Raw genomic sequence first — 72,089 nt, 5'->3', positions numbered from 1 at the left:
ACCAACGTCGCTTTAATCAAAACAGTTAGAAGGTCATATCAAAAACGAAGTTAAAAAACTTAGAAAGCAGAACAAATCCGAAAAAGGTGTGCTAAATAACAAGTTTTAATAACGTTATTGGTCTATAAGTATCTAAACAAAGTGGATGTTTTTGTTTAATGAATTAGAAAGATAACTATTAATTTTTGAGAAGTAGTAAATTCCCCTTTTTAATGAAGAATTAAATGTGGATACAATTAATTCCCTTAATTCTTCTCAAAAAGTTCTAAAACATCTACGCATAACCCATCATTTCCAGGTGCTTTGTTCAATTTCATCTTAAATAATGCATCTGTACACTCTTCAATAGTTAACCTACCCTCAATTATATCACTCTCTTGTGTCGTTAATTTATGATCAATATTTGTATCATTAATATAATCGTTAATAAATTTTATATCTGGATTTGTACGTTTATAAATACCTTTATAGAATTCTTTTTCTATTTCTAAAATTTTGGATGGCTCAGTTTGTATCACCATCTTATTTATCCCTCTGAGCAGTTATAGTTTTTCTTGTTTGTTTGGCTTTTCCAAACCCCAAAAAGAATTTTGTATTTTTTTCTTTTTCTTCTACCCATTAAATCCTCGACCTTATTTGAGCTCCTTTTGTTTTATGACATATATTGTTTTTTTTTTTTTTTAATTTACTTTCATTATTAATTAATTTTTCTCTAAAAATGTTTTATTACCTCATTTTTACAATGTCGGTTAATATATCCATTTGATTTTTTAGTCGTATTTTCCAATACATGTATGTCACTTATGTTTCTTTTACAGTATGTAATCGTGTGTTTTCGAACCTCAATTTTCAATAAGTCTCATTGATGTCCAATATTCTTGGTAAGTTTTGTTTTATTTTTTATTTTTTTTTAATTAGACAATTTATTATGTTTTTATATTCAATATTATCCAAAATACTGTTATTAATTTTAAAATGTCCTTTCCCTTTTGATTGTGATCTCCCTTTTAACTTTAATGAGATAGCTTGGTAATCTGTGTGAGATATAAATGCAGGTCTTATACTTGCTGAGCAGATATGTGATCTTATTTCTTGGAATATAAGAAAGAAATCTATTCGAGAGGCTTAATGCATACTATTGTTTCGTCTCCATTTAAATTGTGTATTGCTACTATGTGTCTCTCTCCAAATGTTGATTAACTTTTGTGTTTTTATAAAATTTTCTAAACTGTTAACTGGTTTTTTGTGTTTATTTTTTATTTGTGCTGTATTTCATTTTGTCAATGTTTGATAGAGTATCATTCATATCTCCACCATTTATGGCCATCCCTAAACTATTTTTCAGTACCATACCTTTTACTTTTTTTAAAAATACATTTCTATTTTTTGGTAAATTTGGTGCATACATATTTACAAAAGTATATATATATATATATATTATATCTTCGATTTTTATGTTAAACAAAACTATCATCCCCTCTTCATCCTGAAATTTATCAATAAATGCATACTCTTTTTGCTCATTAAATAAATTGACAACCCTCTTGATTACAAATTACCATAACTGTAATTTATATCACCTCTGAATTCTTTGTTCAACTCTTTCTCTAAATTAACAGTGAAATGGCTTTCTTGTATAAATGAAATATTACAATGTTTATGCCTCATCCACATATGAAGCCTTTGATTTTTATCTTTTGACCATAGGGCCTGACAATTCAATTAACAGATATGTATAGTTTCACTCGTTATTTGTCATAAGTGTCATAATTAAAATACAATGCTTTCTGGAACGCCTTAGCTGCCTTAGGATAACGATAATCATATCATCAAGGGTTGATGTAACATGAAGCAAATTTTCTATACTATTACTACATTTGACTATACTACTCTGTCAATTTGCTATATCACTAAGATAAATGTATATCCTATGAAGACGTTTTGATATGGAGTTACCTTTTCATACTATTCTGTCATTTTACTTTGTCATGAAGATATTCTTTTATACTATGAAAACATCTTGATATAACATTGAGATACCTTTTCATACTGATTTGTTATTTTACTACTTTGGACGTGGACAGGTACTTTTAGATCCCCACAACAACAAAACACTAAGCACAGAACTGGGAGTACTTGCAGTTCCTGATAGCTAGTTCAAAGCCAATAACAATAAATAGAAAAAAAAAGCATGTATCTACGACTAAAATATCAATCAGTACACATCCAACATCCAATAGATTAAGTGTAACGACGTCATTAACAGTCAGAGAAAAACATGACCTTGTGCAGTGCCAAACTAAAGGTATCGACAGATTGTAGTACCGTGAAAGTACATATGTGTAATATTTAGTATGGTTTTTATTTACTGATAACAAAATCAATATTTTTACCAATAAAACCAATATTCAAAGATTTAATTACAGTGTTGAATAGATGTGGGGTATATGCAATTGAAACAACAACCCAACTACAAACATACCCAAGGGGTAAATACCAACATTTATTTTTTCAACAATAAATAGGAGTCTAAGAGACAAACGGATGGACACAGACTGGAAAACCTAATGCTCCCTGCTATCAAAGGCCAGGCATATCTATACCAATGAATAAAAAGAGTAAAAACATGCAGTTATTCATAAGATACATTTTTTTTGTCTATCTTCAATTACTAAATTCGTTAGAGAAGTTGTTTGATCTTGTGTCATATCTTTTTAGCGAACTTAGATGCAGAGACCCATTCATGAAGTATATAATAGTATATATGAATTTGATTTTTGCAATGTTCTCAAGAGCTATAACTCTAGACCTTTAGATTACATTACACTACTATTGCTTGCTTATTCCATCATTAACAGCATGAGAAGAGAGGAGATTCAGCACTATGAATGATGTTTGCAATTTGCAGTGGACATGACTATACAAATCAAATTTGGATGCATTGGTGAAATTCATATAGAGATAGTTATTTCATTGAACAAGAAAAAACAGTTAATATTTTCAAAGGTGCAAAACAAAGAAGAAATGAACTGTAAAATGAATAAAACTGTGTTGAATTTACAATTTGTTCAATAAATGACAATTTTAAGGTGTACATGTCTGTCTGGCATTATCATATGTCCTTGACCTCATTTTCATGGTTTAAAGGTCAATATTAAGTTTCAAAAGTTAGATCCTCTCCTAAGATACTATAAACAATAGGTCTATATTTAGTTGATGGAATGATTATTAGGTGTGAGGATAGTTGATCACACCACAAAATCGTATTTGTAAATGGAAAAAAAAAACCCGTGATTTACATAACATAATGTGTATAGACAGTATTACATGTACTTCAATAATCATAGAACATATTATAATTGTACAAAAGTTATCAGACACCAGAACCACACATGCACTCCTAAACATCAATCTCATTCGGAAGATTACATGCTTACTCTCAAATCAACATTCAGAACTAAACATTTGAATGAACGTTAGTTTCATTAAATACAGCCATTCCTACGTCGGTAACCACATTACATAGTACTGATCTCGCTCTAATTGCAACTAAAGCGCATGAAATATGTAGTCACCTGTAAAAATCATAATATAACTCACCTAAATGGTTCAATGTATCCTTTTTATATTTTCCCTGAACTTTTTTACTAGACAAAGTATTAGTTTAAAGGAAGTGGCTTTTTTGCCGGCGCCGCCAAAATTATGCTAGTTTTGCAAACTCTCGGTAAGCGGTAGCCAGCATTAGACTGATTTTAGAAGTACTTTCAACTTAATGTTTTGATAAGATTTCATTGCCACAAATGGATGCTCAATAGTTTTTATTTTTATTCCTTTTTACAAATTCTTTGTTTCACTTTGACTCATAAATAATTTTAAACGATTAAATGTTTCTCAAATATTGTGAAACTTATCTTATTCAACTATATGTCGAATAACAATTTGATTCTTTTATGTTGACAATAGATATAAGAAGATGTGGTATGAGTGCTAATGAGACAACTCTCCATCCAAGTCAACATTTATAAAAGTAAACCATTATAGGTCACAGTACGGTCTTCAACACGGAGCCTTGGCTCACACCGAACAGTAATGCACATTTTCGTAGTATTTTTTCAAAACTAAATATTAAAATTCACTCTTTAAAAAGAACCGGCAAACATGATAACAAATTCACAATATTGCCGGCCCAGGCAAAATAGCAATTGCTATCGAAATATGCTATTTAGCTTGTTTTGATTAAGATATTTTACTCAAAGACGACAAAATAGCTTATTTTCTATTTTGCCAGCACCGGCAAAATAGCCACTGCCTAGTTTTAAAAACTCAAACATTTGACAAAATGCTCATTCTCAGTTGTCCATTGTGGACAATTTCATTTAGCGATTTAGCTATATTCAATTAAATGTATCCGACTTTTGCATGTTTCTATCAATTACGTTTTTAAAGGACAAATACTTTTATTATTTTATGATTCGTGTTCTCTTTCAAGGGACATTAGCTACAAGATATAGAAAAAAAAATGATTGTGTTTTGTTCAATCGTTAATGAAAGTGAAATAGTGAAATAATAATTCGCTTTGAGCAGTCAGTTTTGGTCAGTTTTGTTAAAATAGGCAAAGAAATATCGCTTATGGTTTATTCACTTGCAAGTTAATATTTTGACCTCATTTAATTCGTATTCATTTGAACTTCAATTAAGCCCCTTAGCTAGAGATGGGTTACGCATGAACGTCACGTGTTCAGCTATTCTTAAACAGGTAAAAACGAATATTAACATATTGATTTAACCTATAATATGAAATCAAACAGAACTTGAAAAATCCAATTGCATGAGTTAACTATCTTTTTATATCTATGTTTATGTTAATATCGGGTTATATGACCGTCGGCAATCGTCGGAAGGTCACCTTGGTGATTAAATAGATGGCGTCTAGAAAAAAATACACACGAAATGCAGGTACATACTATCGAGTCTATATATGCATCATAAATTGTTTATTTTATACTTTGTTTTCAATTTGGATATACATTTTAGTATGTTATAAGTCGAATATGAGAATTTGAGTCAAATCGGTTAACACGAATTAAACAGCTTTTGCCCCTTTAAGTTTTAAACAGAAATTCTTGTTTAAGTTTTTAACAATTGTCAATTTATTCTTAATTAATCTAAATCTTATAATCATAACTAGTCTTGCTCGCGGTTAACGTGTTCCGGTATTCCACATACAACGATCATTCTTATCTCAAAACAGAGTGTACTTTGTTATTATTTGTTTATTATTTGGCCAAATTAAACAGAATCGTGCATCAATCCGTACATGTATGAAAATAAGAAGATGTGATATCATTGCAAAGAAGACAACTTTCAACCAGATACCGAATGACGTGCATGGATTCATTTTAAAACTAAAAGAAATCAAGTAATATTATTTTATTTATATGGTGTTGATTGTGACGATATAAGTGTATGTAAGCTGCGTCCATTCAAGTAAATAATTATCTAAAAAAGAAATGTAAACAATTTATCATGGATATGTTATATTAACCTGTAAAAATGTTTTAAGAGTTTTCAAAAAGCTTGCTTTGTTGCAAAACAGTACGATAAAAACAAATAGGTTTCAAAAAGATGAGTAAGAAGAATACTGAGATAAACGTCAATGTGACAGTAACTTAACAATGATAAAATTAAAATTCTATTCTTCAACTACACTCTGCTCACTGTCACTTTCGTCTATGGCATGTGGGATAAATGCTGTATCTTCAAGAGAAGCTCCTCAATTCTTGAATCCATGTGTGAAGTCCAGATTATGTCTTGTATACCCTATATACCAGAGTATAGAGGCAATTTGCGCAGATGAACATGTTCTCGTCTGGAATATGCATCTAACTTGCCGCTGGACATTTTCAGTTTAAACAGTCATCCATCATCATGAGACAAACAACCCATAAGGTAAAATGGGTGTGCTTTTTTTTTATATTCAATATTCTTTTTTTCCCACAAAACTTAAAATCTTTTATCATTTATTTAATTATGTTTTAAGTCAAAGTCATTATTATACTGAAACTTTAGAGGAGACCTGATTGATAGTTGTTTAACAAACGTCCAGTGGCAAATACTTCATGCATATTTATGACGGAGAGCAATTTAGAGAATGTATTTCTAACAGACAACAAAGGTAGGGGGAAGGGGGGGATTAAATCATAAGACCAATTAATAAAATAACACCATGAATATATAGAGGCGGAAAAAAGAAAAAAATAGCATAACAAAATATTAAAGCAGGTTACTACAAATTGAACACAAACCTCGGGCCACCACAAAAACGAAATAACAAACAGAAATATATAGATAATCCAAAGATATCTTATAGATATTATATTCATAGTAAACAGCTATTTTTGTTGGTCGCTTGTAGCATAGTCTCACCCAAATTTAAAAGATTTAATATCAGATATTTATTTAAAATTATACAAGCTATATTATTGTGTCGGATAGTTTTGTTTCATTTTTATTTCAGTTTTCATTGCAAACAAATATTTATTGTGGTTGAATGTCACGGACAGTATAGTTGAATTTACACTTGTATGCAAATAAGTCCGCCCTCTCATGGCGTCATAATTTTTATCTTTATTTTAAAAAAAATATTGAAAAGCTTATTTAACTGTGCAATATGATATCAAAATTATCATGTGGTTTCTTCTTATGTCCTACGATTTCCAATGTATGTTATTGTTCATATTTCTGTAATTTATTTACACCATCCGAAGTGATTATTTAAAATGTTAACTTAGGAAATGCGGACGTGAAAGAAAGCACTTCATCAAAGCGTCAATATGAGATTACAGTCCACAGAGGTTCCATTTCGACGATTTCGTCTTTATAAAACAAAATACGTGTATATAAATAGAAATGTGTATTAAATTTTAATGTTGACACTCAAATGATCTGCTGGATGTAGAATTTTACGTGAAAATGAACTTTAAAATAATTTGGAAAATCACAATTTTTATTTCCACCAATTTGTTTTGTTTTCTTATAAAAAAAAAACAGTTATGAGGACGTATCTGTGTTCAAAAACCTCGACAGGACGGCGTTTGACGAAGCTTAGCTCAAAACAAAGACTTTTTAATCCATTTTCTTTTTTTTTTTTTGGTTGTTATAAATAATAAGAAAATAATCAATTGTAGAATGTATTTCTATTTATAGCAATTGTACAAATTCTTGGTACAATTATTTCGTCACATAAAATATCGTACCTCGGAAATGGCGGCGTTGAATCAGGATTTGTTTGTTAGCAAAAGTTGAATTTTCAATGTGGCCATAGGCCTCCATCACGCTAAATATTGTTGCAAACTGCGTCAAAGTGTCAAACAATCAAAATGAGAGCAAAATTACTTTCGTCGAGGCCTGTGGCCAATGCGAAATTTAACCAGGAAGTGTGAAATTCTTTAAGAATTTTGACATTTTGAGCATTCCGGTTTGATTCTGGGTAATACGTCACATTAATGACGTCACAAAAATATTATTTTATACTATAATAACAAAGAACGATATGCGCAGATATGTTTTAGCTATAAATGATCCAACTTATTTCTCCTTTATTTTTTTTCATAAAAAACTAATAAAAAGAACATTGAAGTACAGCTTATGAAATTTTTTTGAAAGAATCTTTGTTCAAGGGAGAGGATATGAATATGGACAAACATTTTCAAATATTATGTGATTAATTAACAAATACAAGCGGTGAGAGGGGTACATTGGGTTTTAAAAAAAGCCAAGTATTCTTGAATGATCTCCTATGTATGCATCTATTAATTATAGACTATAAGCGTTACGATTTAACCACTTATATCTTTGCATCCATGTTTAAGGATGATATTTTTAATTATAATGAAATGAATAGCTTGGTCGCTACTCGTATTCAACAGTATATCACCACGACTTCACTGTTTGTACATCTGTTAAAGTACTTAAAGAATGGTATGTTATTGGTAGTTTCATAGGATGTAAGACAAGTAAAAGTCATAGATCATCATTTTCGTGGAATGAAAAAGGAGCTATGATTGTACGTTTTTGAAACCTCACCCAGGACAAATTCTGAAATATTATATTATTATGCATTCCATTTCTGTTGGTGGATGTGCACATCCACAATATTTAACCACAGTTAATTTGTTTCCGACTAACAGACAATTTAAGACACTGTTATGATAAACCAATAGAAGTGTGGTCATCAGATTCATATGTACGAGGATGGACCTGTAATGTTTATTTCTATCCTGAGTATCAAGTGTAGATTTGTACATACGAAAATAAAGTTAGACGCAAAAATGTTATTGAGGTTTCTCCAAGGGAACGTTTATTTGAAAGATTTCTGTTTTCATGAAATGGTAATGACTATTTAAATCTAGTATATTTTCTTCAACATGATGAGAATCTAGGGTCAATTTTGTACATACCCCTGTTGCAATAGCAATAGCATATATATATGCTGTACATTATTATTTTAGAGGTGGCGTGAATCAGATGTGGATACTAAAAAATTCCAAAGATCTTTTAGAGTACATACAATCTAAGACTCTCTCATCTTGCAATAGTATTAAAACATTTGACTTTTCTACACTTTACACAAGTATTCCCCATTCCAAACTAAAAGACAAATTGAAAGAGTTGGTATTACTTTGTTTCATTAAAAATAATGGCGAACGTAGATACAAGTATCTTGTCTTGGGGAGGGATAAATCTTACTTTGTAAAGAATCACTCTGATTCAAACAAAAAATTCTCTGAAACTGACATTATCAAGATGCTTGATTTCTTGATTGACAACATATTTGTTAAGTTTGGAGGACGTGTTTTTCAACAGACTGTCGGAATTCCAATGGGAACCAATTGTGCCCCTCTTCTTGCCGACTTTTTTCTTTATTATTATGAGGCTGACTTCATACAGGAACTTCTTAGGAAGAAAGATAAGAAGTAAACAATATCCTTTAACTCTACGTTCCGCTATATAGATGATGTTCTCTCACTAAATAATACAAAATTTGGTGACTATGTGAACGAATCTATCCCATCGAACTAGAGATAAAGGATACTACAGATACAGTTAAGTCTGCCTCATATCTTGACTTACATCTAGAAATTGACAATGAGGGTCGGTTGAAAACAAAACTTTACGACAAAAGAGATGATTTCAGCTTCCCAATTGTGAACTTTCCATTCCTATGTAGCAACATTCCAGCAGCGCCTGCATACGGAGTATATATCTCCCAATTGATACGATATTCCCGGGCTTATGTTTCCTATCATGATTTCCTTGATAGAGGATTGCTGCTCACAAGGAAGCTATTAAACCAATAGTTCCAAATGGTGAAGTTGAAGTCATCCCTTCGTAAATTTTACGGACGCCATCACGAGTTGGTTGACCGTTATGGAATAACCGTTTCACAGATGATGTCGGATATGTTCCTTATGTCGTAACTACAATACCCTCCCTTTTCACGAATGTGACTTACCGAATTAGACTATTTACCGGATTTGTAATAACATAAGCAACACGACGGGTGCCACATGTGGAGCAGGATCTGTTTACCCTTCCGGAACACCTGAGATCACCCCAAGTTTTTGGTGGGGTTCGAGTTGCTATGTCTTTGGTTTTCTATGTTGTGTCATCTGTACTATTATTTGTCTGTTTGTCTTTTTGTTTTTGGCCATGGCGTTGTCAGTTTGTTTTTTCGATCTATGAATTTGACTGTCCCTCTGGTATCTTTCGTCCCTCTTTTGTAATATTTTAATTATGAATGTAATTGATATGTGTTCCGTGTTATTACTTTTGAAGATCTAGATAGTAAATTTGAATTTTTCAGTACTTCACATACAATTAATGTATGAAAGTTATACATTTTAAAATACACATTGATCAAATTTCAATTATAGGTAGAGAAAATGAATAATGAAAATTCAAATGTATAAATTTTTCTCACAAAAACTGTTTTACATAGAATCTCTAATATCGAATGTTTTGTTGTGTTCTTTAATACCATATATGTTCTTATCGTGCACACTTAGATATCTCTTTATGATCATGCACACTTGTTTTAGGATTAATATATTTTATAAAACATAATATGATTTGTTATTTTTTTATCATTTAGTGGGTTTGCTGTTTAAGGTCTTTGTTTAAAGTAGATTTAAAATTTTTGAAGTCGCTATTAAAGATGATCAGTGTGATGTTGAAAATCACGATCTTAATTACATAGTGTGTCCTTCACTATCATTTTTTGTTCGCTTGGCAATATATATAACAGCTTTGGAATAAATATTGATCAGGTCTTCGGTTTTCACTTTGAATTGTTTCACATTTGATCATGCCGGCGCGTTTAGTAGCTTACTGTTTGGTATTGGACGTGATATTAGAATTGTACATCATCCATTCTATTGAGTTCAGAGAATTGCATTGGTTGTGCAATATAATATGGTCACAGTATACATCAAATACATTTGTACAAACGTTTTAGTTATTGACGTTTACCGATGTAAGACGTTATCTGTTAAATACTCAAAGTTAGAAATATCTACTCATTTGTTTCCCAAGTATCATATAGTAGGTTAGAAATACATAATACACAGTTCATTAGTGACCTAATATGGTAAAAATTGAAACAAAATGTCCAACATAATCTGTTGTCCACTTTCCAATATTAACGAAATGACACTGATGACCTTTCATTAACCCTTTAATATGAACAAAATGTCATTGATGACCCGTCTGTAACCTTTCAATATGAACAAAATGGGACATATGTATAGAATGCCACAGCTGTGTTAAGTAGTACATTGACATTACTGAATGTGGTTCTACTATAACTTGATGATATTTTGTATTTATATAGCATGGTTTTGATTCCAATGAGTTTGAATGAGTTTGAAACTTATGAGTTTGAATGTCCCTTTGGTATCTTTCGCCTCTCTTTGACATTACTTGATATGGTTTTGTAATGACTTGATATATATAATCATGTAAACATTTCATTTGTTTATGAGACATGTTGGAATGAATTATTTGAATATTTCGAAAATTTAAAAAAAAAGTATGTACCATGTAGGACTAGATATCACATTTGTAGGGAGCAGGGTTAAAGGAACGAAGGGTTGTTTAAATAGTGGATTTTAAATATCAGAATGGTCTAAATATAGTATACATTATATCAATGTTGGCCTGGATTTCCGTGCACATTTCACAAAAAAAAAATCTTATTCTGAAGTGTTTTCAAATTTTTCATTACTGATAAACATATCATATGTTATATAATAAGAAAAATGTTGCTTTAGTGTGTATGTGCAATGAAAAATAATTTCCTAGTCACACTTTTGTTCTAGGTTGCCTGCAAATGTGTTTATGTTTCGTTCGTACTTTGGTCTCATAACCAAGGAAATATTTCCCTTTAGTTATAATGACAGGATTGTCAAGACATTTTTTTATCAACATATGCTCTATGGCATAACAAATCATTAACAAGAATTTTAAACAGAACCTAAGGTGTGTATAGTATGAAGCTCAATGCTCATTGAAATGGCCTCTTCTTAGCATTTGTGTTATCAGCAATCGAAACTGTGAAACTAAAATCTCTAGGAGCGGTGTGCATCACATGTTGGTGCTAAACAGTTTCAAAGACCTGTTATGGTATATTCAATCTTAGTCTCTGTCGTCATGCAATGGTATACAAACAATTAACTTTTCTAACCTTGACACTAGTATTCCTTACCCTAAACATTGCTTCAATTTTTTATTCAAATCTGCGGGGGTTTTTTTATTAAAAGATAATCGGGTTTCCAGTGGAAATCATGTGTGTTCCTCTTTTTGACTTGTTACTTTTTTTCACACAAAGCAGACTTCTTACAGAAGCTTCTCTTTAGAAGAATGATACAGGCTAGCGTTTTCCTCAATTTCATATTTTTCTATACACATGATGTCCTCTCACAAAATGATTCAAAGCTTGCTTAACGCATTTATCACCAGTAAACCAACACTGATCTAAAACGGTCATTTTGATCTGAACAGCTCTTAAAAGACTAAACAATAGATAAATAAAGAATTTTACGTCTGTCAGTTAAGTTTCAGACTTATCCATTGTTGTAAGTTCAGTACTTTTCAGACGATTCGCTGGCATTAAATTAAAATCTGTTCAGTCTATGTTCAGACTGTTCAGTAGTTACTGTTTACCTGTACACTTCAACATCACACTGAATGTTGTTCTGAACTGCTACTGAACAGTTATGAAAATACTGCTAGTGATTTGTCTGAGCAGTACTGAATTTACCGCATTGAATACGTCTGAACATTGAATTGAAGACTGAAATGACAGTATAATTTAGAATTAATACTTTTCAGAGGATGTTACGATCAAAATAACCGTTTCAGACAACAATTCATTTCCTAGTGTATTCGATCGAACGTGAAATAAAGGATAGCAATAATACAGTCTGCCTTAGATCCTGCCTAACATATTAACGGCAAAAGAGATTATGTCAGCTTTCCTATTGGGAACTTTCCAAGTCTTTGTAGCAACATTCTGCGGCGTCTGGGTGTGGAGTGTATATGATAGTCCAGAACATACATAACATACATTTCCTGTAATGATTTTTTTTTTTGATAGAGGGTTGCTGCACTAGTAAAGAGACTTTAGTCCCAAGTGGCTTTTTTATCTTTATATCATCTGAAATGTCTAAAACCAAAGACGTTAAGAGTATAAGTTTTTTTTTCGGATATTTTCTTGTTAGTAAATTCAGATCTGTTCAGACAGATATCAAGTCAATCCAATATTGCCCAGTAGCCTTAAATTCAGTATGGGTATTTTTGGCAAAGGGAGGTAACGAATACGGATGAGTCTGTAAAAAGGCTGAAAGATCTTGATTTCCTTCCTGCAAATTGTAATTGAAAAGGACTGAACGTGACTAAATAATGTATTTTTCAGTCTTAAAAGAGCTGTTCATATTAAAATGGCCGTGTCAGTCAAAAATTGGTTTACTAAACAGCTTACAATAAAGATAATGAACCAAGAATACCAAATGGTAGAGTTGAAAGCATTGAAAGTTTTATTGATTAAAACATGATTTGGTTGGCCGTTGTGAAAGATTTCTATCACAGATGACAATAATATGTCCTTATTGTCGTAACCACAATCCTACCTTTCGATAATAATATCACTGAATGAGACTTATCACATAATTTGTATTTGCTCTCAGATATAAAAACAAAGATTGTGTATGATTGTAACATGTGTAAATAAAACAACTATCTTTCAAAGACCGAATAACTAAGATATACTAGTTTCGCAATACACTTTTTGCCATTATATAAATAAAAAACATGATTATAAATATAATTTTTGAGTAGTATATTATAAAACATTTGTATAATGCTATAGTTAAATTGTTGATTGATTATTTAATCTAAATGAATATTTCCTTCTGAAATGTTTGATAAAAAAAAATAAGTTCAATCAAGAGAAAACGGAATGAATAAACTTTGTAAAAATCTTTAATTTCAGTATTGTGGTAATACATGTAATGGTGTAAATGCATTTGTATATGCATCTTGTACTGAATCGCTCCAATTGAACTCATAATTATTAGTTTGAAAGTTAACTTAAAAAACAGTTTTATTATATCTGATTCATTTTTAATGTTTGATGGACGTATACATTTGTATAATTATTTTGACAGCAGATGTTTAGACAAAGCAACGTTTATGGTGTCATTTAACATGTTTAAGTATTAGTTTCCAGGTTTAAGGATGTTCGCTACTCTTTTTCTAAATAACAAGACTTTTAAAAGACTGTTATAAATGATAGAATATATATAAGGGAATTAGAAAAGCAGAAAAAATGAAGGATCCGTCAGCTTGTTTTCGAGATATAAGCCATTGAAAATTTGGCGGGAAATGATTCTCTCTATATTTTTCATACATTTAACATTGGCACAATTCTTCTTTCAAAAACAAAGATAAAATAAGAAGAATTTGATAAGATTTTCAAATATGGCTTTTTAAACTATATGAAATAAAATTATGAAAAGAAAAGTAGGGGCTAGGGGGCAAAAGTGTTAATGGCACTACATCGATAAAACCAAAGGATTCATAACATCTGGCAAAAAATTCAAAAACAAGAAAAGAGAACTTCCTTAACTTAGGCTTCTTATAACACAAAGAGTAGCGGGTTATTTAAAAGTGTGCACCACATTTTTCATGTTATTTCGAATAGACAGAAAAATTATTTACAGTCATTTCTTATAATTTAATTCTAAAAAGGAGTAAATCATGATAAAAACGTTGATGACGTCGAGGTCACATGGCAAAATTGCGTCTATGAGCTGATAAACAAAACACTTTCAGCCAAGCCGAAGACGTGTTATATCCATCAAAAATCTGGCGGGAAATGATGCTCTCCAGATTTTTCATACATTTAACATGAACAAAATTAAACTTTATAAATATACATCTTAGCGAAGAACTTTAATGTGTAATACTATAAAAAGTAAAATCACAAAAATACTGAACTCCGTGGAAAATTCAGTCGAAAAGTCCCTAATCACATGGCAAAATCAAATGACAAAACACATCAAACGAATGGACAATAACTGTCATATTCCTGACTTGGTACAGGTATTTTCAAATGTAGAAAATGGTGGATTGAACCTGGTTTTATAGCGCTAAACCTCTCACTTGTACGACAGTCTCATCAAATTCCGTTATATTTACAACGATGCGTGAACAAAACAGACATAATAAATAAAATAGTCAAAATATGGGTACAGCAGTCATCACTGTGTTACAATATCAAAACAAACAATCATTTACAAAAAAGCAACAAAAGCATCTATCAACTTAAAAACCACATTCATTGCTTTGCGTGTCTGACGTCAGAAAATGTAAACGTCACATAAGAAGAAATTTTGTCGTTCAATGTTTATTCAAAACAATTTTTATGATTTCACATATGAACATTGCATATTTTGTACAAATTTGGGAATATTTATATAAGAACAATATCTTTTGCATGGCCATTTATGTAATAGTTGACTAGCATACATTAATTTTTGAATATAATTTGGAAATAACGTGGTTGTCACGTTTTGCTAATCGTTTAAATTCTATTTGCCGTAAACATTTTTCCTGTAAAATAAAGTGATAATATGGCTTATTGTACCTTTCAGTCGATAGCACTTTGACATTGCGTTATCCAATCGTGGTCAAATCAGCTTGACACTAAGTGCACATGTTCATGATGATGTGAATGTTTAGCAAAATATATGCCAAATTTCAATTTTTACCCAGAATTATTAGTTGACTGATCATGGTAATATGATAATACGTGACAGGTTATAATTGCTGGTTAAGAAAGTTTACCAGCAAGTTGTAGAAATTAAGTACATTTTCGATGCAAACGTTTTACAGAATATGCCGAATCACGATCATGCGGTTAAAGGATAACAGAAAATGCGATCGAAGTTGTTGTCCACTCAAACTGTAGGATGTGGTTTGATTGATAATCTGGGGAAATATGACTTGTTCATTATTTTTAAGATGCTTTAAACCTGATTTCAGTAACCACGACTACTCTTAGTTCAATTATTTGTGTTACTGTTGGTTTTTTGTTTGTTGTGGTTTGTGTTTCACGACAATCTGATAATCCAAGTCTTGTCCCAGTGATTTTAATATTTGGGTCTTAATTGGTGTTGTTGGCTATTTTCCTAGGGTAGGGGATGTGTTCAGTGCTCTCAAACATGATTACCTCTGGCATATTCTGTATGTTCTTAATCAGTGCAGTCTGTAATTCATTAGTTGTCGTTAGATAAAGTCTGCAGTATTTGTTTCCCATTTATTCGTTTGATTAACCGACCATGTCCTATTTGCTACTTCACATTTTGACTGAGTTTGGATTCGCTTATGTTTGTTGCATGTGTAGTTGAAGACGCTGAAAAAGCGGATATTTGTTTAGTGAAAATTGCTAGTAAAAATTGTTGATTTTTATAAAAAGGTTAATGAATGTATCTCCCTCAAGCAAAGCTCTGGTACAATAATATTGGTACCATGTATCTTATTACCTTGCTCCTTTTGGGATTAATGTATCGTTCTGAATTATCGTCCTTTGCTATCTGGAGGATAGTTGTCTCATTGACGATCATATCACATCACCTTTAATTTATATGTAAAAAAAATGAATAATATAAAATCTAATTAAAGATACATTTTTCTTTACTGACATTCGGTTTATTGACCTCTGAACATAGATTACCTAGATAAAACCATCGCTTAGGTCTTGCTGTTTTCAAACTTTTATCGTCAAAGAATGTTTGAATTCGTATTCTTGGCTGAAAAAATAATTTTGCTGAATACATTGCATACAAGATTTGCTGATCAGAGTTCATCAATTTCATTTTAAGTAAACTTTCTACGGCCATTTTATAATCCTCTATGAACAATGAAAGATATTCTGGTCTTCCAATGAAAAGACCACCAGCTATATAATATTTAGTTCTATACATAATTTCCTTAAGAGTTAAGTTTGGGTTGAAAAAAGCTACTTGCGAAAATGAAATATGATCATCTTTCATACTTTTTGGCGGTTTCATTTGAAAGCAGTCAGGTCTCATTCTTCTAAGATAGCCTATATCAATCCATGCAAGATATTTTGTCGTAAATATTTGTTCTTGTATTACTCTTCCGGTCAATTCATACTTAGCATGCATTGCAGATGAATAAGCAGGTCGACCCGGAATTGGGTATCCTTTTTGGTTGTAAATCTTTTTGATTCGTGGTTGCAAACCAAAAGCCCAAAGACTTGTTTGATTCAGAATGAATACCTTAGTCATATGGATTGGGAAATGTCTGCGATATAATTTGAACTGCACTGATAAATCAAGTTGATCCGTATAAAGAATAACACAGTTGTTTACTGACTGAAAGCCTTTCATCCAATTGTAATATGTGCTTTTAGAAAAAATTAAATTCGGAGTTTTTTTAAATGACCCTATGTTAAAATAAGCTGTAACTAATGTTAATTCGTTTCCGTTGACGCTGTGTACTTGATTTGCATGACCCGACAATTGAATTACCATTTTGGGCTTGACATCTGAAATATATTAATGCTGCCATATTATATTTATACATGCACCATTTTCGCCAATGTGGCTTTGTTTGTGTAGTATACTGGTTGGACCTATTTTTATTACCAATTTTATGGTTGCTGGTAGCAAGAAAACCAAGAGTTCCAAGTGGTGAAGTTGAAGTCAACCCTTCAGAAATTACGAGGATGCCGTTACGATTTGGTTGACCGTTATCGAATATTTATTTCAAAGATGCCGTTGGATATGTTCCAATTGTTGCATCAATAATTCTGGCTTCTTTTTTGCATATGTGATATCACCGAATATACTAGTCAATGCCTGTGTACGTATATGAGCTTTACGAAGGGTTCCACGTGTGGAGCAGAATCTGCTTACCCTTATAGACCTGAGATTACTCTTATATCTATTGGGATTTATGATGCTCTGTCTTTAGTTTTCAAAGTTGTGTTTCGTAAACTGTGTTGTTTGTCTTTTGGTCGTTTTCGTATTTTCCATGGCGTTTTCAATTCGTCTTCGACTTATGAGTACACGAGGTAAATAGTGACCTGCTAAAATGATTTGCACTGGTGCATCGGTTACCTCTGTTAGAAATAATTTAAGATGACCTAAATTGTTTAAAAGGTTGTCTCTAAAGAATGCCGTTTTAAGAAGTGACTCATGATTGGAATTGTGTATTGTGTAACGGTAAATTGTGTATCATGCGGTTGAATATCAGTGAAAAGTTGAACACCTCCGTTAAATTTTTTTTATTAAAAATAAACATTGTTGGTAATCACAGTCGTTTTGACAAATACATTTGAATGATTTGAATCATGTTTTATTCAATTAGTAAAAGGTATATTGTGTATTTTGCAACGGGGAATTCATGCTAGTGTATAGAATATGGATAAAAGGGGACAAGTATAAGTTGGAAAATTGCACGACTGGGGGAGTGTTGGATACCAGAATATTCTTCTGATATGTAAATTAACAGATTTCATTTCGTTATATTTTCAATTAGTCTGGAAACAGAGAACGCTTATCTTATAAACTCGACCAGGCGAATACAATTTCCTCGTTACCTCTTAAAATGGTATATCGCCAAGACGTCATGTTGAACCAATCTATTTATTATTTCTATTTGGGATAGGATTAGTGCACATGGATTTGTAGTGACATTTTACCGTATTATTCAACTTTTTTTTTAAAGTTTAACTTATTTACTAATGTGCCATCGTTTTTGCACATGCAGTTGAATATCAAAGTGGGGTGACAAGACTTTATTGCTTTAATGGAACAAAATATCTTCATCAATGTTTTAAATAATATATCAGGTTTTTTTCCCCCGGTTGTAGACTACAAAATAAAGTGCCACAACCTTTGAATTTGAGGTTTAAGGTCAATAGCTCAATTTAAAATGTTTTTGGTAATTTTAATGATTAAGTATTGAAAATAGATGAGATAGTATAAACCGTGTATGAAATGCATTTTACTGGAAATAAGTTGCATATGCATATTTAATTTTGTTTTAACTAGTCTTTGAAACTAGAATCTTTCATTCTAAAAGAAGTTGTGTGTTTCTAAATAAACATTATTACCGATGAAATTAGTTCACAGCCAACAGAGGGCATATTGAACAGATAATAAGTAAAATATAAGTTAAACATTCCAACAAGGTAACACGTCATCATATTTTATCAACTTGTGATTGTATATGATTTTAATATCGGAACCAAACCCGATAATCCGAAAATTAGTGCCATTTTTTGAATGATTATACAAATGTGCATACATTAAGCGGGTTTTTTGGCAATCATACTACATCTTCTTATTTTAAAATTTACAACCGAAAACCAGATACAAAATAATTTCAAAATAGCCAATTGTAATGACACAAAGCAGGCTTTCCTATAGAAAGGGGCGATTAAAAATGCGTTCAAGGATTTGTTTACTCCCGAGAGAGAATGACACCCCAGTTCATCTTTAATGTAACGAAAATGTCCAAAAATTAAAGTAAAGAAAGAATATAAACATGTGTCCTACTGAAAAAACTAACATATACTTTAGCTTGCATTCTGGAAAAATAATGATTGCATGTCAGAAAAATGGTCTGTACAATTTTTATCAATTTGTATGTGACTGGGGTATCCTTTATCACAAATAAGGGTACGATTTGCTTAGGTAATTGTTAACGATAAATATGTGACTCCATTTGACGCAAAAAGACAACTGAAATGCGATGTCCAAAATCACAATAAAAATATAATTGTAAAGAAAGAAGTGCATTTCATAGCAAATGAAAAACCATCCTCACCATCCTGGCTGTCAAACTATTTCACGAACTCGATACATTTGCGAAAGGTGAACATCTTGTTTATGCTTTGATATATAATAAGTGTGTTTAGTCTGGAATAAAATGGTTTATTGAATATATTAGTTGAAATTAGGCTTTTGAGTCGCATTCGGTTATTCCGAAAATTTTAAGATTAGTACTGTGTGTCTTTTAATTTTGTGTCCTTTGGTTTTTTTTTGTGATTTGAGCCAATTTGATTAGTCTATGTCCTTAAAATTGATTTGACAGTTTATGTTGTTACACCGCTGACCATATTAAGGAAAGGGTTAAGCTCTCCCGAATATAATAAACCCCTCACCATTTATAATTTATCTGTCCAGAGCCAGGATAAAATATTTCAATATATTTCGTTGGGCGCTGTCTATATACAAATAAGGAAATTTGATATGATTACCAATGAGACAACTAACCACCAAAGTTCAAATAAAGTGGATGTAAGCCATTGTAGGCAATCGTACGACCTTCAACAATGAGAAAAATCCATACCAAATAGTCTGATATAAAAGGCCTCGACATATAAAATAATTGAGAAACCTAACGGCCTAATTCATATCAAAACAAGTACGAATAACCAGTATGACAGACATGACCCAACGATAACATTGAAAATATAGGCATCTGACTTGGGACAGGCATATACAGAATGTGGCGGGGTTAAAAATGTTTTATGGCGCCGAACCGTCCCCTAACCTGAGACAGTGGTGTTACAATACAACATAAGAACAAACTATAAAATCAGTTGAAAAGTGCTTAACTCATCAGATCGATACAAAGTAGAATAAAACATCCAACAAAACCTCAGACCAGATGAGAGAGAATGTATACATCCCTCCTAACAAAAAAAGATGCAATTTACAGACCTAAGAGTACTCCCAGCTACTGACAGCCTGTTCAATTACAACTAATAAAACAATCCTGTATATAAGACTGAAATATCAATCAGTACACATCTAAAATTCAATGGAGTTCGTGTAAAGATGTCATTAACTGTCAAACCTTGTGCAATGCCAAAGTATAGGTATCTACAGATCGTAGAACCGTGAATATGCATATGTATAACAATAATATTTAGTAAAGTTGTTTACTCTTTCTGTTGTAGGTTTTATCAAAATTTTATTTTTCCCTTTGCAATATTTCTCCATTTTGTGATTTTTTTATATATCCTTTCACAGTATTTGTTTTGATCATGATTAATAAGCGTACGATGACTTATAAGTTTGCACATCGGTTTGCCCTGTGGTCTGATGGATAGACTTATCCTTGTCAATCGCACCACATCTCCTAATTTTTCTTGTATCGGTGTGTCTTAGATAAATAAAGCATGATTTGGACAAATATCATCTTTCTCCTTTACTCAAAGTACATACCTTGGAATATGTTGATGTTGATTATGTAAATACCCAGTAACAAATTACAAATTACTGATAGAATAAAATAAGTCTTTGTATAGCATAGCTTCCACCTCTGAAATATAAGTAAGAAAATGTTAGCTTTTAAGTTTTTAAAGATATTAAGGAATTTCATCATTTTGTTGCATGTTTAGTATATATGTATAAATACATTCATTTCAATAATTCATTTAATTAAATATATTTAAATGTCAACTGTCAAAAGTACTTGTCATGACCGTGTTTACATTATATATTCATTTTGATAATCATACGTAAGGTTGCAATGAACCATTATTCGCCAATCTTTCCAGATTTGAGTTTTGTAATTGTTTATTACCATCTTGTCAGGTATTTATCATGGTATATTACTCCTTAAAAAGGTTACGCAGGACGATATGTATTCGACCTTTTATTATTAAAATATTTTGATACTACAATAATATGGATGGGTAATTTCTCGGTGCAATTGTTTTAAAATGAAATATGCGCTTTGTTACCAAATTATCTCAGTTTACTTACTCTGTCAAAATCTGTAATCCTTCAAACGGTCATGTCTTAATGTGTAATTCAAATACAAACATTTACACATTGCGGTTATAGTCCAGCGGACATACGAATAATTGATTACTTTATGGGAAAAGCATGAAACTTGGCAAAGTGAAAGATTAAGAGATATAAACAAAATTCAGATATGGAGCCACGAACAAAATCCAATATGGCCGCCAAATTAAAGATGGTTGACATAATGTACTGGTAATACAACACCATACCCTTGACGACGTCTACCTATATGTAACATATTTACCTGACGAAATCGGGATATGGGTATTTAGTCAAATCTTAACAGGAAGTTGTGATAATATTAAAAATCCGACACGGATAAAAAAAAACAATGTCAAAATGTTCAGGCTTTAATTAAATCTGTTTTTGGGTAAATTGATGTAAGCATACGAACTGTATTGTGTCTTATACTGTAAAAGCCAAATAATGTTTAACGACCATATTATATTAATGTGTTAACACGATAATTATGAGCTATGACCGTCAAGTAAGTTTAAAAAATATTCAAACAAATATACTTTACTGTGGGTTAGCATTCGTTAGCAGTCACTATCATATAGATTAACAACTGTTGGTTATATTGATAATTAAGAATCCTCATTGAAGTTGGAACACGAATAGTGTGTTAATTAATTCGTTTGATGTGTCATTTGTATGCAAGAGTGACATCCCTTTGTACTATGGTTCAATTCCAAAAAGTCTATCGAATCAATGCGTTTATTGTCTCCCTTGAATAGGTTCATTATTCAATCTTTACGTTTAGTTATTTGATTTAATTTTAAATCATTACAAAATTTATAAATTTAATAGATCTTATTATTTATTATTGGTTTATTAAAGATATTTATGTATATCTATAATTCTATTTATTTGTATTGAAATGTTTAAAATTATTATGTACCAATATAAAGAACCTTTCATAATTCTATAAATATTATTTAGTTACATAGTAAGTTACTTTGTTTGATGAAGCAATCTACTTTTGAGAGTACAGATAGTGAACCTTCCTCAAACTAATCCTGGAATTGTTTACTTTTAAAGCCGTATTATAGTAAGACATTATATAAATAGTAATCTCTCTACTTTTTATGTGAGGTAAATTATTCGGGTGAATAACACATGTTTCATTCTGCTGTCAAGAATACACGGTTTTAAGTTGTTGTCCGCATTATCAAACCTCCAAAAGCATTAATCCTGCTACTTGTAAAAGCATTTGTTGTTTAAATATGGTGTATAAAATTATGTCAGAATTCAAATAAAGCAGACATATTGTCTCTAATTTATCTGCATAACTTGATTCCCGAAAGACAAATACATGTATGATGTGTACCGAATTATATTATCTCCCCATAATGATAAAATGTTGGGAAAATTAACCAGAGTTATCTTACATTTATCACAAAAGAGGGGCAAACAATTTTTAACTAGACCTTAATTAACGTTAAAACAATTGTCCACTAAAAATGGATGTCACTTTATTCGATTATAAGGACTTAGATAGCCAAATCCACTACTTTTATTACGTCTTTCCACTTTTCCGTGGAAAGACCTATTGGTTTTCTTCTGATTATTATTTTTTTTTTCTTCCGCCTAATTTGTTTCCTTCGCTGTTTTTCTTCTTTTTTTTTTTTTTTTTGTTTCGCAAGATGTCGCTAAGATATTTAGAAAATGATATCGAACAGTGTATACGCTTTTGAAACTGACAATGCTTAACCAAATATTTTCCCATATAAGAGTTATCTCCCCAAACACTGTTTTTCTTGTTATTTCTAAGGCTTCGCAACAGTAAAAGAAACCGTCAATTTTTGTTTACCAAATTGCTCGTTATACCTTCAGGATGTTTCGTTTAATTTTGACCGAAGCTGTATAGAGATTCCATATGAGAGTTATTTCCCCTTTTGTATTTACATTTGTAACTGAAAAACCATAAGTGATAGAGGCCTAGGGTCTTTTGATTTGAGGTCCTAGGTCCATACAAATGAAAATGAGGTCAAGGTCATGTTCAAAATTTTAATTTTGGCTTGTTATCACTAATTTCAAAAATCTTAAAATTATCGACGAAATATTTTTACAGAATTGTTAGTTGCGACACATAAATTTTAGTTGAAAGGGTACGTAGACATTTAATGGGAGTTTACGCCCCTTTTACATCTAATATTAGTAGTATGGTAATATAACACATTAGCAATATATAGTAGAGGCCTAGAGTCCTTTGATTTGAGACCCTTGATTCATGACCTTAAATTTGGGGTCAAGATCAAAGTTTGGTTTGACGTTCTAGATTTTGACCTTTGCTTTAACTTTTAATTTATACATAATAAACTTATGGGACTTTGTACATTAAGTTGCAAGTCATATGACCTTGAAGAAATCAACTGGAAATGACCTTTTGTAATCCGGAAGTAGCTATTTTTTGTACTCATTTAAAGTAAAAGTGCATAGAACCATATATTTTTGGAATCAGTGTCAAGTAAACTATCAGATGAGACCGAATTTGACATTTTTCAAACCGGAAGAAACAACTTGTCTCCCTTATTTCAAACAAAAATGTGTAGAAACCATGTATTTATAAATTTAACGTACAATAAGCTATCATTTGGCATTGAAAATTACATTTCTAACCAAGTTCTAATATTTTTATCATCAAAATATATTGTATCAGGTGGTAAGACCTTCAATTGTTCTCTGAACAATTGGTTTTTAATTTGTTTTATGAATTTTTATTACAATAGATAAACATGCTACTATATGCAAGAGTTCAGTAGATATTACAAATTTAAGGAAATACATTCAGATATGCGAATGCTTATTTTTTCAACTTTCAAAATACATAGTTAATCAAAATGGCGTCCAAATTCAAAATGGCATCGTCGGAAATGTCCGAGTTTGACGGTATTGATACATTTACACTATCAATGTGGTATAGGAATTTAACAAATATGTGAAACTGATATTCTGATGTAGACACAGTCCTACAATTTTTGTTTAATAAACCAGGGGACATATATTTAGTTTTCAAAATGGCTGCAAAATTCAAAATGTCGCCGTCAAAATTGTCAAAATTTGACGGGTTTTAGTAATAATGTGGTATAGATTGATTCAAAAATAATGAAACATTTTGTTTAACACAAATGCAAAAGAGCATGTTATTTTAATTTAAGAGGTGACATAAACTATGAAATGAAAATTGCCACTATAATTCGAAATGGCATCTCTGACAAGTTATAAATTTACACAGTTATAGTTATTGTTTACATGCAGTCAGAAAAAATTTTGATTTACTAGCAATGAAAAATATGTATGCAACCCTACAAAGATACAAGCCAAGTATTTTTTTTTTTTTAATGGGAGCGAAAATAAAAATGGCGCCTCAAAAGTACCTTTTTGGCATAACAACTTTATAGAACACATTTAAGATTTTGATAATTAAACTAAGATCCAAATGCAGAATAATCAAAATTTAGCACAGTCTTAATCAGTTTCTCTCTCACAGTCCGGTTAGCAGTTACATAATTCTGTGCATTTCAATACTGTTTCAAGCATTTAAATGCCCCTCGACATCCTTTCTTACAGCCACAGTTGACGAGCTCTTAACATGACATTGCAGCTTATTCAAGCCCCGACCTGAATGGAACCCATGTACCATCAAATTTTTGCCAACCAAATAAATCTGGTGATGGCATAACAGGGTTTGCGACTAAACAATTAACCCAAATAACACTACCTTGGTAAGCTACACGTTCCGTATGTTAGGGTAATGCATCTGGTGCCGGAGGAATATAGTCATTTGATCTTTTCTTTTGTGTGATTAAATGTTTTCTTAATTCATTCACTGTATTAAATGAACTAGACCGAGCATACAGAAGAACAACATACAGATCTATAACTACTTTTAATATTTCTACTTCATTTGGATTTTCAATAAACTGTACAAATGTTCCTGACAATTCCTTATATACGGACCATGTGTCCCCAGCTGATTTCCTACCCTTCTAAGAAAGAGCTGATACTGTGTCACAACCGGTGACGGCATGGAACAGTAGTAAAACGTTCAATTTCAATGGTCTTAGAGCAAGGCATAATCCATTGAAATAATTCGGTAGTTCTTTCCAGTGCCAAAACCTATCAACAACTCTTCAACCTGCAGTCTATCAAAACAAGACACATACTAAAGATTTTCCATTTGGAATTTTAGAATTGATTTATCAATTTTCTGTTGTGAGCAGTAATACTGACTTACGTCATTATGCCTGGAGGCAATTCTTCACAAAGTAATAAAACTTGACAAAATCCCAAGAAAGGAAATCTACAAACTGATACTAATCAAACACTACTGTCAGCCAGAAAGGATTTAGGTAAAACAAAAGCCAGAACAAAAGCTTTATTACCAAAGGGAACTCATTCAGAGTTGTCTGGTGAGTCAGATAATAGTATGGACACAAGTAGATTAAAAAGTCTTCGAAGGGACCTTGATGAAATTAAAACAAACCGTCAGGGATAACTAAAAAAAATGATCTTGATATAGTAACAAAATAACTCATGATTTAGAAATAATTGTAATCTTTATTGTGACAAAACTCTTTCAAAAATTTGAATCGATCATGGATAAGAAACTACACACTAAAGTAGCAATAGTACAGAAATAAAATGCAAGAGATGCAAAACAAGTTATGAAGCCTTATCAATAGAGAATGAAGAACTCAGAAAGCAATTTGACCAAACCAGAGAAGTACACCTAAAACAGAGGGATGTTGTTGATATTCACCGATAGCCATCAAACAAACCTGGACCAACACCACTGAATGTGTGACTTTTCAATAGTGATGTTGAAAGAAAAGTGATGGTAAATAGAAAAAACTTGAATTACAGTGTACGCATAAGTGATGACGTTAACTGGAGAAACATGCAGCTTATTAGTAAACTGAGAGACATGAACTGTTTCGATTATGTATGGTTTTACAACTCTGGAATATATGACAGAACAGAAGATAGTTTGCAACTCAAGCTTAACATATTTGATAATCTTATGGCAAGGTTACAACATAGAAAATAAACAAAATGTATTGAAATTCTTGTGTTTTATTACTGCAATCACTAGAAACTGCTTTTACAAGTCCTCATTTGACATCTAAATTAGTTTTTATAAAATTATACAAATATATATCTAGAATAAGAAATAATTTCGCTACTTATATTGAAATTGACTCAATGCGTAAGTTTGTTTATCCTTGAATCAATATGTTCAATTATTTCTGTCGTTGAATATGTTTATACATTACTACTTTATAATGATACGAAATATTGATGACAAATGCTAATGCTTAGATACTATTTAGTAAAATTAGTATACTTAGAACTAAAATATATAAATATGACATTTATAATGTTTAAGGTGATTCAAATCTTGGTTTTTTTTTGTTATCTCCCTTGAATCACTAGTTTCTAATATTTTTATAATTGAACATGCATGAAATTTATAACGTGTTTTTTTCATTGTTTGTATATATATATACTTTTCACACTACACAAATATAAGAGACATGTATGGCCAATGATAATGTATAGATTTTATCCAGTATAAACTGAAAACGTGGGATCCATTGTTCATAATTATGAAAATAAGTTATCACAACTGTAATATTCAATCAATTGAATATTTTTAAAACTTTTTCACATTCATTGTTCTCTTTTTTCCCATTTATATTCATACAATCTTTTGAAAATAATCCTGTTTGACATTTCCATTCTAATTACGTTTCTGGGTTTGCATCATGATTTGAAAATTATTTTTGTTTCTTTCATTCAGCTTCTAAGTGTAATTTGGATTCAAACATTTTGTGAACAAACGCGCTCATTAAAGATGTTGTCTGTTAACTGTCAAGGCCTTCGGAATACATTAAAAAGAAAAGATGTATATGATAGACTGTAATATGTATTGTATTCAGGATACTCATTTTATAAATGATATAGAACATATGGTGAGATCTATGTTGGGTTATTACTATTACTTTTCATCTGTTACCTCAAACTCTAGAGGTGTAGCTATTTTGTTTAATAATAATTTTGAAGAAAAAAAAAATAAATGAAAACTATTCAATTTTAGATATTCTTGTAGAAAAAAGAAAGATAACTCTTGTATTTCTATATGGACCATATACAGACAATCCAGATATTTTTACAATATTATGTCTGTTATCAATGATTTTGAAAATGAATACTTTGTTATTTGTGGTGATTTTAATCTCGTCCAAAACCCATGTATAAATTATTGCAACTACGTGAATGTAAATAATCCAAAAGCTAGGGAAATAGTTCTTTAATTCTTTGAAGAAAGAAGTATTGAACTTTTTCCAGATGTTCAGCGATACACTAGGAGGAAAAGAAATCCTTTTCAATAGGCTAGATTAAACTTTGTTCTTCTCACTCAAAACTTTCTAAAACAGGCTCAAAAATTGTACGGTACTTCCAAGCCATCGTTCAGATAATTGGGAAATTACAACAGTCCAGAAAAATATTTTAAAAGAAGTTAGATATTTTTATGACAATCTTTTTAAAGAAAAAAGAGATACCAAGAGTACTTTAAGCGATCTGAAAAAAAACTTAAAAAATATAAGTGTTTTTTTAAATTCATCTCAGGAAAAAGAAAGCTTGGAAAGTATAATTACTGTTAAAGAAGCTGAAGAAGCATTAGAAAATGAAAAATAACAAAACTCATGGAACTGATGTTTTTTCTGCAGAGGTCTATAAATTGTTTTGGAGGGATCTTCAAATTTGAATTGTAATTCTGTAAATTATTGTGCAAAAACAGGAGAACTATTTGTTACACAAAAACAAGGGAGTATTACTTGCCTACGGAAAGGGAATAAACCCCGCCACCTTTTAAAAAACTAGCGCCCAATATCTTTACTGAGTACTGTGTATCAAATAGGATCAGCATTTATTGCAAACAGATTTTAGAGTGTCCTTGATAAATTAATCAATGTTGATCAGACTGGTTTTATTAGTGGTAGGTATATTATGGAAAATATAAGACTCATTTATGATATATTGCAATATACAGAAGAACATCAAAAACATGAAATACCAGGGCGTTTACTATTGATAGATTTCCTTTGTAGGTTGTAGACAAGCAGACTCGCTGTCTGCATACCTTTTCATTTTATGTGTTGAGATTCTTCCATTGAAAATAAAGGGAAATAGTGACAAAAGTAGTATCAAGGTCACACGGGTTGAACATGAATTGTCATAATTTGCTGATTAAACGTCTTTGATTTTGGATTGGATTGAAAAATCCCTGCAGGAAAATATTTTAGACTGGGTTGTAAAATAACTGGAATGAATATTAACTTATCGAAAACACAAGTTATTTAGTTTGGGAGCAAACAATATAGTACAGATACATTATTTCCTGACAGAAATCTGTCTTGGGTTGAAACTACTTTTAAATGACTAGGTATTAATTTTGATGTAGATCTTGAAAATATTGTTAAGATAAATTATTCTGAAAGAATTGTACAGATTAAAAATACTTATAATCTATGGTCTAAAAGGAATTTAACTGTAAAATGGGGAATAACTGTGATTAAATCTCTAGTCTTCTTTATTGTAAACCATCTCATTATCTCTGGACAAAACCTTTCAGATGATATTGTTATGAGAATAAATGAACTTATTTATAAGTACATATGGAACTCATCTATACAAAGAATTAAGAATGTTATTCAAATCAAAGATTATTCGGAGTGAGGTTTGAAAATGCTTGATTTCAATATGTTTTTCACAGCACTTAAATCAACATGGATTAGAAGGATTTTGCATAGAGATAGTAAATTTTTCAAGTCAAATTAAGATTAGAAAAAGTTGTTCATTTGTGGTGTTGATTATGTTAGACAACTTAATATGACAGTCAACAGCTATTTTTGAAATAAATTTCCAGCTTTTTAAAATTCAGTAGGTAAATTATACAAATCGCTTCCACAGGTAAATTGCATAGTACTCTTATAGTATTATATTAAAATATCCACCAGTGCACATTGCTTTATAGTTTTTTGTTTAATGCTCAATTTGTGGTTTAATCCGCTGGTAAATTATACACGTTCATAAAACGATAATATATGACGATATGACGAAACGTCTTGCTTAATATATAAATGCTGGTGTAAAATATCGTTAAATATGTTTTGATGAAAAATCATTCGTTTAGCAGTTTCAGATGGTTTATCTCATATATTGCATTAACGAGTATTTTATTATTAAGAATTTATAATAACTAGATGTCTTTTATACAGTAATTTGTTATTAATCTTTTATTTGTTATATAAATTTTCTCTTTTTGGTAGCTTCAGGTTTATTAATAAACGTTTCTGTTAAACAGAAGTTTGCCCAATGCACTTGTCAGTGTTGTGCAATGTCTGAATAGAGTAATTGCATGCATTGTTTTACTATGTTTAATTTATTCGTCAAAACAAGCTCAGCCTTTTAGCGTCAGCTAATGAATTTGAAATATCAGGGTAAAAAAAATATTGCCTAAAAAACAAATGCTACAAACTGCTGCTTGGTTTCTGAATAGCGGTATTTCAAAATTGCTTCTATTTGAAACAAACATTCCATAAAGGTATGTCAATATAAAAACAACAACATTGAATCAAACTTTCAATTTTAACTTTTTTCTGTTATTTTCTATATTCAAGACCCACAGAAAAAATATATTTGTCAATATTATGTACTGCTAATGACTTTTGATGGTAAAAATTTTGTGTTAAGGACAAAGATGTGAAATAAGTGGTTTAAAGAAAAAAAACATGATTTCTAAAACATAGATTTATAAATAAGCCGGATCAAAAGAAACTATTTAGAGTTGTAGTGGGAATCAAACTTATACGTTTTAAACAAATATAATTTTAAAACAGTTCATGTTGCCGATCTTAATGAATATTTTGATAATAAATTTTCCTAGTGAGAAATTTCACTTGATAAATTTTGAGTGAAATATTGACTCAAAATACTCATTTGATTTTTTCAATAATATAGTTTCTTTTCCTGAAGATTACAGAATTATTATTGTAATGGCTTTGATGTTATTTGTTTATCATCCTGAAACAGACATTTTGCCAAGTTGAGCAATAGCCATAATATTGAAAATTGAATTAAAATTTATACTGTATTTGATGATGTCTCTAGGGCATACCATAGGGACATTCAAACTCATAAGTCGAAAATTAACTGACAACGCCATGGCAAAATACGAATAAGACCAAAAGACAAACAATAGTATACAAAACATAACATAGCAAACTAAAGACTGAGCAACAACAAAAAAACCACCAAAAACCTGGGCTGATATCCGGTGCTCCGAAAGGGTAAGCTGGTCCTGCTCCACATGTGGCACTCGTCGTATTGCTCAAGTACTAACCTAGTCGTTATCTGTGCAACAGTTATTCCATAACGGTCAACCAAATCGTGATAACGTCCTTATAATATTCTCTAGTGTATCAGTGCATTATAATTATCACAGATTAATCTGCAATAAAAGTAAGCAGGAGTGCCAGGATTTCAAGAATTATTTTTTTTATGCAAATTGAGATCCTATAACTAGGAAAAGACAATCTGGAAAATAACGAAACTAACGGAAACTAACTTTCTCCAATCACCACAACATTGTAAGTTTCAACTAAATCGTTCACGCATACTAAAGTTAATGTGCAACATGTGAAACATTACCTTAAAAAAGAAGGTGCATTATGGGCCCTTTTTGTCATAAAAAATGAAATTTTACAGAAAATGTGATTTATGCTTTAAAATAATCTTTAAGTATGAGCTAAGTTTGAAATGTAATATCTTTAAAATATCATTATTATTTACAGATAGTCGTCTAGAGATAGAAAAATTCCAATTATTTTACCCCAAAAAAATAAATTATTACGTTATAAATAATGCATATGTTAAGGTTTTTCTTGTCGTAGAACACACCGAGGGATGTCAGGATTGATCAAATGAAAGACCGACCGTAGGTCGGCCTTTCTTTGGGCAATCCTGACACCCCGAGGTGTGTTCTACCACAAGAAAAACCTTTAAATATGCATTATCTGACTTATATACCGTCAAAAAATATTAATTTTTATAAAGATTTGCAAAATTTAGCATCCTATTTTACCGACCACACTAAAGTGGGATATTCCTTTCTAATGCGTACAGGTTTTAATACGCCCTAAAGCTAATTTAGAATGTGAAATAAAACTCACTAATTAATCTAGATATAAACCTTAGTAATTATTATCCATACACAATACAAATATTACTGTAACTGCGTGAAGTAAGAAACAAATGAATTGTTACCATCCGATAACGGTGTATGAAAAATACAAGACACTTTGTAAGTAATTTATTGTTCAAACTTAGTTTATTGAAAAAAGGGGGGGGGCTATGTTTTTTCTACTTGTAATTTGTAATGACATTTCTAACGCGGAAAACAGATTATTTTTTCCACAATTTTAATTGAATCGAATGAAATATTCAAAATTGATTTTCTATTGAATAGCAATACATTTTTTAACAGATAATCAGGATATAATTCTATACCCTCACCCCCCCCCCCCCCTTTCCCTCCCACCCGACCCCATTGTGAGGTAAGTGGATGTCATTCAATAGAATAAAAGAATATTTTATTAGTTGATCATTTGATAGAGTAAAAGGTATACATATACATAAATGTAAAAAAGTTAAGAACTGACACGAAGAGCGCTCGAAATCTTGATACATGTACATGTAACACGAAATCGAATATCAATACATGTACATGTAGGTCACAGTATGATTTCCTTTTCAGTGTGAATCAATAAGATTTACAAAATCTTACACACGAATATGTAAAATCTGGCTTCTTTTTTTTTTTTTTTTACAGTTTTACATTAAAATTCATCCCACATATATATGATAATGTCTCTGTATTGAAGCGATAAACTAGTAAAAACTTCACATTTTTTTTGTTTCTGAAATTAAAATGCGGACAATGACGATTTTTTTTACACCTATCATAGTATAGATTGAACTTTAAAAAATAAATTCCCAAATCGGCAACTATCAGACGAATATAACTTTGAAGTATATTATAGTATGCATTTTTATCAAGGAAAATAATGACCTCACACAGGTCATTATTTTATGCCTTGGAGCATATTTCATTGAAACATGGTATCGTCCGGGTTGAATCTTCGAAAGAATGACCTATCGTTCTGAAAGAAAATAACTCCATATAGGTATATAAGTGAAAGGTTTTGTTTATATAGACAAACATTGTGGTTAATCATATAGTTGCTACTTGAATGCGCTCTATATTTGTGTGTCAAAAACTGTACTAAAAATACCAAAATCATTATATTTTTCACCAAAAAACGTAGAAGGATTTTTTTCCTGACTTCTAAACTACATGTATTGTGACGTTATGAATAAAACACTCTTGGTTTATATTTTCACCAAACCTAAACATTAAAACTGACTTTCATTGAAATATTACATTGTATGTTCAAATTTCAGTAAACAAAAAGGCCAAATAAGACCACTATTGCACCCTGCCCCTTGACAGTTAAAGTCCAATTAATTCCTAAATACATATCTAAAATAATGTGTCATGAAAAGGCATGTACTGGAATGAAAACGTACATGTTTTCCAATATTAAAAATTTTAAAAAGAATTAGATTCATTTACATATACCTTGGATCTAGTTGATGTAGAATATAGATAAGGTTGAATAGTAGGCTTCAGAATATTAATACCGTTTTGCACATAAATAGTTTATGTTCGGTAGAACAGGTGAATTTAGAACATTGAGATACGTAATTACACGAGACAGACAAGTAAAGTACTGAGAAAGCAGTGTCATAAGCCATTAGATAAACGCATCATTAAGGATTGTACATCAAAATTTTTGTTTTTGTGGATGATTAAGTTTATCACATGTCTTTAAATCACGTGTCATTGTCACAAAATCAAAATCGTCTTAAAGCAGAGGAGGAAATTTCTTAAGGTGTGTATATTATGATTTATGATTTTTTTGTACTCTGTTTTTTACACGAAATCATGTATTGTACGCGGTTGAGAAAGAGATATGAAAATAAAACTAAGATTTGATAAAATGTATACATTGAATAGTTTCATTCTACGCTTTAAATACTTCCGTTTTGTTACTAAATGATATCACGATTTTTTCTTTGATAAAAGTTTATCGATCTTAGCTTTAGGTAAAGAAAAATCCTCTAAAATCCTATATCACAAACTTATACAATCTGAAAATGAATAGTATCACAACAAAAAAACAAGGTATAAAATGCAATTATATATTTATATATATATGTAATCAAGTAAAGTATCTGTACATCCTTGACTTTCATAATTGGGGGTTTTAACGATAATGTGTTGTAAAATCCAGAACGCGCTCAATTGGAACAAAATATATAGAGTGCAATTTTCATTTAATATTAATTCGATAAATCAAATTCCAGCTTTTTAAGATTCAGTTGGTCAATTATATCAATCGCTTCCCCGCGTAAATTGTATAAGACTCTGCCTCCCCCGTTTTCTTTCCTCTTCACTTGATAAGTTTTGAGTGAAATGTTGACTCAAAATACTTATTTGATTTCTTCAATATGAAAATCCTATAGTTTTTTTTCCTGGAGATTACAGATTTATTATTGTAATGGCTATGATTTTATTTGTTTATCATCCTGAAATAGATCAGTTTTACCATTGTCCAAATTGATATCTTCAACAAAAGCAGCAATATATACTATTGAATATTAAATTAAAATTTATACTGTATTTGATGATTGTCTCTAGGTGAGAGGCGACAGATACCACAGGAACATGAAACACACAAGTCGAAAATAAACTGACAACGCCATGGCAAAATACAAAACAGTTTAAAAGACAACCAACAGTATACAATACACAATATAGAAAACTCAAGACTGAGCCACAAAAAAACACCAAAAACCTGAGATGATATCAACAATTGAAACAGTACATAACAGTCGTTATTTATGCAGCAGTTATACTATAACGGTCAACCAAATCGTGATAGCGTTCTTAAAATTTTCTTTAGTGTAGCAGTGCATTATAATCATCACAGATTAATCTGCAATAAAAGTAACTAGGTGTGCCTGGAGTTCAAGACATGTTTTTTCTATGCATATTGAGATCCTATAACTAGGAAAAGACAATCTGGAAAATATCAAAATTAACGGGAACTTACTTTCTCCAATCACCAAAATATTGTAAGGTTTCAACTAAATCGTTCAAGCATACTAAAGTAAATGTGCAACATGTGAAACATGTGAAACATTACCTTAAAATAGTAGGTGTATTATGCCTTTTTTGTCATACAAAATGAAGTTTTACAGAATAATGTAAGCTTCAAATAATACATAAGTGCAGGTGGACCATAAATCGACGAAACATCTTTTTATTTCATTTTTGACTAATTTATGATACTTTATTACATGTGAGTTTTTTTTAAGAATTTTTTTTTTTTTAAGACTTGAAATACATTTATGGAAAAACACCTGGATATAATTTACCTTGTATAACCCAGGGAAGTATACACAATGTTCCATCGTCCAGGGATAAACGGTGGACTCTAATATAAAAAAAAACTATTGTCTATATTTAGCACATAAGTAATATTTGTATTCATTACACAGACAAAATATTCGATTAAGCAGTATAACATTCTATATTACATAAAATACATCAAATAACACACTTGTTATAATCAACACATTACCTTTACTTATAATTGACATCTAAAATTTGTACTTTTTACACCTGGATTACATTGTAATGTGTCGGTCAGTGATTTTAATAGGTCACATGCTCGACGTTGTTAATACATTTATACTATATTTCTGTTGGTGAATGTATAATGTTGCAAATAGGAAAGAATGTAAGTACAAAGTTAAGTGATTTATTTAAAATATAAGGTTTGCAGTAAGTTTTATTTCAGCTGCATATTTTTCTTTTTTTGAAGATAATGATATATCCATATATTCAATTAAACTGCCCAGTTCCCGTTTTGCATATAATATCAATTGGCTGGAAGTAAAGCTTTTAGACAGATATTTGATTATATTTCTACATTTCCAAATAATCCATTTGACTGTATTCAGAATCGTATTGGTTATGACATTATATTTTTTATTGTTATCGTACATTCTTAGTATGATATGTTCTTCCCTCATGGGGATATCTGCTGTATTATTCAGCACATTATACATTTTAAAACAATCAAAAATATGTTTCCAAACAACCTTTATAATGTTACAGCTGTGAAAAAGATGTGTGAGGGTTTCATTTTCTGTTTTACAAAAATGGCTTTTACCATTATTGGATATGCCCATTCTAAATATTTTTTGGTCCGTGTGGATAATGTTATGAACAATTTTCCAGCTAATTTAATTTGCTTTTCTAGAGGACATATTCATGCCCCCGCTTTAAAAACGCGGGGTATACTGTTTTACCTCTGTCTATCCGTCCGTCCGTCGGTCCGTCAATCCGTCCATCCGTCCATCCGTCAGTCCGTACATCCGTCCCATGAATATTTTTCGTCGAATCTTTCTCAGGAACTACATCATAAGGATTTCTGAAATTTGGTTTCAGGGTTAATATAAGTCAGCTATACCGTGTAATGCGTTTTCAGATTCATCACTCAACAACTTCCTGGGCGGGCGGGTATATCATCAGTGAGCAGTAGCTCGCAGTTTGACATATTTTTATTCAAATTTCTCCTTATCTTTTTCCAAGGTAATTCCAAATTATACTGAATATTCCATTTTATTTCACAATTTGAAACTATATCTAAATTTAACGAATATTGGATTAATTGCAAAGATATTTTATTTGGGTAAACTAACTTATTCCGTTTATCGTAAAATTCAAAAGTATTTATAACGTAATAACCATTTTTTTATGGTTCGGGTTGTAGGTTGACGTCTTTTGGCCTGTCCATGAAAGATTTTGGAATAGCTGATTTCAATCTTGTCCATTCCGAAATCCAGTTAATTTTATCTTTTATGATATTGTATATAACGTCGCATACCAAATATCTTTAATTGAATAAATTCCACTTTTTCCGAAGTTAGCGAATAAAATAGGTTTTCTGTTATATTGATTTTCTATGTTTCCAAATATTTGTTAGTTTAGGATATCGTTTCTTTTTATTGGACTTTGTATACTTAAAAATTTAGAACATGTTTTTAGTAAATCAGGATAAAAATTTAGGAACATTTTCAAATGCAATCCTCGTAAATCAAAACATTTTGCTAAAAAGTTTTCACAATTATATTTGATATAATATTTTGTAACCACCATTTGGCTATCGTGTTCCAGTTATTGTTTTCTGATCAAAATATCTTTTGCATACTTTTGATTTGTTTAGATTTAATGAACGAGTCTTTGTTGATCATACCCATCCCCCTTCCTCTACTATAAGCAACACGCGTCCCTTTTAATTAAATTTACTTTTCCCTCTCATATAAAATTCCACGTGATATTGTTTATTTCTTTTCTATATTTTTCAGATATTCCTTGCATTTCAATTTTAAACCCTATTTTAGATATGATCAATGATTTTAATATTACGACCCTGCCCTTGAATGTTAGGTCACGAGATTTCCAAACCTCAAGACACCCTTTAATTTTCTTTATTTTTTCGAACCATATAGCTTCTACATTAACACTGTATCCATGCATAACTCCTAATGCTGTAATTGGTTCACTTGGCCACCTATTTTTTCATATTTTAGTGTTTTATTTTTCTAACGACTCAAATATACACCTACAGCATGTACAGTATTTTCATAATTCATATTAGCTCCCGATGCTTTCTCATATATTTCTAAAACCTTTAATGCTACTTCGATTGATTCCTCTGTTCTATTAAAAAATTGTGTATTGTCTGCAAACATGTTTATTTTAACTTCATTGTTTTCAATTTCTGTGTTTGGGTGATGTAAGTTAATTCCTTGAATTTTTTTATTAGTCCTAGTTGTGGCTGCCATCGGCACTGTTTTTAAAATCTATAACATTTTAACCCATTCCCGGAAAATTTCCCAAAATTGAAATTTTTCTAAACATTCATCTAACCATTCCCATTCTGCATAATCAAAAGCTTTTGTTTAATCAAGGAAAATTATGGATCCTTCCTCATTTTCCATATCTATATATTCGAAAATATCTTGCAGCATTCTATTAGCCTGTTTGGTCTGTTTCTATAATTGACGGTAGAACAATTTTCAAACGTTCAGTCAGAAATGTTTAGCAATTTTTTCAGTCTACATTTTATAATGTTATTTGTCGCCAGTTCTTAATATCCACCTTCTCCCCACTTTTATATAATGAGGTTATTATTCCAAATCTTTGCGATTCGGAAAGCGTTTTATCAAAAAAAAGTTTCTTTTTTGTTATTTGCGTAGGCTCATTTTGTATCAAAAATTAATACTCTTGATAAAATTCTGCAGTTATGCCATCTTCCCCTTGTGATTTTTCCCTTTTCATTAATTTAGTTGCTTTGAAAATTTAATTTTTCGAAATTTCACTATCACATCAACGTTTTTCTGCTTCAGAGAGAGTTTTCATTCTTATTTTTCAATAATTTTTCCCCAGCCTCTCAATGCCAACCCCCCGAGGTAAAGAGTTTCTCATAATATTTAAATTGTTCGCCTAAGGTTTCATTTGTATTTTGTTTTGTATGTGCCATTTTCGGCTTTTACTTTTTGACCATAATTTTTTCTTGTCCTCATTTTTGTTCTAATCTAAAAAAAAAAACATAGTTTGAGGATTTTTCACCTTTTTCATTCCTATTTATTTTTGCTTCTGCTTTTCGTTCGTAATATTTATATATATCATTTATTAGTTTTTCAACCTCATTTAGATTTTGTTGCGTTTCGTCTTTTTCGAGTCTCCCACTTTTTCACCTCATTTTCATCTAACATAAGTTTCTTTGAAATAGTTATTGTAATGTCTTTTATTTCAGTTTTTGTTAGGTCCCAGAACTCCTTTTAATTTTAAAATTAATCATGCTATGTTTCCAAGATTTCCAGAATGATTAAATAGGTCGGTTTCCATTACAGTATTGTTCATTTTCCAATAACTTTGACCTCTTTCTGGTTCGTTGATGTTCATAGCAATTGTTACACCGTCGTGATCACTGAACGGGAAATAGACAATTTTTGCATTGTTAAATCTACAATCGATATTCTCACTAGTGAATATATAATCTATTCTCGAGTATGATTTACCACTTGAAAATAATAATTCAAATTGATCAAAAATCTGGGATAATTGTCGCATAATACATCGTTTTGTCAGTTTTCCTTTTCGTCTATTTCGAAGTTTTTATATACGACTATAACAACTTGTCCTTTGTCCGTTTTGAGCATTCAAATGTATACTAATAATGTGTCCTTTGTTTAACCAATTCAATGTTATGCGGCAGCGGACGGAAGTCTGGTTTCCTTGGTAACTTAGCTGTGTACTTTCCATTTTCGAGTGTTATACACTTTTCTCCGTATTTCCTTACAACCTCCGCCTGGCTCTTTATGTGATCGCTACCTGAAACCCCCAACGATTGTAAGCTCAAAAACTTTTCCAAGTCCCAAACATCGGCTCTGTGATCAGTTAGATTATACATTATGGAAGATTGGCTTAAATAACTTCCGTTCTTAGTCATTACCGGTCTCGACAAGAGATCACCAATTCTCGATTTAACTGCGGTCGGTTGATCTCCTCTAATTATTTCATCTTCAACAGCAGACCAGTAATAATCTGCGCCAATCAACAAGGCTATGTTGAATTTGTCCTCTGTGGATATCGGATGTGCGAGTCGTAATAAAATTGAGAATGGAAATGGGGAATGTGTCAAAGAGACAACAACCCGACCATAGAACAGACAACAGCAGAAGGTCACCAACAGGTCTTCAATGCAGCGAGAAATTCCCGCACCCGGAGGCGTCCTTCAGCTGGCCCCTAAACAAATATATATACTAGTTCAGTGATAATGAACGCCATACTAAACTCCAAATTGTACACAAGAAACTAAAATTAAAAATAATACAAGACTAACAAAGGCTAGAGGCTCCTGACTTTGGACAGGCGCAAAAATGCGGCGGGGTTAAACATGTTTTTGAGATCTCTACCCTCCCCCTATACCTCTAGCCAATGTAGAAAAGTAAACGCATAACAATACGCACATTAAAATTCAGTTCAAGAGATGTCCGAGTCTGATGTCAGAAGATGTAACCAAAGAAAATAAACAAAATGACAATAATACATAAATAACAACAGACTACTAGCAGTTAACTGACATGCCAGCTCCAGACTTCAATTAAACTGATTGAAAGATTATGTCTTCATCATATGAATATCAGGCACAATCCTTCCCATTAGGGGTTTAGTATCATACCATCATAACATATATGAGAAGAACATAACCCGTGTCATGCCAACAACTGGTTTTTAAATAAATGTGTTTAGTGCCGTTGCAAAGACCCTATAAGTGAATCATTATTAACGCCAAAATATGCAATCTTTAATGACCTGACAACAGTATCGTAACTATATCCCTTCTTAATAAGTCTATTTAAAGGTTTTGTTAGCTTTAGAGGTGAATACTGACATTTTTGTGCTTTATAAAGAATATTTCCATAAAAAATTGGATGTGAAATACCTGAACGTATAAGAAGTCTGCATGTTGAGCTATATTTACGAATGATGTCCTTATACCGATGATAAAATTTAGTAAATGTTTTGACTAGTTTGTGATATCAAAAACCCTGGTGTAATAATTTTTCAGTAATACATAAATTTCTCTCGTTAAAATCTAAAACATTGTTACATACACGTTATCCATGTAAGAATGGTAGTGCTTTGATTTCCTTCCGTGATTCCGTCTGAATAGGATCAGCAATTTCCGGTACGATGATTACTTTAACTTCTATACACCAACCTTTTTCAATCGCTATTTTTGCTTTATCAAGATGACGAACCTGTCCTTCGTTTCGCCGAATGCAGAGCAATCTTTTCGTTGGACTCAATTTCTAATTTGCGCGCTACGTTTTCAGTCATACATGAGTTCTGCGCTCCCTCCTTAGGTAAAATATTCGTCATAATCCATCAATTATCGAACCAAACTTTGCTGCTGTGTTATGGACATGTATACTCGTGTGATGTCTCTTTCTGAACTGTCGGCATTTAAATTTAGATTTACATTCAGCTACTCTTTGATTTCCAAAAGAGTTAAAACATACTTTTTTCGCTTTACAATTTCTATGCGTTTCTCAACATCTTTCACGTTTTTACACGTTTTTGGATTGTGCGATTTCTCACAAAACAAGCATTTATTACGTGTCATCGACTGAAAGTGTTATCCGTTCTTTTCGTTAATCGTTTCGGCAATAAACGAAGCCGTCGGTAAAATTTCTGATTATTCGTGACTTACACCTATAGATTGTCTTGTGACCTGAACACATTCTTTCCTTTTTATTGCAACCTCAATGATTCGATGTCCCAGTCGTCGTTTCCAAGGTCTTCAGTTATGTTTTTCGTAAATCGGACGGACGCGTATTGTTTATTATAGGAGTAAGAATAGTTCCAAATGTGCTTTCATTTGTTCCTGATGATTCTAAACCTCGCATGCTACACTTAGGTCTGTCTCAAAAGTTTCTCACGCTATCTAAGTTTGACATCGGCGCAGTCAAATTAATCAAATTTTTAATATATGCGTTCGTGATTTTATGGTTCTGACCAAAACTCTCTGTTAGGATTTGATAATAATGTGTACTTACGAGAGGGAATCCGGCGATACATTGTGCAGCTATGCCCTGAATTAAATTTTGCAAATACGATGACTTTTGTACGTCTTTTAATGTTCGGTTATCATGTATTGTTTATTGATACGCATCCCAGAAAAGTTGCCAGTTTAACAAAGTGCCATAAAAATTTGGAAGATTCAATTTTGGTAGCTTGTGACAGATGCTATAATTTGTTATGTTCATTGACGATCTGTAGTGCATATCATTATTCTGCATGGGGTGTGGGGTATTGTATGTAGAGTTGATAAATACGTAATCTGCTGATTTGGATTTAAGGTCTGATTACAACTAGTTTTTTTTTTTTTTATTTGTTTTATTGTTTTGTGCTTGATGAATTAAGTAGTTTTGTCAAAACACTTTCTATATCTAAAGCATACCGATCCGCGACTTTCATCTCAGCATCCATGTTTTCCTCAGTTATCTCCTCTAGAATTACACTGTCCAGTTTGGTAAGAATGTACCTTTTCTTCTTCAAAGTCTCAATAAATTTGAATAAAAGCAGGTTATGCTGTTTCTAGACAAAAGGAAATATTACGATGTGGTGGACACCGAATAGACAATAGAAATTCCACCATTATGTAAAGAACGAGTTCAAGATGCTCCACCCTTTAGCATCACGGGTGTAGACTGGAAAGGAGCGCTAACGATACGGAATAGACACAACGAGGAATTGAAGGCTTACATTTGCCTATTCATGTGCCGTCACTCGAGCTATACATCTGGAATTCATTTACCTTTTCATTGTGTTTCCAGAGATATGTAAGTCGATGTTCAGTGCCGACAATAATGATGTCAGACAATTTGCTAACTTTAAGAGTTGTATCACGCGAAATTTCACGACTTTGCAATTGTAGAAAATATATGAGAAATATTTTGAGTAATTGTGTTAAAAGAAAATGCATCCCAAATCAAACTCAAATTAGCACAACAAATTGTTGAAAAACAAATTCGCACCCAAAACTATGGAACGCCGTAACTGTCTTATAGTGCAGATATTTAATGTGTTTTGTCGCTTTTTCTTTACGTCCTGTCATTTCGTCTTTATGTAATGTGTAAGTGCCTGTATTTCCTGACACTGCATCTCTGTGTTATGTTTTGTCAAACAATTGTTTGATATGTCATTGCTATTCTTGGTATGTGCAATATGCATTACATTATGTTGTTACTGTTGTCTATTCTGAAAATACCTCTAAACTGTATGACCAACCACCTCTACGTTCTTTCACTTTTCCTCTATGTTGTGTGTTTTCTTTCTTACAGTATGTCAGTTAATAATTGCGTCCTGTCTCAAATGGGTTTGTTATGTTGAATGTTCTACAAGTTTTGTCTTAATGCATCTTTGTTCTATAAAAAAATCCTCATGATATTATATTGAAATGGCTTTATGTTGTGTTTATTCATATGTAACTTCTGTGAACAATGTTATATGTCATGGTATAGCTTAAATGCGTTATGCCAAGCAATTGATTCTTTCAGATAAAAACCAATATTTTATGTCAATCTAGCGGTACGTTATGTGCAAACACGTATAACATTATGTGAAAACACCTATTACATTATGTGCAAACACATATTACGTTTTGTGTAAATACCTATTACGTTATGTGCATACAGTTATTACGTTATGTTCAAACACCTATTACGTTATGTGCAAACATCTATTGCGTTATGTGCAAACACCTATTACGTTATGTGCAAACACCTATTACATTATGTGCAAACACCTATTACATTTTGTGCAAATATCTATAACGTTGTTAGCAAATACCTATTGCGTTATTTGCAAACAAGCTGTAAAACAAGATTTAACCCACCATTTTCTGCTGGAAAAATGCATGTACCAAGTCAGGAATATGACAGTTGTTTTACAGTCGTTACGTTGGTTGGTGTTTTTTTAGTTAAGTTTTGCAAGGTTTTGGGGATTTTTCATTTTGAATAGTCATTTGAGTTCGGTATTCTGATTATTTTACTTTTTTTTAGTAGTAAGTGTACTTTTAATAAGAATGTTTTTAAGGTTTTCTTAAACGATGGACGTTACGCACGTTATTGCGTCAATACCGTGAAATCAACCAGTCTACACTGATCAACAGCTCTTCCATAACATTAAAACAGTTAAGCTATATAACTAGGCAGGTAATACTGTTTCCGAAAAATCAACAAACTGTTTTATAATATTTTACAATAGTCTAAAATAAGGACAAAAGTGTTGGCAAAACGTTAACAATATGCGTGTCAGACGTAACAGACTATACGCATAATAACCTTTATAGGGGTGTTTGTTCTCTTCGAAACAGTGTAAAACCCGCGAAAATTCGCATCAACGATATGCGTCATATATATTGTATTACGTAATTACTGAATTTGCGTTGATGCAAAGGCCAAAGCTTTTTTTTTGCACAAACGAATAGTCTTCACCGTGGTTAGATTTCGAAAAATGGTAAGATATCAAAATTTATAGGTTCTTAAAATATAAGACTACGTAACATTTCGTTTTCATAAATCATGCTCACAAAAGTACATAGATAGACCATTTCAAAGCCAAATTTTTACAGCACTCATACCACAAATAAAAATGCAACGGCTTCTAGGTCTTGCAAGAATGTCCAATGTCGAATTTTGCCGCTTTTTGCATGTAAACTGTCATTTGCGACGTCATTTATTAAAAGTTTCTATTTGTTGCATACAAGATAGTGCTTTTCCGTAATTGTACTTAAACCCTTCAAAACACTTACATTTCTTTTGATAATTTGCGTAGTCAAAACGACTTCGTTTATAAACAAATCCAATGTCTTGCAAGTTTGTCCACTGAACGATTTTCTTACGTTTTCAACGTTGACGATTCGGGACGCTATTTGTGTCTTTTAAAATGAAATCAAAAGTTGTGAGCTTTGATGTTTATGGCAGCTTTTAGCACCCTTGTTTGTATCATACTGGACAGTTATCTATGGTAGAGGAAGTCGGGGAACCTTTATTGGAATATAAATTGTAAACCCGTAGAACAGACTTGCAACATACACCAAATAATATCCACAATTTCTGCTACAGGGTCCGTATGCATAAAGCTACTTCAATTAAGATTTTCCTTAGTAAACACTTAAGTTAAGGAAACTCCGCCCTTCTTACCTAAGTGGTATGCATAAGAAATCTTAAAGTATTTCCTTAGTAAAATCTTAGTTGGTTTAAGTCACGCCCACAAAACTTAAGTGGTATGCATAAAACCCCTTAATTTAAGAAAGCGTCTAAGATTATACTTTTAAGTATAAGGTATCTATAGAGCTACCGTAACTTTTTTCTAAAATATATAAAATCAGTCGAATGTATGCATTTTTTGCAGATCATGTATAGATTAGCTCCCATTTAATTGAATAATAATTATATTCAGTAATATTTCGTTTGTTTATTGCTAAATATTTACGATCATTGTAATGTTCGTAAAATCACCTATAATCAACAAAATCAAGAGATAACAGAGGGTAGTTTTATAGTTTTATTCTACCGTTATTTCTCAATCTCGTTAGTGTGTATTCCGAAAAGTACTCACAGTTTTTACACACATTAAATTCATGCAATTATATTTCTTTTGATTTGTTCGTGCCTGCTTATACAAGTTTTATGAAATACACCGCCGGGTATCGATTGTAACTAATAGTACAAAACTGTATGAAGGAAAGAAGCGATGAGGATCTATAGGCATGCAAAATCCTGTTTTCTTGGAGGGGGAGGGCGGTGACATGGGTTTAATTTTCAATTATATTTTTTTTTTTGTACATATATTAAGCAAATTTCTCCTGAATTTGTTTTACTAAATGGGACAAAATCAAAACGTTTTAAGACCTACTCCGTGGAATTCGAAGAAGAAAGACTTTAACCTAAGTAAATTATTGTGTATCTGAAATAAGTTTATGTTATAACTTCCAATAAAATTAAAAAAAAAAGGTCCTTCTCGCCAGTTTTGGATAATTGCTAAATTTTTTCTAAAACCTACCATGAATGCATGCAGTTTTGAGTCATCTATCGGCGTGATAACTGTCAAGCGAAATATTCGGAAATAAGCAAAGATGTTGATAATACCTTACAGTAAACATATGAATCTAATAATGTGTGTTTTAGTAAAAGATTGAAGGACTTTTGAAAAATGCCCCTGTTTTGTTATATTTTCATGGAAAATGATCATACCCCCCTTTTTTTATTGTTGTAAAAGGGAAGTGATAAAAAAAGATTATTTTAAATTGAAATTAAAAAAAAATCGTTATCATATATTGTTAGAGTTAAAAAAATATATTGTTGTCTCTAGAAAATAATTATATTGCAATTCCATCCAGCATCACCCATGAAAGATGAATGGTCGGTGCCTCAGAGATGGAATAGATCTGCTTTATAAATATGATGACGTGGATTTATTTTTTAATTAAGATTTTACTAGCATATACCATTATTAGGCTGGATGGTTTGCTACAAGATAATCTTGAGTTTCCATTCAGCGACTCCTCGGGTGATTGAAGTATTGTTTGCTAATAGAATAAATTGCAAGTGGATAACTCGGAATCGTTTGATAATTTACATTTATCACACCATGCATTAGTTGTCCCTGTTCTTTTGGATCTCTTAAGGATCTCTCCTGATGGATTTTGTTCCTACTTATTATATTGTTAAAAATTTGTTATTTTTTTTTACCCCGAAGGGTCAGTGGCTACCAGAAGTACGGTATTTGGTCTATTTGCGACCAGCAGTAAAACTCTTGCCAAAACGGAACGTTTGTTGGGCTGTGCGGGATGTCAGACTATGAAGTTAAATCCTATGTCTCGTGTAGACAGATTGCCACACACTGTGAACCTTAAGAACACTTACAACAACTCATTGGGGTCCGTAGGTGAGCTATTGCAAGGGAAAATTCTGTATCTATCCAATATACCTTCAATTTTCTTGACCTTCATCCCGGAAAGCGTCTATTACAAGATCCACTTATTTTATCTATTGTTAATTTGTTTTCGTCTTGAACATTCATGACATATTTGCCACTGAACTTTATGCAAACATCGATAAGTCAACCAATTTCCTTCCAATCCCCTTTCATCTCTCCTTAAGTAACAGTAGTGGGAAGTTTGCATTATTAATATTTTTTTCTTCCCATTCTCGCCCACCATACAACCTTTTCTCTTATGGGCCAATTTGTTTGGTTATTTAGTTGGTTACGTATTTGTTGATTGTTTTACACACCAACATCAATTAAACCCCAGTTCTTGATACAGGTATGTATGTCAGGAACTTTGAATTCCGAAAGAAAAATGATGACCATTGCGATACAAATTATAATATATTCGAAGACATTGTTGAAAAGGACATGATAATGTTGGTTTTGGCAGACGATATTGATTATGAGTAGTAATAGTATCAACAAGACCACAAACTTTAACAGAAATATTTCCGATGACTGGGGAGGTTCATTTAGCCGAGGTTTTAAAGTTGTGAAAAAGTCTGTATTACAAGAAGATCACAAATCCAACATTTATTTTCAAATTTGTTGGGCGTAAAACTGCGATTTGTTATTTCACTGCAATACGATTCATATGAATAGAAATTGAAAGTAAAAATAAAATTGTTGTGCCTGATGAGTTACACCTAGATATCATACAAAGCTACGATATTCAAAGCATATGGGATGAATATAACTTTTCTTTTCTGACAATCGTTTTATTTCTTAATTTAATTGTGTCGGATCCGTTACTAAAAAAAGTAAAGTGTACTTTTTAAGTCGGACCTTTTAAACTTGTAATCCCACACGTGGATATCTTCCTCCATCTTCTCTGATTTAAATGGTGAAATATTACATGTTACTACGCTCTATGTCATTAGGTCTCTGGTAGAGGATGGTCTCATTGGCAATCATACATCTTTTTTTTTTTACAGTGACCCTATTGTCTTACTCAAATACATATATATATCGTGTTGTTTGTTGCTTGCGTAACTACCAGTGCGAAATATTTCATGCATATTCAGTACAACCAAACATTTAGAAGTATCCATATTGATACACTCTTAAAGATTCTTAGCTCACTCTTTGTGCAATCGTAAACTTTACGGGGACTTTAAGAGAAAGAGTTCTTGTTACTGTTTTTAGAAAAAATGTTGCAGTTAAATTACTTCATTCATTTAATTACGAAATCAATAAATCGCTTATATATAATCAAGACACTATTCCCCCGTTGTTGATATAAAAATATCTTTTTGTTCATCATTTCAACGAATATCATTGTTTAAATTGGAAACATCTACGTACTTTTCCGAACGGAGAGTCATAAATTTAATGAATATTATTGCCAGATACGGTATTAACGGTTAGCTTCAATGCGTTAAGTTATGAACGCGAATGGTTTGATAAATTTAGGTAAATACACATTTTTATCTAACTTGTCATTTAAGGGATTTGCTGCACATCTGAGAAATCTGATAATTATAAATTTCATACAAATATATTCTATTGGATCTACATGTATTCATTCTAAAATATACATTGTTTTGACAGTTTCCGTTAAATATTGCGAACTTTTAGAAATTTCGGTCCCCCCCCCCCCCCCCTTCTCGGTTGCCGTTAAAGAATTGCTAGCGCGGTATTTAGTCCATATAATTCAATCCAAAATTATCCTAAAAAGGCGGAATCCCTCTTAAATTTATGAAATCTGGATCGCTTTGAAATCAACGAAATATTTTGGAAAAATTCTTTAAAAACATGCATCTATCTAACGAAAAGAAGACTGAGACAGATTCTATAGACGAAAAGGAAAGATAAAGTTCTTATTTCCTTTTCTTGCTACTGATTATAAATTAAGGATAATCGCTTGCCATGTTTTGGAAATTTTGTTAGAATTTCGGAATCCTCTTGTTTTATCCGTTTAAGTGCCATAACTCCAAGTTTTCTTTTTAAAAGTTTTTTACGTGTACAATATATCATTGATACGTTTTAGTTGTCAAAAAAGTATCAAAATATAATAAGGATAATAAGCCATTTGTAAAAAAATATAAAATCAATGTTATATTTTAATACTTTTTGAGAACTAAAACGTGTCAATGATAAAGATATAAGATATGAAAATGAAGAGAGAACATTTTACCTGCCAACATTTCATTGGCTAATATCTCCAAAACAAACATACGGACCTATATATTTTTGTCTCTTTTTGCTCCTTTATCAATCCCCTATCAATAAATAGCAGGTAATGAAAAGCTTGTTATTTTGAAACTGAGAAGCGAACATCCTTATATCTTTTTTTTTTTTTTTTTTTTGGTTTTTATATTTATCACATGTATATATATTTAAATAGGCGATAAAGGGTGTAGGTATGGGTGATTTCTCAGTCAATGACCAGTGGCGGAACCAGAATTTTTAAAAAGGGGAGGGCGCTACATATTTTGGTTCTATAAGGAGTTGGATAGGACGAGGGGCCGGGGAGGGGGTTAGTGCTCGGACCAAATTTTGCCAAAAAGCCCTTTTAATTTGAAAACAAACTCCCAGATAAGAGGGGGAGGGCCACCTGGCCCCTTTCCAATACGCCACTGGTGACAGAAATTTTTTTTTCTCGTCTGGGACGGAGAAATCACTAAATACCAGTATGTCTTTGGAATGTTATTCAGAATAATATGCACGACTGTTATGGGAAATGAACGGCAATAAAATCTAAATTCTTTAAAGGATTCCTTATCAGCTACATCAATCGTGGGAGACGACAATACATTGGTAGCATTAAACTGGCACACGTTTCTTGCTAGAATAGCCTACCGGGAGGGTAATTTAGGGACCATATAGGCGCCAATAAACAATAATCTTAAATACTAAATTACCCTTACACCCGTTATATTTCTAGTCCGGGGTGCAGTCGGGAGAAACAATGGGTATTGTTATTTTTCCTTCCGGCTGCACTTCTTGGAAACTACCGCAAAACATTTACCAGGATAAAGTGTAGACATCCAAAATTAAAAGTAGGATTTTACCGAGAAATCTTTCAAAAAGTGGACCGATATTCTAAATTTTTATCAAAATATGCTTCAATTTTATAATTATATCACGCACGACACAAGGTGAACATTATGATAAAATTTATATCATGAAATCAAGAAATATCTATTAGTAAATAATTTACATTTCATTAGGAACTATCATTTGTTTTTGGTTGGTTTTTTTTTTTTTTTTTGCTTTGGTTATTTTTTCTTTTCAACTTGTTTTTGGTTGTTTTTAGTTGTTTATTTTGCTTTTATACTATAAAGTTAATTAGTCGACCTGTTCGTCATAGTTCATATAATAACTCGCCAAAATGTTAACGGGGGGGGGGTCTCTTCCTATATGAAGGTATATACATATGTGACGTTGGAATGGGTCACTTTTTTGATACGTCAAATATATCAATGGGTTGCGATTTCACCAAGGTAATATGTCAATGGGTCAGTAATTTCTATCATTCTATTAGATTTTTGTATAAATCTTGATGTATCGTTTAAAATCAAGTTGTATCTAATAAAATGAATATGTGATATCTGAGGAATATATGAATGGGTACTGATTTTGCCATGAAATATTTTCATGGGATGTGGTTTCACAAGATCACAATATAATAATGGGGGTATTTTTGAAATCCCGGCTGCACATCTGTACTCAAAAACTCATGTTAAGGATCCCCCCACCCCCCCCCCCCCCACCTCCGCGTGACAATGTTTAACAGTAATACTAAAACCATATTGAAGAATGAAGGTATAAAGGCTACACATAATATGCATATACACGTATATGAACATGTTTTATGAATTTAAGGCGCAGTTAGTATAAATTTATATATATATATATAAGCCACCTTCCAAAACCATATGTATTTAGTATGTATGCAGACTATAGAGACCTATATAATGACCCGGTTGCATGGCGGACGTGAAAGAGAGCATCAATTTATTCTCCATTCAAGTTAAAATCTAATAAAATGAATATGTGATATCTGAGGAATATATGAATGGGTACTATATTCTAGAATTCACATACTCCGTAAAGAAATGCGGTTAAATTTTGTTTTTAACATTAAACATTCTTTTGATTTCCTTAATTTTCTATTACTGTAAATATAAATATATCATTGATGCATTATCATTAAGCAGCGAACGCGCGTTTTGTTTTCGTCTGTGTTAAAAAGGCGTCTACCATAACGTAATATGTGTTTGCACATAACATAATAGGTGTTTACCATTAACGTAATAGGTGTTTGCACGTAATGTAATAAGTGTTTGCACATAATGCAATAGGTGTTAGCACATACACAACGTAATAGGTGTTTGCACATAATGTAAAAGGTACTTGCACATAACTTAATAGGTCTTTGCAAATAATGTAACACAAGTTTGCACATAACGTACCAGTAGATTCATTTGACATCTTGAATGTTAACAGAAAGTATCAAATGTTTGGTAAAACGCATATAAATTATACCATGACATATTATATTTTTCACAGAAATTACATATGTATAAACACAATAAAAAGCCATTAGAATATAATATCATGAAATTGTCATAGAACAAAGATGTATCAAATCAAAACGTTTAGAACATTCAACATATCAATCCCATTTAAAACAGGACGCAATTATTAATTAACATACTTAAAGGAAGAGCAGACACAACAAAGTGGAAATATGAAAGAACGTAAAGGTGGTTGATCATAAAGTTAAGAAGTATTCACAGAATATACAGTAGTTACAACATAATGTAATGCATATTGCACATAACAAAGAATAGCAATGACATATCATACAATTGTTTGACAAAACAAATAATTAATTTGACATAACACAGAGATGCAGTGTCAGCAAATAAAGGCAATTACACATAGTATAAAGAAGAAATGTCAGGACGTAAAGACAAAGCGACAAAACACATTAAATATTTACACCATACGACAGCTTCGGCGTTCCATACAAAACAGTACGATCCCAAGTTATTACTATGTAGGATATCGTCTTGGTCAAATTCTTCATGCTCGCTTAAGAATGGATTCAAGTTCATTGAAATTTCACCTATTCCTTCTTAGTAGATTCCCTAAACTGTCCTTGTGGTGATGAAGAAACAAATTTTCACTCCCTGTTATCTTGTTCCATATACACCGATTTAAGACATGAACTTTTGGCTTCTGTTTCAGTTCTTCCTGTTCAAGTCGACACAAAATATAAAAAAGAAGATGTGGTATGATTGCCAATAAGACAACTCTCCACAAGAGACCAAATGACACAGCAATTAACAACTATAGGTCACCGTACGGCCTTCAACAATGAGCAAAGCACATACCGCACAGTCAGCTATAAAAGGCCCCGAAATGACAATGCAAAACAATTCAAACGAGAAATCTAACGGCCTAATCTATGTACAAAAAATGAACGAATAACAAATATGTAACACATAAACAAACGACAACCACTGAATTACAGGCTCCTGACTTGGGACAGACACATACATACAGAATGTGGCGGGGTTAAACATGTTAGCGGGATCCCAACCCTCCCCCTAACCTGGGACAGTGGTGTAACAGTACAACATAAGAACGAACTATAAAAATCAGTTGAAAGAGGCTTAACTCATCAGATGGATAAAAATACAAATACTACAAATACAAGTGGATGTGGCCGGGTATTTGTACATCCAAACAACAAAAAGACACTAAGTACAGATCTGATAGTACTAGCAGTTACTGACAGCTAGTTTAAAGCCACTAACAACTAATAAAAAATAATGCATCTAAGACTAAATTATCAATCCGTATACATCCAACATCAGATGGATTTAGTGTAAAGAAGTCATAAACAGTCAGAGAAAAACATGACCTTGTGCAATGCCAAGATACATGCAAATGTTTGTTTATTGGCTCAACGATACTCTCAGATGAGCAAAATAGTCATGTATTTAGTTTGGTGCAGAAATACATAATAAAAAGCAAACGTTTAACCCTTGATGTAACTGTTTCGTCATTCAATAAGAACTCTAGCATTTCACACTGTATACATTACAAAAATTCCTGCTTATTCTTTTTTTTTTTCTCTATTGTATTTTTTACCTTTCATATTCCATGTATTTAGATATTTATTGCAGAGCATGCCAGTATTTATATTTATGTATAATGTTCAATAAGTGTTCTATTTGTGCACTAGGAGACAGATTTGTAAAAGCAAATTTGCTTATTTCTGGGTTATAAATATTTATTTCATTTGTATTATATCGTTATGTGATGATTTTATCTGAATAAATATTGTTTAAACTAAATAGAACTCCATGGTTCAGGGCCTGTGGGAAAAGATGATTGACTTGACAAAAAACATCACTTGAAAAATATTATGACGTGCACATGTCAGCAATGAGACTCTAAGAACTCAATGACCGATCACTCACATATATTTTTACAGATATCCGAGATCTGGAGCCGTTTACACCGTCCCATCTTATGGCGTATGTGTCGTCAAACAGTGAAAATCTAAATATTTTTTAATTTACGCACACAAACCTAAACTGCAAAGCTTTGCGACAAACACAATTGATTGAGGATTTGTGGACAAGATGGAAAGGAGAACACCATACTTCATTGCAAGAATTTCACCAGAGTAAGGAAGTCGATATTTGGAAGATTAAAAAAGGCGATGTCGTTCAGATACACGAAGAATCAAAATGCGTGCATCGAAAAGTAGTTGTTCAGGACACTGTTAAGGGCAAGGACGGTTTAGTACGCGTTTCTATGGTGCGTACCAGTTCAAGAATAACAAATCGACCTGTGACGAAACTCTACCCATTAGAAGTCAACAGCATGGACTGTTTACTGAGACCAAGTGAACGAAGACAATTACGTGTGTGAACAGAAGTTTAATTTTTTCTCATGTGTGAAAAGACTGTCAAATTCAATCAGTGTTAACGTAAAATGCAAATTTTATATTTTTTTTATTTATGAGATAAAACTATTTTAGTTCATTCTGCATGGCACAATACATCACAGATAGTGAACACATTACATCTGGTGGCCCCGAGTATCTTGCTGATTTAGCTCTTCAACTGTTTCGGTTCTTATACATCGTCGGCTTTCAAATATTCGGCTTTGAGCATTCCTGATGAAGGTAAATCCAGAAAAGCGATTCGGACGCATGACATTAATAACGTGTTGTTTTCATATTTTAGAGACAGTTTAATTTGTTTCAAACTTTTACATTACTTTAAGCGCCCTTCTATTTAACCATTATTAACGTCACTATTTCCTTTGTTAACGTTGTTCTATTGTTATGTAATACGTTATCATATTGAGTTGAGATTACACAGTCAAACGATATAGACTTTGTATACTGCCTCTCTATCCATTTAGTGTACTCTTCAGTCAAAACTTGATTGTCAATGAAAAGAAAACCAAAATTGTGCCCTTTATTAATTCCGGTAATTGTTTTGAGAACTGCAAACCTATAATTATCGAATTATATATAGTATCTCACAAAAACTACCGATTTTACTACCGCCTCGGTGGGATTGTGGTAATTTGCACGCCTCGAATTCGGATGGTCATGGGTTCGAAATAGGTTGTGTCAAACTACATAATTCGATTGTTTCTAAATTAAATATTTTGAAGAAAAGGCTTGTTATATTTGACCAAACGATTTAAATCAGACCTTTTTCTTGACTTGTGCAATACATTATTTGCAACATAACGAATACAAATGCTATGTATTTATTCGGTAAGGTACATATTCATGAAACATATTTAATTCATACATAAATCCTTGATGATTACTTTAACTCATTTAGTGAAATGCCTATTCGACAACAGCACTGTCATAGACCATACCACACAACCATACCTTTTGAGTATCACTGGTAATACGTGAATAACATATGTATGAATAATTATATAATCTAAAACTACAATTTTTAAAATGAATATTTCACTAACGTGGATCAAAATATTTATCTATTTATTAGATTGCATTACTCTCGGAAATAACATTTCTCCAGTAGTTATGCCGGTTCTTATTTAGATCTATTTTCATTTAATACGTGTTTCTGGGATATTTGTCAGTAAATACGATGATTGCCGTATGCTAAAATTGATGGAAACAAAACATGTCACGGACCGAACAGTCCTCGCGTCTGATTTTGTCTAACTGCAGATAAACTTTTTTTCAGCGTAAAAATTTCCAATATCTATTTGCTTGCATCTCTGAATCTAAATATTACAAACATTTAATCACGGTAACCACAGGAAAATTTACTTGACGACCAATGTTTCCTTAAGTAAGGAAGATGAAATGAGTAGGAGTAGGTACATGTAATATGATATTTATTTTAGTTCCAAAAAACCATCGGAGTCAATGTTATAAAAAGTATTTACGGAATAAAGACCTTTATATTAATAAACTAGATTCGATATTTTGTTCAGTCAGTTTGTTTTCGACTTATGAATTTGAATATTTCTTTTGTATCGGTCCCCTCTCATATGATATGGAGAAAATGATATATTTATGTTTGTATTGATTTGTTCGCATAAGAAAATGAATTTCAGCAATTAAATGTTTCAACCATAAGTGAAGCAAGCAAAATGATTTATTTAAATATATTTACAGAACGTTTTCCCGGTATGTTCTAACCAAAACTAGTCGCAGCGTTTGATAAAAAATAAATTTTGAACTTTATCAATGATAACCCAGCAAACACACAAAGTATTCACGACATTAGCTGAAGGTCGTATTCACCACTAGTAAATAAATTTTAGTCTTAGACGGTCATTTTGATTATAATATCATCTGTAAAATCTGGACTATAAATAATGCAGTCATATTCAGTTTCTCAGTCAAATATCAGACTTATCCACTGAGGTCAATTCGGTACTGTTCAGTAGTTTTTCAGACAACTCAGTATGATGTTCATGTGTACAGGTAAAAAACATCGACTGACCAGTCTGAACACAAATTTTTTTGAGACAATTGAAGTTCTATTGTTTCTCGAAGCCATGACAAGTGGATGATTAATTAGAGAGGAACAATGTAAAACCAGTGCCAAATTTAAAATGTTTAAGAACTGCAAACCTATAATTCTCAAATTATATATAGTATCTCACAGAAACTACCGATGTTACTACCGCTTCGGTGGGATTGTAGCAATTTGCACGCCTCGAATTCGGATGGTCATGGGTTCGAAATAGGTTGTGTCAAATTACATAATTCGATTGTTTCTAAATTAAATATTTTGGGGAAAAGGCTTGTTATATTTGACAAAACGATTTAAATCAGACCTTTTTCTTGACTTGTACAATACATTATTTGCATCATAATGAATACAAATGCTATGTACTTATTCGGTAAGGTACATATTCATGAAACTTATTTAATTCATACATAAATCCTTGATGATTACTTTAACTCATTTAGTGTAATGCCTATTCGACAACAGCACTGTCATAGACCATACCACACAACCATACCTTTTGAGTATCACTGGTAATACGTGAACAACATATGTATGAATAATTATATAATCTAAAACTATAATTTTTAAAACGAATATTTCACTAACGTGAATCAAAATATTTATCTATTTATTAGGTTGCGTTACTCTCGGAAATAACATTTCTCCAGTAGTTATGCCGGTTCTTATTTAGATCTATTTTCATTTAACACGTGTTTCTGGGATATTTGTCAGTAAATACGTTGATTGGCCGTATGCTAAAATTGATGAAAACAAAACATGTCACGGACCGAACAGTCCTCGCGACTGATTTTGTCTAACTGCAGATAAACTTTTTTTCAGCGTAAGAATTTCCAATATCTATTTGCTTGCATCTCTGAATCTAAATATTACAAATATTTAATTACGGTAACCACAGGAAAATTTACTTGACGACCAATGTTTCCTTAAGTTAGGAAGATGAAATGAGTAGGGGTAGGAACATGTAATATGATATTTATTTTAGTTCCAAAAAAATATCGGAGTCTATGTTATAAAAAGTATTTACGGAATAAAGACCTTTATATTAATCAACTAGTTTCGATATTTTGTTCACTCTTTATTTTTTATATGTTGTGTTTTGTGTACTGTTAATGGTCCTTTGGTGGGGTTTTTTTTGCCATAGCATTGTCAGTTTCTTTTCGATTTATGAATTTGATTAATATCTTTTGTATCGTTTCCCTCTCATTTGATATGGAGAAAATGATAAATTTGTATGTTTGTTTTGATTTTTCGCATAAGAAAATGAATTTCAGCAATAAAATGTTTCAAGTGGATGATTAATTACAGAGGAACAATGTAAAACCAGTGCCCCCCCCCCCCCCCCCCACACCATTTGAAGATCAATCTAGAATATGTTAATTTCTTTTAATTTGTGGTCTTTTAAGTACTGTTAACTAATTTTAATAAAAAGAGATAAGACAAGCCACAAAGAAAAGAACAATGTCTTTTCAAAGATATTTGTTATTGATATATATATATATATATATAAACAAGTCTAAATTGAAAACAACGTTCAAACCTATGATTGCGTTGGATAAAAACCGCAATTTTTATACGTGTGCATGCAAAACAAAGTTCTTGTTAGAGGGGTCTAAATACAGCACAAACAATATTTTCCAAAAGACCAAATAAGTGAAAAAGTATATTTTAACAAAACGTATTTGACTAACAGGTCGAACAACAAATGTTCTTAAACCCTGCTAACTGCCATTGGCGATTGCCAAATAAACGGATCACCGATGTAATAAATGGATCTTAATTATAAATAAAATACTAAACAGAAAACAATAAACTTGCGCAAAAGATGGTATACCGCAAACAAAAGGTGCAAAAGTTTTTGTACACCATATCCGGATTTCGACAATTAATGTCTCTTCAGTGATGTTAGGAATCGAAACGGTATTTGGAAAGCCATACAATTTACCTCAATTTGGGATAGACTCTTGAATTTTGAGGAGTCAAAATAGGATGAACGGATCATATAAACCCGAAGGCAAATATAATACAAGCCCAAACGAAAAAATATAAACAAGTCTTAATTGAAAACAACGTTCAAATCTACGATTGCGTTGGATAAAAACCGCAATTTTTATACGTGTGCATGCAAAACAAATTTCTTGTAAGAGGGATCTAAATACAGCACAAACAACATTTTCCAAAAGACCAAAAAAGTGAAAAAGTATATTTTAACAAAACGCATTTGACTAACAGGTCGAACAACAAATGTTCTTAAACCCTGCTGACTGCCATTGGCGATTGCCAAATAAACGGATCACCGATGTAATAAATGTTTTGTTAAAATATACTTTTTCACTTTTTTGGTCTTTTGGAAAATGTTGTTTGTGCTGTATTTAGACCCCTCTAACAAGAAATTTGTTTTGCATGCACACGTATAAAAATTGCGGTTTTTATCCAACGCAATCATAGGTTTGAACTATGTTTTCAATTTAGACTTGTTTATATTTTTTCGTTTGGGCTTGTATTATATTTGCCTTCGGGTTTATATGATCCGTTCATCCTGTTCTGACTCCTCAAAATTCAAGAGTCTATCCCAAATTGAGGTAAATTGTATGGCTTTCCAAATACCGTTTCGATTCCTAACATCACTGAAGAGACATTAATTGTCGAAATCCGGATATGGTGTACAAAAACCTTTGCACCTTTTGTTTGCGGTATACCATCTTTTGCGCAAGTTTATTGTTTTCTGTTTAGTATTTAATTTATAATTAAGATCCATTTATTACATCGGTGATCCGTTTATTTGGCAATCGCCAATGGCAGTCAGCAGGGTTTAAGAACATTTGTTGTTCGACCTGTTAGTCAAATGCGTTTTGTTAAAATATACTTTTTCCCTTTTTAGTCTTTTGGAAAATGTTGTTTGTGCTGTATTTAGACCCCTCTAACAAGAAATTTGTTTTGCATGCACACGTATAAAAATTGCGGTTTTTATCCAACGCAATCATAGGTTTGAACGTTGTTTTCAATTTAGACTTGTTTATATTTTTTCGTTTGGGCTTGTATTATATTTGCCTTCGGGTTTATATGATCCGTTCATCCTATTTTGACTCCTCAAAATTCAAGAGTCTATCCCAAATTGAGGTAAATTGTATGGCTTTCCAAATACCGTTTCGATTCCTAACATCACTGAAGAGACATTAATTGTCGAAATCCGGATATGGTGTACAAAAACCTTTGCACCTTTTGTTTGCGGTATACCATCTTTTGCGCAAGTTTATTGTTTTCTGTTTAGTATTTAATTTATAATTAAGATCCATTTATTACATCGGTGATCCGTTTATTTGGCAATCGCCAATGGCAGTCAGCAGGGTTTAAGAACATTTGTTATTTGACCTGTTAGTCAAATGCGTTTTGTTAAAATATACTTTTTCACTTTTTTGGTCTTTTGGAAAATGTTGTTTGTGCTGTATTTAGACCCCTCTAACAAGAAATTTGTTTTGCATGCACACGTATAAAAATTGCGGTTTTTATCCAACGCAATCATAGGTTTGAACGTTGTTTTCAATTTAGACTTGTTTATATTTTTTCGTTTGGGCTTGTATTATATTTGCCTTCGGGTTTATATGATCCGTTCATCCTATTTTGACTCCTCAAAATTCAAGAGTCTATCCCAAATTGAGGTAAATTGTATGGCTTTCCAAATACCGTTTCGATTCCTAACATCACTGAAGAGACGTTAATTGTCGAAATCCGGATATGGTGTACAAAAACCTTTGCACCTTTTGTTTGCGGTATACCATCTTTTGCGCAAGTTTATTGTTTTCTGTTTAGTATTTAATTTATAATTAAGATCCATTTATTACATCGGTGATCCGTTTATTTGGCAATCGCCAATGGCAGTCAGCAGGGTTTAAGAACATTTGTTGTTCGACCTGTTAGTCAAATACGTTTTGTTAAAATATACTTTTTCACTTTTTTGGTCTTTTGGAAAATGTTGTTTGTGCTGTATTTAGATCCCTCTAACAAGAAATTTGTTTTGCATGCACACGTATAAAAATTGCGGTTTTTATCCAACGCAATCATAGGTTTGAACGTTGTTTTCAATTTAGACTTGTTTATATTTTTTCGTTTGGGCTTGTATTATATTTGCCTTCGGGTTTATATGATCCGTTCATCCTATTTTGACTCCTCAAAATTCAAGAGTCTATCCCAAATTGGGGTAAATTGTATGGCTTTCCAAATACCGTTTCGATTCCTAACATCACTGAAGAGACATTAATTGTCGAAATCCGGATATGGTGTACAAAAACCTTTGCACCTTTTTTTTGCGGTATACCATCTTTTGCGCAAGTTTATTGTTTTCTGTTTAGTATTTAATTTATAATTAATATCCATTTATTACATCGGTGATCCGTTTATTTGGCAATCGCCAATGGCAGTCAGCAGGGTTTAAGAACATTTGTTGTTCGACCTGTTAGTCAAATGCGTTTTGTTAAAATATCCTTTTTCACTTTTTTGGTCTTTTGGAAAATGTTGTTTGTGCTGTATTTAGACCCCTCTAACAAGAAATTTGTTTTGCATGCACACGTATAAAAATTGCGGTTTTTATCCAACGCAATCATAGGTTTGAACGTTGTTTTCAATTTAGACTTGTTTATATTTTTTCGTTTGGGCTTGTATTATATTTGCCTTCGGGTTTATATGATCCGTTCATCCTAATTTGACTCCTCAAAATTCAAGAGTCTATCCCAAATTGAGGTAAATTGTATGGCTTTCCAAATACCATTTCGATTCCTAACATCACTGAAGAGACATTAATTGTCGAGATCCGGATATGGTGTACAAAAACCTTTGCACCTTTTGTTTGCGGTATACCATCTTTTGCGCAAGTTTATTGTTTTCTGTTTAGTATTTAATTTATAATTAAGATCCATTTATTACATCGGTGATCCGTTTATTTGGCAATCGCCAATGGCAGTCAGCAGGGTTTAAGAACATTTGTTGTTCGACCTGTTAGTCAAATGCGTTTTGTTAAAATATACTTTTTCACTTTTTTGGTCTTTTATATATATATATATACTTTTTTGGTCTTTTGGAAAATGTTGTTTGTGCTGTATTTAGACCCCTCTACCAAGAAATTTGTTTTGCATGCACACGTATAAAAATTGCGGTTTTTATCCAACGCAATCATAGGTTTGAACGTTGTTTTCAATTTAGACTTATTTATATATATATATATATATACAGCACAAACAACATATTTAAACAAAACGCATTTGACTAACAGGTCGAACAACGGATGTTATTAAACCCTGCTGACTGCCATTGGCGATTGCCAAATAAACGGATCACAAGATGTAACAAAATGGATCTTTATTTAATGTATTAATTCAATAATACCAAACAGAAAACAATAAACTTGCGGAAAAGATGGTATACTGCAAACATGAGGTGCACAAATTTGTACACCATATCCGGATTTCGATACTTAATGTCTCTTCAGTGATGTTAGGAATCGAAACGGTATTTGGAAGGCCATATAATTTACCTCAATTTAGGATAGACTCTTGAATGTTAAAGAGTCGAAATAGGATGAACGGATCATATAAACCCGAAGGCAAATATAATACAAGCCAAATCGAAAAAATATAAATAAGTCTGAATTGAAAACAACGTTCAAACCTATGATTGCGTTGGATAAAAACCGCAATTTTTATACGTGTGCATGCATACAAATTTCTGGGTAGAGGGGTGTAAATACAGCACAAACAACATTTTCTAAAAGACCAAAAAAGTGAAAAAGTATATTTTAACAAAACGCATTTGACTAGCAGGTCGAACAACGGATGTTCTTAAACCCTGCTGACTGCCAATGGCGATTGCCAAATAAACGGATCTCCAGATGTAACAAAATGGATCTAATTATTAATTTAATACCACACAGAAAACAATAAACTTGCGGAAAAGATGATTTACCGCAAACAAAAGGTGCAAAAATTAGTACACCATATCCGGATTTCGACAAATAATGTCTCTTTAGTGATGTTAGGAATCGAAACGGTATTTGGAAGACCATATAGTTAACCTCATTTTTGAATAGACTCTTGAATTTTGAAGAGTCGGAATAGGATGAACGGATCATATAAACCCGAAGGCAAATATAATACAAGCCCAAACGAAAAAATATAAACAAGTCTTAATTGAAAAAAAACATTCAAACCTATAATTGCGTTGGATAAAAACCGCAATTTTTATACGTGTGCATGCATACAAATTGCTTGGTAGAGAGGTCTAAAAACAGCACAAACAACATTTTCGAAAAGACCCAAAAAGTGAAAAAGTATATTTTAACAAAACGCATTTGACTAGCAGGTCGAACAACGGATGTTCTTAAACCCTGTTGACTGCCAATAGCGATTGCCAAATAAACGGATCATCAGATGTAAAAAAATGGATCTAATTATTAATTTAATACCAAACAGAAAACAATAAACTTGAGGAAAAGATGGTATATTGCAAACAAAAGATGCAAAAATTAGTACACCATATCCGGATTTCACAAAGTAAGATTGGTCTTAACCCAAAATAGCATGAACAATGTCATAAAACAATAAATAATTAAATGAATAAATAAATAGCAATAGGCACTTTTAACTGATCATACAGAAATCAACCGCCAATATTTTAAAATGTATAGAACTGAAGTTTAGCGATAGGTGTTATTTTTTTTATATATATATAATGTCACCTAGTAGTAAAAATAAGAAAATGAAATATGAAATATGAAATGGATCTAATTATTAATTTAATACCAAACAGAAAACAATAAACTTGAGGGAAAGATGGTATACCGCAAAAAAAAAGGTGCAAAAATTACTACACCATATCCGGATTTCGACAATAAATGTCTCTTCAGTGATGTTAGGAATCGTCTAAAGATATATATATATATATATATATTGGTCGATTTTCCTTCTATATATTTTTCTTTCAATAAGAATGAACACAAACACTAGAATAATGGCAATAACAGAAATTCAAAGGCAAACATACATTTATAAAGATCAGAAAGTTCTTTTTCTGTATTAATTAATTTTGGCCGATATCAAATGTAAATTTGTATTATTTACCATGATGATCTTACATGTTGGTGACCACTTAAATTTTCAAAAAATTTAATATTAGCGTGTATACAAATATCTTCCTTTACAATTAATAACTTGCATTTCCAACGAAGCCATTTTGAATTTCGTTTTCTCCTTTGTAACAAAATATATAGTTGCAGCATCACACCACACAAAGGATAGTTTTGTGCAATTTATTATACATAAAAAAGGCTCTCAAAATAAAAAAAGAAACTCGAGTAACTCGTTATTTTGTCCTACTCAAATTATAGATTACTTAGCTGTATTTGGCAAAATCTTTCACAATTTTTTTTCTTCAGTGCTCTTCATCTTCGTACTTTACTTGGCATTTTATTTTTTTAATCAAGCGTCATTGCGAACAACATATTCATCATAAACCACAAGTAATATACTGAACAAAACACTATGCTAATACCCAAAGTTGACTGCTTCAACATATCGCATAGGTCAGTCATTAAAATGGAAAATGTGTAGGGTATAAAATATATTCCTGTTTAAGACAAAAGTCTTGATCGGACCAATCAGACTCGAAATTACCAAAGATGACTTTATTGTTAACATTTTTAAAAAGTGCACGGCGACTCTTCCAGCAAAAATGTAGTTAAATGCGAATCTTGTAAATAACAAACCTATTTGTGTTGGTGAATGGGCAGATTTTCAAAGTAAACATCCTAAATGTGATCCATGAAGTCTTAGGTAAATGATACATAACCTTTTGGGAGGACGACAATGTGTATATCTGACTATTGCTTCAAACCTTCAGATACTCAAATATCGCATTTAAATGATTTTTTTCAAATATAGCAAGATGGTCGATTTTCCTTCTATATGTTTTATTTATTTAATAAGAATAAACAAAAACACTAAAACAATGACAATAACAAAAGAGAATTTCGAAGTCAAACATTCATTCAAAATGATCAGAGAGTTCCTTTTCTGTATGAATTAATTATGGCCGATATCAAATACCTTTGTCACTAAATCAACGTCCCACACAATCCATATACAACTAATTTTTAACAATACACAGCTTATGAAGTTCATATGTAAATTTGTATTATTTACCATGATGATCTTACATGTTGATGACCACTTAAATTGTTCAAACATTTAATTTTTAGCGTGTATACAAAAATCTTTCTTTATAATTCATAACTTGAATTTCGTACGAAGTCATTTTGACTTTCGTTTTCTTCCTTGTAACAACATATATAGCTGCAGCGTCACACCACACATAGGATAGATTTGTGCAATTTATTATATATGAAAAAGGCTATCAAAATAACAAAGAAACTCGAGTAACTCGTAATTTTGTCTTACTCCATTTATAGATTACTTAGCTGTATTTGACAAAACCTTTCGCAAATGTTTTATTCTCAATGCTCTTCATCTTCGTACTTTACTTGGCGTTTTATTTTTTTAATCAAACGTCACTGCTGAGTCTTTTTTAGACTATACGCGCGTCGGACGTACGACATTATAAGCCTGGTATCTTAATTTTTCATACTATTTTATGACTTAAACCATTGGAGATTTTAAACCAAACACTTGATGGTTTTTTTTTCACAAAAAACGTGCACATTATCATGAAATTGTATAATCGACAAGAACAACATTATGCCATGTGTTGTCAAGGGTTTTAGATATCGGTCACGGAATATATTCATTCCACTAGGAAAATAAACTGGTCGAATGAAATCGTATTATAATGTCAGTGCTGATAACTTTACAACACATATGCTCGTAAACATTAAAGAAACCTCCCAAGAGGGGTAATCATGGAATTTTGTTATAAGGAAAAAACACAGAAATATTGTTATAACATAAAAAAAGTTACTAGTATTTTGTCATTATGCATATTGATGTTTTACTCATATTTCTAGAATTTCTATATCATCTTTCTTACTTCACATTTTTAAATGGGAGAACTTTAACAATCTTTTCAAAAATTTCATCGGATATCAAAGTTTGAGGTTTCTTTGCCTTTTATTAAATTGAATAATTCAAAACCACAGTTTATTCAAAAACTTGCTACATGTATGTCAGGGATTCTGCTTTTGAATTACCAATTTCCCAAATTTTTTTGTTACTTTAATTATGTTTACTTTTATTTTAAGCATTCTTGGTACATAATTTTCGATCCATTTTTGTGTCTTTTGGTATTGATTTAATCGACCCTAAACAAAACCATATTCGTATTAAAATATGCGTATTAAAAATGTTATGATATATCAAAAAATTTTATTATTAAAGGAAAAGGGATTGACATTTATATAACGCAAATCATTAGTCATATCGGTTTTCAAAATGATTTGCTTTTCAATAGACACCTTATTGCAGTAAGGTCAGTATAAAATTAAGACAAACAAGCATCACATTTTAGTTCTTTAAAAGCATTACGTAGAGAGATTGAAAAATGTAACATTTGTCTATGTAACGTATCTTGCACTAATCATTCTATGAAATTGATCACAGTGTTAAATTTCTCTAGCTGTCTATTAAATGTCCTTGCATAATGTTCCTGTATTTGACACTTTTCTGTCCAATTTCGTCCTGTTGAGTATCATTTTTAGTTTGCTCAAGTACTAAATCCTAATCAATATGTTTATTATCATAATAAAGAAAGATCCATATGTATTTCTAACTATTTGCGAGAAAACTAAGAACTAACAGGAATATGTCTTTTTCTTTAAACTTTTTGCCAGTATTTAGTAGCGTATGGTATTGGTGTTTGTGAAGATAAGTTGATTTACATTTTTTATATAAAGTCACTGAAGACTTGGAATTAATAGTATCAACTGCACTGGCGTTTTATTGTGGAATACCGACTGTCTGTTGAAATCCACCAAGCTCAAACATATATGTTGTCAATAAAAAAGTCCAGAAATTTGATGATATAATCTTTCTTGTAATTGTTGTTGAAATCATTGTGGTTCACAAAGTAAGATTGGTCTTAACCAAAAATAGCATGAACAATGTCATAAAACAATAAATAATTAAATGAATAAATAAATAGCAATAGGCACTTTTAACTGATCATACAGAAATCAACCGCCAATATTAAAATGTATAAAACTGAAGTTTAGCGATAGGTGTTATCTTTTTAATATATACATATAATGTCACCTAGTAGTAAAAATAAGAAAATGAAATATAAGTTCTAATGACAACTTTTCAAAGTCAAAACCCTGTTGACTGCCCATGGCGATAGCCAAAAAAACGGATCACCAGATGTAAAAAAATGGATCTAATTATTAATTTAATACCAAACAGCAAACAATAAACTTGAGGGAAAGATGGTATACCGCAAATAAAAGGTGCAAAAATTACTACACCATATCCGGATTTCGACAATTAATGTCTCTTCAGTGATGTTAGGAATCGTCTAAAGATATATATATATATATATATATATATATTGGTCGATTTTCCTTCTATATATTTTTCTTTCAATAAGAATGAACACAAACACTAGAATAATGGCAATAACAGAAATTCAAAGGCAAACATACATTTATAAAGATCAGAAAGTTCTTTTTCTGTATGAATTAATTTTGGCCGATATCAAATGTAAATTTGTATTATTTACCATGATGATCTTACATGTTGATGACCACTTAAATTGTCCAAACATTTATTTTTAGCGTGTATACAAATATCTTCCTTTACAATTAATAACTTGCATTTCCAACGAAGCAATTTTGACTTTCGTTTTCTCCTTTGTAACAAAATATATAGTTGTAGCATCACACCACACAAAGGATAGTTTTGTGCAATTTATTATACATAAAAAAGGCTCTCAAAATAAAAAAGAAACTCGAGTAACTCGTAATTTTGTCCTACTTCAATTATAGATTACTTAGCTGTATTTGGCAAAACCATTCACAATTTTTTTTCCTCAGTGCTCTTCATCTTCGTACTTTACTTGGCATTTTATTTTTTTAATCAAGCGTCATTGCGAACAACATATTCATCAAAAACCACAAGTAATATACTGAACAAAACACTATGCTAATACCCAAAGTTGACTACTTCAACATATTGCATAGGTCAGTCATTAAAATGGAAAATGTGTAGGGTATAAAATATATCCCTGTTTAAGACAAAAGTCTTGATCGGACCAATCAGACTCGTTATTAACAAAGATGACTTTATTGTTAACATTTTTAAAAAGTGCACGGCGAATCTTCCAGCAAAAATGTAGTTAAATGCGAATCTTGTAAATAACGAACCTATTTGTGTTGGTGAATGGGCAGATTTTCAAAGTAAACATCCTAAATGTGATCCATGAAGTCTTAGGTAAATGATACATAACCTTTTGAGAGGACGACAATGTGTATATCTGACTATTGCTTCAAACATTCAGATACTCAAGTATCGCATTTAACTGATTTTTTTCAAATATAATAAGATGGTCGATTTTCCTTCTATATATTTTATTTTTTTAATAAGAATGAATACAAACACTAAAACAATGACAATAACAAAAGAAAATTTCGAAGTCAAACATACATTCCAAAAGATCAGAGAGTTCCTTTTCTGTATGAATTAATTATGGCCGATATCAAATACCTTTGCCACTAAATCAACGTCCCACACAATCCATATACAACTAACTTTTAACAATACACAGCTTATGAAGTTCATATGTAAATTTGTATTATTTACCATGATGATCTTGCATGTTGATGACCACTTAAATTGTTCAAACATTTAATTTTTAGCGTGTATACAAAAATCTTTCTTTATAATTAATAACTTGAATTTCGTACGAAGTCATTTTGACTTTCGTTTTCTTCCTTGTAACAACATATATAGTTGCAGCATCACACCACACATAGGATAGATTTGTGCAATTTATTATATATGAAAAAAGGCTATCAAAATAACAAAGAAACTCGAGTAACTCGTAATTTTGTCTTACTCCATTTATAGATTACTTAGCTGTATTTGACAAAACCTTTCGCAAATGTTTTATTCTCAATGCTCTTCATCTTCGTACTTTACTTGGCGTTTTATTTTTTTAATCAAACGTCACTACTGAGTCTTTTTTAGACTATACGCGCGTCGGACGTACGACATTATAAGCCTGGTATCTTTATTTTTCATACTATTTTATGACTTAAAACATTGGAGATTTTAAACCAAACACTTGATGGTTTTTTTTCCAAAAACGTGCACATTATCAGGAAATTTGATAATCGACAAGAACAACATTAAGCCATGTGTTGTCAAGGGTTTAAGATATCGGTCACGGAATATATTCATTCCACCAGGAAAACAAACTGGTCGAATGAAATCGTATTATAATGTCAGTGCTGATAACTTTACAACACATATGTTCTTAAACATTAAAGAAACCTCCCAAGAGGGGTAATCATGGAATTTTGTTATACGGAAAAACACAGAAATATTGTTATAACATAAAAACGTTACTAGTATTTTGTCATTATGCATATTGATGCTTTACTCTTATTTCTAGAATTTCTATATCATCTTTCTTACTTCACATTTTTAAAAGGGAGAACTTTAACAATCTTTTCAAAAATTTCATCGGATATCAAAGTTTTGAGGTTTCTTTGCCTTTTATTAAAATGAATAATTCAATACCACAGTTTATTCAAAAACTTGCTACATGTATGTCAGGGATTCGGCTCTTGGATTACCAATTTCCAAAATTTTTTTGTTACTTTAATTATGTTTACTTTTATTTTAAGCATTCTTGGTACATAATTTTCGATCCATTTTTGTGTCTTTTGGTTTTGATTTAATCGACCCTGAACAAAACCATATTCGTATTAAAAATGTTATGATATACCAAAAAATTTTAATTATTAAAGGAAAAGGGATTGACATTTATATAACGCAAATCATCAGTCATATCGGTTTTCAAAATGATTTGCTTTTCAATAGACACCTTATTACAGTAAGGTCAGTTTAAAATTAAGAAAAACAAGCATTCCATTTTAGTTCTTTTAAAGCATTACGTAGAGAGATTGAAAAATGTAACATTTGTCTATGTAACGTATCTTGCACTAATCATTCTATGAAATTGATCACAGTGTTACTGATATTTATAACATAAAATTTTTTAAAAATATTACTGCTAATTCTTCAAACTGACAGCGTCAATTGTTTCTAAATAAAAATTATTGTTTGCTATATAATTGACTAATTTGTTAACTTTCTTTCCTTTTTTCTTGGCTAAAACTATACATTGTTCAGCATACAACGGAACGAGTGTTCTGGACATATTCGATTGGGGAAATATATTTAAACGCATTAAAATATTATGTTACTTCAAACATTAAACTTTGATGATTTATCAAAATTGTAAGTTTTGATGTCTGTCGGACAACAGCACTATCAAAGACACTACACAGTTCCGTAATGTCATACAACTAGACATGACCTCGGGAATTTTAAAGTATTTAAAAAAAATAAACTGAACTAGAACTACTTTTTTAAAACAACCAAATCTTTCGAATCTCACTGTATAAGATGTTAAGAAAAGCTGTAACATATTTTTTTCTTACGAAGAATCCTTAAATATCTAAATCTAACTTTTAATTGAATAAGTTTTGAAATATTTTCATAATTTAAAATTAAACATTTACAATATGAATGCCTCACTAACTTGAAGGAAAAATTAAATGATTTATCTCTCTGAGAGGACATTCCTCCAGCATATTTAACGTTTCTTTCTAATCAGGAATCAGAAATGGAACATTGATTGTGATATCATCGTCAATGTTTGTGACATAAATCACATTTGAACAGAATTTATTTACCCGGTATAAACTAAATGATATTTTATGTTTTGAATTTCTCTAGCTCTCTATAAAATATCCTTGCATAATGTTCCTGTATTTGACACTTTCCTGTTCAATTTCGTCCTGTTGAGTATCATTTTTGGTTTGCCCAAGTACTAAATCCTAATCAATATGTTTATTATCATAATAAAAGATCCATATGTATTTCTAACTATTTGCGAAAAAAATAAGAACTAACAGGAATATGTCTTTTTCTTTAAACTTCTTGCCAGTATTTAATAGCGTATGGTATTGGTGTTTGTGAACATAAGTTGATTTACAGTTTTTATATAAAGTCACTGAAGACTTGGAATTAATAGTATCAACTGCACTGGCGTTTTATTGTGGAATACCGACTGTCTGTTGAAATCCACCAAACTCAAACATATATGTTGTCAATAAAAAAGTCCAGAAATTTGATGATATATAATCTTTCATGTAATTGTTGTTGAAATCATTGTGGTTCACAAAGTAAGATTGGTCTTAACCCAAAAAAGCATGATCAATGTCATAAAACGATAAATAATTAAATGAATAAATATATAGCAATATGCACTTTTAACTGATCATACAGAAATCAACCGCCAATACTAAAATGTATAAAAATGAAGTTTAGCGATAGGTGTTATCTTTTTTTATATACATATAATGTCACCTAGTAGTAAAAATAAGAAAATGAAATATAAGTTCTAATGACAAATTTTCAAAATCAAAACTGTTCCAGAATCTTTTTTTTTTTTACGAAGTCATGACGTCTTTTAAACCGAGTACGTTCATAAGAGAACAGTTTCAACTATGTACAAAAAATTTAAATCTAGTCTAAATATCTATAAAGCAAAATATCAAAAATTGACATATTTTGAAGAAAAAAAGACATGTTTAAGATTATGTTAACACCAACTCTCTACTCCCCTACACAGTGGTGTACATACAGTTATATCCTATTATTTACAATTGAAAAGGCAATTAATTTTATAATCCTGGAACACTAAACAAGGAACATGCAAGGACGCTAATTAATCATCTTACCGAACGTAGGACCAATCTATTTGATATCAGTGTTCACTTGCATGCTTGCTAAATATTTCTACGGGCATGCAGGGACTATCAGAAGTTCAAAAATATCTTCTGAAGGTGATTGAAACAGATAATAAAAATCTTAGATCCTTTGTAAACAACGCGTTGTCAACCGGGAAGCTCTAGTTTCTTGAGTCCATTGTCGCGGTCTAACTGAAAAACATTTTTCGACATGTCTAAAAAAACCCGTTCTCGCAGGAGAGACTCTTCACGTTCATGTTGATTCAGAGCTTGTGGTGAAGAGCCATGACCTTAAGCAGCCCATATGATGACGTTTCTATACAAAGGATCATGAAACATCCGATTGACGCGGTTCAAACTTCAATGATTCATAATGACGGATCAATGAGAACATCGGTTAAAACTTAGTTTCTCCACAAACTTGAAACTGTGATCGATGTTTTTGACAGGTACTACGTATTAATACTTATATCAGTCAAGTTAGTGAAATAGAACGTCGGTCGTCAAAAATATGACATTCCAGACTTTACCAGGTCATTGGAGATCGCCTTGGTCCTATTCAGAAACGATTTCATTTTCTCTCTAAAACAACAAATCAATTCTACGTTTTCTTGGTGAATATGACACATTAAAAATTAAAAGCCAAATTTTTTCATTATGCATATTGATACTTTACTCATATTTCTAGAATTTCCATATCATCTTTCTTACTTCACATTTTTAAATGGGAGAACTTTAACAATCTTTTCAAAAATTTCATCGGATATCAAAGTTTTGAGGTTTCTTTGCCTTTTATTAAAATGAATAATTCAATACCACAGTTTATTCAAAAACTTGCTACATGTATGTCAGGGATTCTGCTCTTGAATTACTAATTTCCAAAATTTTTTTGTAACTTTATGTTCACAAACACCAATACCATACGCTATTAAATACTGGCAAGAAGTTTAAAGAAAAAGACATATACCTGTTAGTTCTTATTTTTTAAACTTGAATTATGTTTACTTTTATTGTAAGCATTCTTGGAACATAATTTTCGATCCATTTTTGTGTCTTTTGGTATTGATTTAATCGACCCTGAACAAAACCATATGCGTATTAAAATATGCGTATTAAAAATGTTATGATATACCAAAAAATTTAATTATTAAAGGAAAAGAGATTGACATTTATATAACGCAAATCATTAGTCATATCGGTTTTCAAAATGATTTGCTTTTCAATAGACACCTTAATGCAGTAAGGTCAGTTTTAAATTAAGAAAAACAAGCATTACATTTTAGTTCTTTAAAAGCATGACGTAGAGAGATTGAAAAATGTAACATTTGTCTATGTAACGTATCTTGCACTAATCATTCTATGAAATTGATCACAGTGTTACTTATATTTATAACATACAAATCTTAAAAGATATTACTGCTAATTCTTCAAACTGACAGCGTCAATTGTTTCTAAATCAAAATTATTGTTTGCTATATAATTGACTAATTTGTTAACTTTTTTTCCTTTTTTCTTCGCTAAAACTATATATTGTTCAGAATACAACGGAACGAGTGTTTTAGACATATTCGATTGGGGAAATATTCTTAAACACATTAAAATATTATGTTACTTCAAACATTAAACTTTGATGATTTATCAAAATTGTAAGTTTTGATGTCTGTCGGACAACAGCACTATCAAAGACACTACACATTTCCGTAATGTCATACAACTAGACATGACCTCGGGAATTTTTCAAGTATTTAAAAAAAATAAACTAAACAAGAACTACTTTTTTAAAACAACCAAATCTTTCGAATCTCACTGTATAAGATGTTAAAAAAAGCTATAATATATTTTTTCCTACGGAGAAGCCTTAAATATCT

The 72,089-nt window shown here is 31.4% G+C and overlaps 1 protein-coding gene and 2 long non-coding RNA genes across 5 annotated transcripts in view; 2 read left to right on the top strand and 1 right to left on the bottom strand.

The window, feature by feature from the left end:
• Positions 1–2,749, top strand: part of LOC127723339 (uncharacterized) — a 4,340-nt gene extending 1,591 nt beyond the window's left edge. The window contains exons 2-3 of the long non-coding RNA XR_007992007.1: positions 819–881; positions 2,719–2,749. This is a non-coding gene — a long non-coding RNA (uncharacterized LOC127723339). The remainder of the gene's footprint in view (positions 1–818; positions 882–2,718) is intronic.
• Positions 2,750–13,071: 10,322 nt separating this feature from the next.
• LOC127723262 (uncharacterized) lies at positions 13,072–33,282 on the bottom strand. 3 transcript variants are annotated; one of them, XM_052229831.1, is made up of 4 exons: positions 21,187–21,265; positions 20,826–20,922; positions 16,295–17,131; positions 13,072–15,973 (listed from the first exon to the last, which is right to left on the bottom strand). In XM_052229831.1, the coding sequence occupies exons 1-4, from the start codon at positions 21,187–21,189 to the stop codon at positions 15,912–15,914; spliced, it is 999 nt and encodes a 332-aa protein (XP_052085791.1). In that variant the 5' UTR covers positions 21,190–21,265; the 3' UTR covers positions 13,072–15,911. The 3 variants fall into 3 exon arrangements, 1 of the variants encoding a protein (XP_052085791.1); XR_007991964.1 differs by lacking the exon at positions 21,187–21,265 and adding exons at positions 19,420–19,511; positions 33,121–33,282 and having other exon boundaries at positions 13,522–17,131; XR_007991963.1 differs by lacking the exon at positions 21,187–21,265 and adding an exon at positions 33,121–33,271 and having other exon boundaries at positions 14,497–17,131.
• Positions 33,283–33,359: 77 nt separating this feature from the next.
• Positions 33,360–56,300, top strand: LOC127723309 (uncharacterized). Its single transcript, XR_007991992.1, has 2 exons — positions 33,360–33,433; positions 52,697–56,300. It is a non-coding gene; the product is annotated as an uncharacterized LOC127723309 (long non-coding RNA).
• Positions 56,301–72,089: the final 15,789 nt, after the last annotated feature.

The sequence above is a fragment of the Mytilus californianus genome, unplaced genomic scaffold (assembly GCF_021869535.1).
Source record: "Mytilus californianus isolate M0D057914Y unplaced genomic scaffold, xbMytCali1.0.p SCAF_1, whole genome shotgun sequence".
Taxonomy (NCBI): Eukaryota; Metazoa; Mollusca; class Bivalvia; order Mytilida; family Mytilidae; genus Mytilus; species Mytilus californianus.
The sequence above is the reverse complement of the archived record's forward strand: the minus strand, read 5'-3'. Positions and strand labels throughout refer to the sequence as shown.

Excerpts from the sequence above, each read along its gene's own strand:
- LOC127723262 (XM_052229831.1), bottom strand. Across the intron at positions 17,132-20,825 it reads CAACATCAACATATTCCAAG|ATGTCAAGCCCAAAATGGTA; the intron begins GTATGTACTTTG and ends AATATATTTCAG. Across the intron at positions 15,974-16,294 it reads TAAGCGATGGTTTTATCTAG|CGTCTTCAACTACACATGCA; the intron begins GTAATCTATGTT and ends CCGCTTTTTCAG.